Consider the following 72,089-nt stretch of genomic DNA (forward strand, 5'->3'; position numbering starts at 1 on the left):
CAATGTTTTTCTATTTTTTGTAGTAATTTCCAATTAATTTCGAGAAAATTTGATATCGCGTGATCTTGACAAGCTGTCTTGTGTGCATATTTACATCATTTTGAGCGCTTTTGTGGCCTCGTTTGTTGAGTTTTATGCCATTTGCCTTAGAGGGGTCGGGTTGCTGATTTTGTCGTAATTTGTATTTTTGGTAAAAACTGCTATTTATGGTATGTTTGAGCGTGTCAAAAGTCTTTAAATGTGATTGCTGATGATATTATAAGATTTATAGAATTTTTTGAGATTTTTTTGCATTATCCTGACAATTGTTTGGATTTTTGAATGATTTCTAGCATTTTTGTCTAATTTTTGAATTACTGTTTGCATATTCAAGCTTTGAAAAATAGAAAATAACAATTTGGGTTTGACAAGTGCCAACGGCTGATCACGAGATTTGGCGAATGTTCTTTGACGGTCGTGCAAACTTGGCAGTCAAATTCTAAGCTTCGGACGAAAAATCGACTTCAACGGATTGGATCTTTGAGAATCCCCTCTTACACATATTAAGGTTTAAAAAGTCAAAAAAAGAGAAAAAATTCTCCTCCCCATCCCATCTTAGGTGTGCATATGATATTCTCGCACCCCACACTATCTGCTCTCTCTCACTTTCTCTCTCTCACACATGCCTTAGGCCTCAAATTTTTAAGGAAAAGTCAATCTCTCTACTCTCTCCCCCCCCCCCCCGCTTGTGGTCTTCAAAGGCCGAAAATAGCTTCGTTACCTCTCTCTCTCTTACAAGCGTCGAAGATAGTCTTCTTCTTCTCTCCTTCTTTCTCTCTCTCTCTTCATTTTTTACAACCCCATCTCATTGTCCTCTAGCGTCATACAAACGACCACCCACATGCTGTAGGACCCCTGAATCCTCTCTCTCTCTCTCTCTCTCTCTCTCTCTCTCTCGCTCTCTCTCTCTCTCTCTCTTTGCACGCAGTCGAGCACAATTCTCTCTTTCTCTCTCCCCTTTGCCACACTATCATTTCCCTCTCTTTCTACCCATTGTTGATGCCACACACACATACACTACTCATTCTCTCTCTAGTCTGTGGCGAACCAGACCCCACCCACCTGCGCATCGAGTGGCCACTGACCCATTCACGCCCTCTCCCACGTCAGCCCACTCTCTCTCTCTCTCTCTCTCTCTCTCTCTCTCTCTCTCTCTCTCTCTCTCTCTCTCTTGCTTGTTGCGTGTCAGGCCCGCCATCAAAACACACACACACACACACACACACACACACACACTCGTGTAAACTCTCTTGCCATCACTCGCCTGCGCACCAAGCCCCTCCATCGACGTCGCCATCTCTTTGTTGGTCTTGCTAGGCCTCCAAGTAAGGTTAGATTTGGTTTAATTTAACTTAGTTAATATGCAATTTTATTTTATTTTTTTTATTTAATAAAATTTCACCACTAGAAAAGGAACCAAAAAAAAATACAAAAACAAAAGAAAGAAGAGATAAAATTTTATAAAATATATATAAAATAAAAAGTAAATTTCTAAAAAACAATAAATTAAAAAACCATTTCAAGAACGAGAGAAAAATTCTTTAAAAAAAGACAATCCTCTCTCCCAAAAAAGACAATCACACAAAAAATTTAAAAAAATCAATCATTAAAAAAAAAACCTTCTAAAAACACAAAAAAGTCAAAAGTCCATCAAAATAAAACAAAAGGAATTTTCAAATTCAAAAAAATAGAAAGGTCATAAAAAAATAAAAATATTATACAAAAATTCATAAAAACCTTTTTTAAGAATCCATAAATTACAAAATTCACAAAGAAGTTTCCAAAAAACAAAAAATCCTAGAAATGTTTTTTTCTAAAAAATACATAAAATTTAAAAAAATTCACAAAAAATAGTAAAAATAAAAGGAGAGGTGTCCAAAAAGAAAAATAAAAAAAATGAGAGCATAAAAGCCAAAAACATCATAAAAAATTCACACCACAAGCAAAAAAAGACAAGACGAGTAGAAGAAGTCAAACAGAAAGAAAACATGAGAAACCGAGATGAAGCAGCATGAGCACAACCAAAAAAACCCAAGAAAGCAAGTAAAAAGCTAAGAAGCGAGCAGTTGCAAAATTACAATAACCCTAAACAAGTAAAAACAAAACTGCAAAAAATTGAGAAATTAAATTTATGTCGAAAGTTAACCGGCAAGGATATGTTTAAACAAAAACTCAATTTGAAACTGACTTTTAAGTCGAATTTGGCCATTAGGGCATTGTTCACGCACCAAAATTGCGAATAGGGATTGAGATTAAAAGACTTTGCTAAAAATTGGCAAAGCTTTGAGTTTTTAGTCTTACCAAATTTTAGAATTCTACAAACGAGAGCATGGAGAGTCCTGCAAAACACTAAAAAAAACATACTGTAACCATTAAACTCACAAATCTCCATACCTGGCGAGTCCACAAGCACGTAATCGACTTTATACGTGAACATAGAGAAATAGTGACTGAGGGACAGTAGAAGAGTGCGTGCAGGTGCACTTCCTAGAGCCGAGTGCATATCTGGCACATCAAGAGAGAAGAGAGGAGATAAGAGAAGAAAGACACAAACACTGGGTGTAATCTCCCCCCGTACAAGAGTGACCATTTCCCTCTTACACGTATTTACTTTATAGATTTCTTGAATGGTCAAAGTGAGTACAAACGGGATGGCCGGTCATAAATGACCAAAGCTCATAAGGAGCACTTGATTAATCAAATATACATAAATTGTAATATCCTTTTGCATAATCCATTAGATGCTAACTCTTTTTGCACCTGTCAGCTGCAATAAATATACAATTATCAATTACCATTACATACCTCTCCGTTGGAAAGCAACCGTCCTTAGTTGCAAATATAAGAATCTACAAACTATACTTGTCAAAAATAGTGATTAGAAATCTATGTAAAAAATAGCACATAGTAAAAGAAAAAATTAATGAAACTAAACAACATTGGTTATGACTTCCGTCATCCACATAGTACCTATTCTAGTGTCCCATACCACTAGAATATGTAGTATACGTTATACCCTGATGAATCAGGATATCATTGGTCACACTCATCATCCAATAAGTGAATTCTCATCAATGTCGATGTCAATTCCATAAATATTGTCGCGATAGGCAAATGTCATATATAAAGTCCAAATCCCACATAAATCCAAGTCCAAATACCCATTTCAAATCCAAATCCAAATATCTTTCATTCTGTGTACCCGAGTAACAAAAGCATGCTAGGGATAATGGTGGCCAACTACACTGCAGCATGATTTTGTGATCGATGTTGCCTAAAGAGGCAAATCTACACCAATAAGACGTGGTGTCCAAATCGGCGAATGTGCACTAATGCTGCCTAAATCAGTAAATCTACATTTGGTCATGTTTAAAAATCATTGTTGTACTACCTTAATAGGAGAATCTAAATGCACAACCGGTGCTGCCTAAATCCGCGAATCTACACCAATATGAGCATTTGCACACGGTCGAACACTATGAAAATCTCTAAGTGTTTACCACGCTGTTTTACCACGTTTTGTACAGAGAAGGTCCAAACTCATCTGGAGAAGGAAGAGAGAGGAGGGCGAGGGGGGGGAGGGTTTTTCTATTTAAAATATTACTACGAGCTTTTCCGCATTTATTACCTCAACTTTTACCTGTCATATTACCGCATTTATTTTCAACAAAAAAATTTAGCGCCTAAACTTTCAAATTATGGCTTAAACATCCCCCCCATCACCCCCCGCCCCCCACCCCCTCTTCAAATTTTGGTGTTTCCCTCCTCTCAATGAAACTTATAAAATATTGTATGAAATTTTCAAATTAAAAAGGAAAAGAGAGAGAGAGAGAGGGGCGCGGGGTGGGGAGAGGTGATAATAAGATTACAGCTAAAATAATCAATGTCACTTGATTAACATAATTGAACATGTTCACAAAATTAGAGAGAGAAAGAGAGGGAAGAGATAGATGAATGGATTACACGACCAAAAAACTTCACAACTACAAAAGGTTTATGAATTATCTTCCAAAAGATCCCTACATGAGGCATCATCCAATTCTAAGCCCATGGCTCCTAAATCAATAAAGAGAGAAATGAAATTTTCGTTTGTGAATGCGTTGGCTTCATGGTATTTGAATTCGTCATCCTCCATCTCATCATCTTCATCATCATGACGATCACATTCGCCAAGACTTTTCGCCGCCGGACTTGATTCATTGACCTCCCTCTTCTCTGTCTCCACCTCATTCAAAGTCAGAGGTGGAAGAGGGTCGAAGATGGTCTCCACGTCATTAGTGGAAGAAATGGTTCTCCCCCGAAGTGTTACGGGAATTACAAACCAAAATTTGGTTGGTGGATTGCTGGGATATAGATTGCCTATAAAAGAGAAGCTTAAAGTGAGTAACATTGGTATAACTAATGCTACAAACAAATAAGAATAAAAAAGACATATGCCACTCACCTGCTCACAATTGCACGGTAAAACTAAATTGTCATACCTCCTTGTGTGATGCACATTAGATTCCACCATGTAGAGGCCATTCTCATGTCGTTTGCAAACATTTGCAAACCACTTGCACTCAAAGATAAAGGTATGAAAAGTTCTAAAATTAACCTTTAGTATACTTTCAATAGTTCCGCAGTACCTGAATTCATCGTCTGTGTCAAAGTTGCCCATGATGGCACAATCCATGGTGGTTCTACGCTCATCAATGTGAAGCATACAAAAGTGAGGACCCTTTGACCACATAGAGTTAAGGAAAGGCAGCTACAAAATAGAAAATTATCTTTTATTAAATACAAATTAAAGATAACTCACAAAAAAATTTACAATATGGTTTAGGTATATGAGTACTCTACCTTTGGTACGCAACCTCGTGCATACTCCCATTCTTTGTTGTTGAGGTCTTCTCTATGAACTTTTGCTTTGGTCATTCTCTCACGAATCCACTCCGCACTAATTCTCCCTTTTATGACCTCAGGTATCTTGTTGGTGTGCGAATAGAAGCAATGGTACCCTTGACTTTGATTAATTCTTCTTTGGCTAGCATCCATGGTGCTTTAGGAAGCACAATCTTTCCATTGGGGGCATGGCATGGAGTAGCAGAGGCGAGGAGACGTTTCAAAAGCCTCAAATCCTCCCTCCAACCAAAGAGTCCTTCTTGCCAATAATGTGGTCCCATAGTGTTTGGGCTACATTCTTGAATATGTGCATGGGATCCAAGAGGTGTTGTATTTTTAAGTCCTTCCAATATGGAATACCTTGACATACCTTTTGGTGGAGGACACAGAGTCAGATTGTTGTTGTGGTGCTCTTCCAAAATGGTTGTCCAATCTTCCATCGTGAGCTTCAGAGGGGTCTTCCCATTTTTTGGAGCCTTGTGCTGGCTATGCCCTTGGGGTAAGAAACGATGGTTGTTTGGATAGATTATCTTGCACAAGGCATCGAGCCTCTCTGTCACCAACGATGGCCCGCAAGTAGGACATGCATTGTGCCTCGATGTGGACAACCCTGCATACATATCATATCATTAGGGAGAGGAGTGAACTAAAGGGAGAGAGAGAGGAAAAGAGGGTTACCAGAAATCTTGTCAAGCCCAGGATAGTCGTGCATAGTTCACATAAGGATTCCCCTCACAATGGCTTCTCTCCCCCCCTTTGCAAGTGAGCCATTGACAATAGGAATGCCTCTCCATAACTCCTCCAACTCCTCGATGAGGAGATCGAGGTAGACGTCAATATTTGACATTTTGTACTTCCCTGGCACAAGCAAAGAAAGAAGTATATTGCCCTTCTTGGTTGTCTCCCAAGTTGAAATATTGTAGTTGATGATCACCACAAGCCAAGTGCTCCATGAAATAGACTTAGTGCTGAAGGGGCTGACACCATCACTTGCTAATCCAAGCCTCAAGTGTCAAGGCTCCAACCCAAACTCTGGCCATTGAGTTTCGATGTGCCTCCATGCAAGTGAATCGGGTGGGACATGCATCATTCCATCATTTGATCGGTGGTTAGCGTGCCATGCGAGAAGCTCTACGGTAGATCTACTTTTAAACATGTGTTGAATGCGAGAAAATAATGGAAAATGCCTTAATACCTTGCAAAGTAGGTGCACCCCGCTCACTCTGGTCTTGTATCGTGCCTCCCCGCACATGGGACATGAGGTAGCATGTGCGTGCTCATTGCGGTATAGCATACAATCGTTGACACACGCATGGATACGCTCATACTCCATTCCAAGTGCAGTGACAACGGATATAGCTCATCGACGATTTGGAAGCATGTGGTGATCTTTTGGCAACATTTTGTCCATCAAACTACAACAAATCCCGTATCAGTATTATTGCTAGGAGACGACAAGGAATAGGGAGTGAAGAGTATAAAAAAAGCCATATTTCATGCTTACCCAAGGAGTGCATCAACACTTGCGTTGCTCCAACCAAATTTCGCTTGTAAGTTGAGGACTTTCAACGATGCCTGAAGCACCAAGTACTGTGCACCAATGTAAAGAGGTGTTCCGACACTTGACATCAATCTATCCTCCGTTTCTGCTGCCCATTGAGTGCACGGATGACAATCCTCCTTGCACATGTCGCACTCATGAGCTAGTAACTCATCACACATGTCGAACATTTTCTCATCCTCTGCCTCAAAGTGCAACAGAGATGCCATAGGAGCTGTGAAAGTAGAGCCAAAGGGAGGATCACCATGCGGTGCACCCAGATCATCCAGTAGCTCTTGCCTCTATCGTTCAGCCTTGCATGCCAGTACACCACCACCAAACATAGACCAATGCGGCATCTCCTCAAGCGATGAGTGAGTGACGCTCTCATCTCTTCGAGCGCTTTTTTGAGGATGCCAAAGCCCTTTGTTCTCCACGTTCTCCAATACAATGTGTCTCAAGCGAGGGATTGTCCTTTTGCACTTCGCACAAGGACAAGGAAGTTTATCTTTGAGCCATCGATCACGCTCAGCGCCACCAGGGAGCCACGATCATCCAAGTCCATGTCCTACACACACCATAAATTTTCTATTTAGTCATGTGTCTTAAGAAATAATTAATTAATTAGAGGAAGTTCTAAATTCTAATTAAAACAATACATGGAGTTAAATTCAAAGAGAATAAACAACAATGAGTGCTAAAATTATTTTTGAATAAAGGTGGACTTAGAATATGCAATTAATAAACATCTAAAATTACTACAAAATAAAATACTCATACAAAATTAAAAATCTTTAGAAAAAAAACTCAAAAGGCTTAGAAAGGAAATAATTGGTATCTAAGGGTAGAGGAGGTGGTCTGTATCCCCCTCCCCCCTCCCCTCTCTCCCTACTCCGCAATCCTCCCTCTCTCCCTCCTCCATCTCAGGCACAACAACAACACATACATACACGCACAAACACATACACACACACAAACACACACACACACACACACACACACACACTTACGTTTGGGCTAGAAGGAGATCGTCGAAGGAGATTTTTTGCGCTTGTCATTGGAAGCTCAACCTAACCGTAAACCACGCTACAAACAAAGGTATTCACAAAACATTGTCCCCCCCCCTCCTCTTTCCCTATTGTTTTCTACTACACAAATACAAGCATAGTCACACACACACACACACACACATACATGTATAAACTCTAAAAATTTATGAGAAAGTTAGAGATATCATGGCATACCTCGTTCATTTGAGAAATGGTTGCATTGTTGAAATGTATCTTTGTGCGTGGTAGGAAATATATGCTTGTTTAGAAATGTTAGATTTATTAAGGTATTTTCAGGTTAGATTTGTTATATTTGAAAGAGGGAAATAGAGAGAGAGAGAGACATATATATATATATATATATATAGAGAGAGAGAGAGAGAGACAGAGGGAAAGAGAAAGAGAAATAGAGATAGGGACAGAGAGAGAGATAGAGATAGAGGGAGAGCTAGAGAGAAAGAGAGAGAAGGATAGAGAGAGAGATAGTTCTATTATCATCCTCGGAGGTCAAATATGACCGATGGGACCAAATGAACATGTCACGTGGTGTGAGAGGTCATAAGTGACTCTCGATGCTCAAAAATGCCTGAAATGAGCGTCGCAATAGAGAGTCCACATCATGGTTGGGCGATGAAGGTATGTAGGGAGAGATCATGACTGAATATATGGGGAAAAGAGGACCTAATGTGGTCAAAAGTTGAGCACTCAAGTAGTGTGTGGTACTCACTCTCTCGCACTTGACGAGGGCATAGGGTGCAAAGTCGATGAGACTCCTCTCCAGTGTCCCAACGTCCTATCTCGTAGCGTAGAGAATGGGAGCTAAGTCAAATGGAGGCAATGGTGTGGATTGCACTCAATGGGATAGGCTCAAGGATGTAGGGATGGATTTGGTTACCGCGTTCGGAGAAGAAGAGAGATTTGTAGTTTGGGGCAATGTGTGTGGTGTAATGGCTGAAGCGAGAACCTTCGGATTTCTCCCAAACCGTGATACATTTGCGTTGTAAGAAGGCCTCATTAACTTGGGATTCGATCGACACATCCTTGACCAAGTGACATGCATCCCATCTTCCAAACCATTTCTTGATGTCAAGCATCCATCCCAAACTTAGTGTTTTTCTCTTGCATGTCTTTTGGACCTTTTGACTTTCTTCATATGCGATTCTAGGAAGGTGATACAAAGGGCAACATTGTGTCTTAAGCATGTACTCCACAACCCTTTGCATGCCCAAGACCTCAACTGGAAGCAATCCAGACTCAAGAAGTAAGAGCGTGTAGGGTGTTTGAATCTTGACATTGAGAAAGTTGGTGAGAAAATGCTTTTGGACATTCTCAAACTCTTTCCAAGTAGACTTCCTGATGCTACTACCCCACACCTCCACTCCATAAAGAAACAGCGGTGTCACCAATGTGTCAAAGAGGTACTTTTTGAGAGCCCAACACTTGATCTCTCCAGCATTGCACATGTTTTCAAATGCATAATAAGCCCTCTTTCTGGCTTTCAAGCTACGAATTGTGCAATTATCCTTCCATCTATGATTCGATGGAACCTCAAGGCTAAGGTACTTGAAGCTATCTACCACTTCAAGTTGCTCATTGTTGTATACAATGCATGGCTTTTCATCATTGAGGGTCTTTACAAGCATAACCTTGGTTTTGGATCCGTTCACAATCAGCCTGCTATGTAGAGAAAAGCGTTCCAAGACACTCATAAGCTTTTGTGCATCTTCTAAGGTATGTGCCAAGAGCACTACGTCATCGGCATAAAGCGAAAGCATGATCACTGCATTTCTAATCTTAACTTCTTCTATGCCTTCTTGTTGCATAAAATCAAGCACCATGCATTCCAATTCTCAATGTGTAGCCCAAAGAGGGTTGGGGAAAGTGCGCATCCTTGTTTGACACCAATGGTGCTTGCAAAAAATTCTGAAATTCCATCTCCCATATGTAGTCGACATATCACTTTTTGGTAGATGCGAAAGAATGCATGCATAAATTCTCTCGGCATTTGAAGGCTTTGCATACGTCTCCAAAGATTTCCTCGCGGTACCATATCAAAAGCTTTCTTGAAATCCACAAAGCGACAATACAACTTTTTTCCTTTCAATTGAGATGCTTCCATAAGAACTCGAAGAGTGACAAGATAATCAATAGTGCTATGATGCTTTCGGAAACCTGCTTGGCCTAGTGCACGTTTACCGTTCGTTTCAGCCCATTCACTTATCTTCATCTCCATGATACATCCAAATAACTTTGCCATCAAAGAACCAACCATTATAGTACGATAGTTGTTCACATTGTTTACATCTCCTCCTTTGTGCAAAGGTTTGATCCAATTTTCACTCCAATCGTGAGGCATGCAATGTTGAAGTGCAAGGTTAAACATATCGCATATCCAATATCATGTTTTCTTGCTTTTCCATTTAATCATTTCAGCCTTGACACCTTGAAGGTCCCCTGCCTTGCGGGTAGAAAGTTTCTCAAGTGCGCAACATACATCTTCTATGGTAAAGAAGGGAGGCATAAATGGAAGGGAGCTACAACACTCCATCATATCAACATTGGGTTGCTCATAGAGGTTCTTACAATGCGTATACATATCCTCGAGAGTCAAGTCACCAAAGCTCTCAACACGCTTGCCTTTTAGATTTTGCCAAAACTTGCCACATGCATATGCTTTCTCTTGCGCTAAAAGAAGTTGTTTTTTGACCTCCCACCTTCTCCTCTTTTTTTGAACAAGTGCTTTGTATGTGTGTGAACATTCCAAGTAACCTACTTGTCTTTGCTTTCACCCAACCTTAGCAAGTGTTTTCGGGCTTGACTACATTCCATGTCGAACCATTTCTTCTTGGTGCTACCCTTCTTACACCTTTTGCAAGACATGTGTTTCACCAAAAAGCATTCCTTCGCACAAGAGCAAATTCATTCTTTGAAAACTTTCCACTCGCTTTCTAATACTGGGCTCTCTTGATGCTTTGGCATGCTTAACATTTGGTCCACCATACCAGCATAGAGAGAGAGAGGGAAAATAGAGAGAGATAGAGATAGAGGGAAAGAGAGAGAGAGAGAGAGAGAGAGAGAGAGAGAGAGAGCTAGAAAGGAAAGAGAGATAAAGAGGAAGAGAGAGAGATATAGATAGAGAAACAAAGAGGAAAAATAGGGAGAGATAGAGAGATAGGGATGGAGATAAAGAGGGATAGATAGAGAGGAAAAGAGATAGAGAAATAGATTGTGTGTGTGTGTGTGTGTGTGAGTGAGAGAGAGAGAGAGATAGAGATAGGTAGAGGGAGAGAGAGAGAGAGAGAGAGAGAGAGAGAAAGAGATAAAGATAGAGAAAGAGAGAGGGAAAATAGAGAAAGATAGATATAGAGGGAGAGAGAGATAGAGAGAGAGATATAGATGGAAAGAGAGAGAGAGAGAGAGATGGATGTTGAAGCTATATAGAGAGCCCACACTTATGCTATATATGGCTAGGAGTCCCCACTATATATGTGTACTCAATGTGTGCTCTATACACACTTTGGGGCTTGTAGATTTGGAGTCGTCTTGCTCTTTCTCCTACTCTTATCTTCTCTCGTCTCGGTCTCACTCCCTCGTCAACATGGTATTAGAGCTTTGGAACTATGAAGATAAGTAAATTTATTTATTGGATGCTCTTAGTTGCTTATGTTTAATGATTGAGAAGTGTTTTCTCGAGGATTTTTTTTTGTTTTTAACCATGGTTTCTTCTACGACTTGTTTTTCAAGATGGAAACGAGGTAAACAATTTGTTGCACTTGAAAAGAATTTCAAGCATGTAGATCCCAGATCATGACCTGATGAAGGGAGCCTAAGTGGGCTATTAACTTTCGTTGTCATGGGTGAGAGCAGGCTACAGAAGAGAGAGAGAGAGAGAGAGAGAGAGAGAGAGAGAGAGAGAGGATTAGTAGCCTGCATGAAAATAATTTAGATGGTAAAAACTATAGCGAACCGTTCGCTTGCACACGCTATATGAAGGCACATAATCCCAAGGCTAGAAGCAACTACACGGACTGTCATAGCTGATGAGAAGAAAGTGTTCCCTCTCTTCTATCTCCCATGCTCGCAAGGCAGCTTTTGCACTGTGGACCCATCTTTGGTACCGTTGACCAGCTTTGCCTCTCAAGTTCCCAGCTTTGGCGGTGCTTCAACACTGGCCGGCTATGCACACGCGAATATATTTAGCGCAATATAAAGCTAAAGGGAGCACAATTATAATTGCGGTTTGTTGTATGGCTATGCTATGTATAGAGTTTTGCGCACCTGCAACTCTACCGGCGTGGCTTCGACTTGCGTCTATGGTGGCCTTCTGGTTCACAAACCATTGCTCATCTCTTTTCACGTGTTGGGTCTCCTCCTAACTTTTTGCTCTGCTCATTGGTAGCCGGAAATACACTCCAAAAATCAATCATAGGCCTCTCCAAGTCCTCATGGCCACTAATCATGATCTTTTAATCAGTGAGACAACAAACTCAAGGGACCGACCTCTTGCGTCTACTACTTTGGCACCTAAAATATTCTAATCTCTTGTATGTCTTGTACCAAGCTAGTATGAAGCATAACCCATGGAGCATGGTGGCGCACAGGTTATCTATAAAGAAACTTGAAGCATAGTAGTAGTCGCCTGAGCTGTATTTGTTTCTCTGTTATTTGATCATAATCAAGTGTTTTTTTATTCAGTTGAAAATTTTCACAACCTTTGAGCAATAGGTTGGACGTGTGAGGTATGACCTTAGTTCATCACTAAGGATTGATCTGCAGCCACCTCGCCATATTTAGATTAAAGGACAAGGTTCACCAAGATCTGCAATGACATGTCAAGCTCCATGATATCATGGGTAAACTTACATGATCCGTCTTCATCCATGTTTCAAGGTAATATTATGTGTTATGTCTTTATTTTCTCCATCCTGCATGGCTTTGGTTCTTGACGCATGCTGTTGCAATTTGTCATAAATACTTCACATAATTTTATGATCACCTTAATATGGGATCGTATACTAATGCATGTGATGGTTTTCATATGAATCATCGATGTAGAGATGACAAGATTTACCATGCCATTATCTACTGACTAACCATTGTCTGGAGGTTTTGTAAATTTTGCACAAAACTAGCATCTTTGATGCCATGGCACATAAAGCCATGATGATGATTACTATTTTACATTTTTTATTTAATTTGAAGAAAAACTTCTCTAATGCCATGGTACGTAAAGCCATGATGATTCACTTTAAAAATCTCCAAGTGTTTATCACGCTATTTTACCGTGTTTTGTAGAGAGAAGGTGAAAATTCAAGTAGAGAAAGAAGAGAGAGGAGGGCGGGGGGGATTTTTTGTGTTTAAAATATTTCCATGACAGTTTTCGCTATTATTATTGCGTGTATTACGGCTATTATTACCATGTATATTATTGCTTTTATTTTTGACAACAAAATTTAGCGCCTAAACTTTCAAATTCTGGCCTAAAATAAACCCCCCCCCCCCCCCCCCCCTTCCCCCCTTCAAATTTTGGTGTTTCCCTCCTCTCAATAAAAATTCAAGAATATTGTATAAAATTTTCAAATTTAAAAAAGAAGAGAAAGACAGAGAGAGAGAGAGAGAGAGAGAGAGAGAGAGAGAGAGAGAGAGAGAGAGAAAGAGGGGAGGGGGAGATAATAAGATTACACTTGGTTACAACTAAAATAATCACTGTCAATTGATTAACATAATTGAGCATATTCCCATATCTAGAGAGAGGAAGAGGGGGAAGAGAAAGAGATGAATGGATTACACGACCAAAAAACTTCATAGCTGCAAAATGTTTATGAATCATCTTTCAAAAGATCTCTATATGAAGCATCATCCAATTCTAAGCCCATGGCTCCTAAATCAATAAAGAGAGAAACGGAATTGATATCGTTTGTGGATGCATTGCCTTCGTCATCTTCGAGATCGCCATCCTCCATCTCATCATCTTCATCATCATGACAATCATCCTCTCTAAGACTTGTTGCCACCGGACTTGATTCATCGACCTCCCTCTCCTTTGTTTCCAACTCATTTAAAGTCAGAGGTGGAAGAGGGTCGAAGATAGTCTCCACTTCATTAGTGGAAGAAATGGTTCTCCTTTGAGGTGTTACGGGAATTACGAACCAAAGTTTTGGTTGGTGGATTGTTGGGATATAGATGACCTTTAAAATAGACGCTCAAAGTGAGTAACATTGGTATAACTAATGCTACAAGCAAATAATAATAAAAACGGTACATGTCACTCATCTGCTCACAATTGCGCGTTAAAACTAAATTGTCATACCTCCCTGTGTGACGCACACTAGAATCCACCATGTAGAGGCCATTCTCATGTCGTTTAGACACATTTGCAAACCACTTGCACTCGAAGATGAAGGTATGAAAGGTTCTAAAATTAACATTTAGTATCCTTTCAATAGTTCCGCAGTACCTGGCTTCATCACCGTCTGTGTCAAAGTTGCCCATAATGGCACAATCCATGTTGGTTCTATGCTCGTCAATGTGGTGCGTACAAAAGTGACGACCCTTTGACCACATAGAGTTAAAGGAAAGGCACTACAAAATAGAAAAATATCTTAGCTTATCAAATACATATTAAAGATAATTTCAAGAAAAAAACTTACAATACGGTTTAGGTACATGAGTACTCTACCTTTGGTACGCAGCCTCGTGCATACTCCCATTCTTTACCCTATCCTCTTATCCAAAAGCGTCATAAATTTTGGCTTCCTCTAACTAATCCTCACCTCTTTAAAATTTTGGTTCTAGGCAATCTTTCTATCTTCACTCTTGAGCACAAAATTACAAACCTCTCCTCACATAATCTCTCTAGTTACCCCCTCTCTTCCTCCGAATATAAACTCCTAGGTCTTGGGCTCAATTATATCCTTCCTTCTCCTCCACCCCCTTCGAAGCCCTTACTTAAAGCCTACTCTAATTTACAAAGAAACCTCTATCTTAGAATGTTTTTCAAAAGCTCCTCCCCTCCCTCTACCCTTTCTCTATCTATTCCTAGTCCCGCTTGGAATCCACCTTTGCCTTCCTCCACCCTAAACTTTGCCTTTAAACATGTGTTAACCCTCCTCAATTCTCTTCTCTCGTTTATTCCTCCTTTCCGTACCAAACCCTTTTTCATTGAAGCCCTATCTTCCTTAAAAAATTACCAAAACATTGTTATCAGACCCGCGTATAAAAACCTTGGACCCGTTGTCCTCTCCAAAATTTGGTATGAAAAAGAAGCCCTTCGTCCCCTCATGGACCCCTCTACCTACTCCAAGGTTTCTTCCCCTCCCCTAGATTTTGTTTCCTCCCCCGCAGTCAAATTCTGGGCTTCGGATGGAAAATCGGCTTCAATGGATTGGATCTGTGAGAATCCCCTCTTACATCTATTAAGGTTGAAAAAGTCAAAAAAAATGCTCCTCCCCATCCCATGTTAGGTGCACATAAGATATTCTCTCTCACTCCACCTCTTAGGACATAGGTCCTATGGGAAAGGCCACCGGCACCGTCGGACAGTCTATACGCTAGGGGGAGGCTATAAGATAGCACGGTTGGGTGGAGACTAGCATACGCATTACCTGCGCCTTTTCACTAGTATTCGAGCTATTCTTGAAGAAGGGAAAAAGCGGGTTGCATGTGCATGCGACGTGGTCCTTCTCTCCCACGTTCCGCAGACAGCGACGTCCCTATTGTGCAGCAAAAAGAAGACAGATACATTTTTTCTACGTGCAACGTGCGTAGACAGATAACCACCATCCCACCCACGCTCTATGTGTAGAGAATTTTAAGACAATTTTTTGGTATCGTTCGGATGATTTTTGTAAATTTTTGGCAATGGTTTTCTATTTTTCGTAGTAATTTCTAATTAATTTCGTAAAAATTTGATATCGTGTGATCTTGACAAGCTCTTTTGTATGCATATTTACAACATCGTTTTGAGTGCTTTTGTTCCCTCATTTATTGAATTTTATACGATTTGCCATTTCAAGGATCGGGTTGTTGATTTTAGGTGCGCATAAAAAATGCTCCTCCCCATCCCATCTTAGGTGCACATAAGATATTCTGTCTCACTCCACCTTTAAGGACATGGGTCCTATGGGCAAGGCCACCTGCACGGTCGGACTCTGTGTACGCTAGGGGAAGGCTATAAGATAGCACGGATGGGTGAAGACTAGACTAGACTACTCTGTGTACGCTAGGGGAAGGCTATAACATAGCACGGATGGGTGAAGACTAGACTAGTCAAAAGTCAAAAAAAGAAAAAAAAAAGCTCCACCCCATCCCATCTTGGGTGCCCATAAGATACTCTCTCTCACTCCACCTGTAAGGACATGGGTCCTTTGGGCAAGGCCACCGGCACGGCCGGACAGTGTGTACGCTAGGGGGAGGCTACAAGATAGCACGGTTGGGAGGAGACTAGCATGCGCATTACCAGTGCCCTTTCACTGGTATCCAAGCTTTTTTTGGAGAAGGGAAAAAGCGGGTTGCATGTGCAAGCGACGCGGTCTTTCTCTCACACGTTCCGCAGATAGCGATGTCCCTGTTGTGTAGCAAAAAGAGGACAGGTACGTTTTGTGCGTGCTACGTGTGTAGACAAATAACGATCGTGCCACCCACGCCCTATGTGTAGAGAATTTTAAGACAATTTTTTGGTATCGTTTGGATGATTTTTGTAATTTTTTGACAATGTTTTTCTATTTTTTGTAGTAATTTCTAATTAATTCCGTAAAAATTTGATATCATGCAATCTTGACAAGTTGTTTTGTATGCATATTTACAACATCATTTTGAGCGCTTTTGTGCCCTCATTTATTGAGTTTTATACGATTTTCCATTTCAGGGATCGGGTTGTTGATTTTCGATGCGCATAAAAAATGCTCCTTCCCATCCCATCTTAGGTGCGCATAAGATATTGTCTCTCACTCCACGTGTAAGACATGGGTCCTATGGGCAAGGCCACCGACACGGCCGGACAGTGTGTACTCTAGGGGGAGGCTATAAGATAGCACAGTTGACTGAAGACTAGATTACTCATTACCACTCCCCTTTCACTAGTATCTGAGCTATTTTTGGAGAAGGGAAAAAGCGGGTTGCATGTGCATGCGACGTGCTTCCTCTCTCCCACGTTCCGCAAACAGCGAGGTCCGAGTTGTGCAACAAAAAGAAGACAAGTACGTGTCTTTACGCACAATGCTCATAGACAGACAGTGACCGCCCCACAACGCCCTATGTGTGGAGAATTTTAAGACAATTTTTTGGTATTTTGTGGATAATTTTTGTATTTTTTTGGGAATGTTTTTCTATTTTTTTAATTAATCCCGTAAAAAATTGATATTGTGCGATCTTGACAAGCTGCTTTGTATGCATATTTACAACATCATTTTGAGCGCTTTTGTGTCCTCATTTGTTGAGTTTTATACGGTTTTCTATTTCAAGGATCGGGTTGTTGATTTTGTCGTAATTGGTATTTTTTGAAAAAAATGCTATTTATGATATATTTGAGCGTGTCAAAAGTGTTTAACTGTGATTGCTCATGATTTGATAAGATCTATAGAATTTATTTTTACATTTATTTGGATTGTTCTGACAATTGTTTGGGTTTTCGAATGATTTTTAGCATTTATGGCTAATTTTTGTGTTAATGTTTGCATTTTCGAGCTTTGAAAAATAGAAATAAAAATTTGGGTTTGACAAGCACCAATGGTTGATCACGAGATTTGGTGAATGTTCTTTAACAGTCGTGCAAACTTGTCGGTCAAATTCTGGGCTTCGGATGGAAAATTGGCTTCATTGGATTAGATCTTTGAGAATCCCCTCTTACACCTATTAAGGTTTAAAAAGTCAAAAAAAGAAATAAAAAAATTGCTCCTCCTTATCCCATCTTAGGTGCGCCTAAGATATTCTCTCTCACTCCACCTGTAAGGACATGGGTCCTATGGGCAAGGCCACCGATACAGCCGGACAGTGTGTACGCTAGGGGGAGGCTATAAGATAGCACGGTTCGGTGGAGACGAGCACACGCATTACCACCGCCCTTTCATTGGGATCTAAGCTATTTTTGGAGAAGGGAAAAAGCGGGTAGCATGAACATGTGACACGCTGCTTCTCTCCCACGTTCCGCAGACAACAACGTCACCGTTGTGCAACAAAAAGAAGACAAATACGTTTTCCTGCGTGCAACGTGTGTGGTCAGACAGCGATTGCCCCACCCACGCCCTATGGTGGAGAATTTTGAGACAATTTTGGTATTTTTCAAATGATTTTTGTAATTGTTTAGCAATTTTTTTCTATTTTTTGTAGTAATTTTCAATTAATTTTGTAAAAATTTGATATTGTGGGATCTTGACAAGCTATTTTGTATGCATATTTACAACATCATTTTAAGCACTTTTGTGCCCTCATTTGTTAAGTTTTATACGATTTGCCATTTCAGAGATCGGGTTGTTGATTTTATCGTAATTAGTATTTTTGAAGAAAAATGCTATTTATGGTATGTTTAAGCATGTCAAAAGTGTTTAAATGTGATTGCTCATGATTTGATAAGATCTATAGAATTTTTTTGACATTTGTTTAGATTGTTCTGACAATTGTTTGGATTTTTGAATGATTTTTTAGCACTTATGGCTAATTTTTGAGTTAATGTTTGCCTTTGACCTTTGAAAAATAGAAAAACAAATGGGTTCGACAAGCACCAATGGTTGATCACAAGATTTGGCGAATGTTCTTTAACGGTCGTGCAAACTTGGCGGTCATATTCTGGGCTTTAGACAAAAAATCAGCTTCATTGGATTGGATCTGTGAGAATCTCCTCTTACACCCATTAAGGTTTAAAAAGTCAAAAATAATTTTAAAAAAATGCTCCTCCCCATCCCATCTTAGGTGCACATAAGATATTCTCTCTCACTCCACCTGTAAGGACATGGGTCCTATGGGCAAGGCCACCGACACGGCCGAACAGTGTGCACGCTAGGGGAAGGCTATAAGATAGCACGGTTGGATAAAGACTAGCTTACTCATTACCACTCCCCTTTCACTGGTATCTGAGCTATTTTTGGAGGAGGGAAAAAGCGGGTTGCATGTGCATGTGATGCACTTCTTGTCTCCCACGTTTTGCAGACATCGAGGTCCCCGCTGTGCAGCAAAATGAAGACAGGTACGTTTTTCTGCGCGCAATGCGCATAGCCACACATCAACCGCCCCACAACGCCTTATGTATGGAGAATTGTAACATAATTTTTGGGTATTTTTTGGATAATTTTTATACTTTTTTGGGAATGTTTTTCTATTTTTTGTAATAATTTTTCAATTAATTCCGTAAAAATTTTATATCGTGCGATCTTGACAAGCTGTTTTGTATGCATATTTATAACATCATTTTGAGCGCTTTTGTGTCCTCACTTCTTGAGTTTTATACGATTTGCCATTTCAGGGATCGGGTTGTTGTTTTTGTCGTAATTGGCATTTTTTCAAAAAAATGCTATTTATGTCATGTTTGAGCGTGTCAAAAGTGTTTAAATGTGATTGCTCATGATTTGATAAGATCTATAGAATTTTTTGACATTTGTTTGGATTGTTCAGACAATTGTTCGGGTTTTCGAATGATTTTTAGCATTTATGGCTAATTTTTGAGATAATGGTTGAATTTTTTAGCTTTGAAAAATAGACAATAAAAATTTGGGTTCGACAAGCACCAATGGTTGATCATGAGTTTGGCGAATGTTCTTTAACAGGCGTGCAAACTTGGCGGTCAAATTACGGGCTTCGGAAGGAAAATCGGCTTCATTGGATTGGATCTGTGAGAATCCCCTCTTACACCTATTAGGTTTAAAAAAGTCAAAAAAAGAAAAAAAAATGTTGCGCATAAGATATTCTCTCTCACTCCACCTATAAGGACATGGGTCCTATGGGCAAGGCCACCGGCACGGCCGGACAGTGTGTACGCTGGGGAGAGGCTATAAGATAGCACGGTTGGGTGGACACTAGCACACGCACTACCACCGCCCTTTCACTAGGATCCGAGCTATTTTTGGAGAAGGAAAAAAGCGGGTTGCATGTGCATGCGACGCGTTGCTTATCTCGCACGTTCTGCAGACAGCGACGCTCCCGCTGTGCAGCAAAAAAAGACAGGTACGTTTTCCTGCGAGCAAGTCGCGTAGACAAACAGGCATCGTCCCACACGGGCCCTATGTGCGTAGAATTTTCATATAATTTTTTTTTATTTTTCGGATGTTTTTTGTTAAATTTTTTGGCAATGTTTTTCTATTTTTTGTAGTAATTTTCAATTAACTTCAAAAAAATTTGATATCGTGCGATCTTGACAAGCTATTTTGTGTGCATATTTACAACATCATTTTGAGCGCTTTTGTGCCCTCATTTGTTGAGTTTTATACGATTTGGCCATTTCAAGGATCGGGTTGTTGATTTTTTTGTAATTGGCATTTTTTATAGAACATGCTATTTATGGTCTGTTTGAGCATGTTAAAAGTGTTTAAATATGATTTCTCATTATTTGATAAGATTTATAGCATTTTTTGACATTTGTTTGGATTGTTCTGGTAATTGTTTGGGTTTTCGAATGGATTTGAGCATTTATGGCTAATTTTGGAGTTAATGTTTGCATTTTTTTAGCTTTGAAAATTAGAAAATAAAAATATGGGTTCGACAAGCACCAACGGTTGATCACGAGATTTGGCGAATATTCTTTAACGATCGTGCAAACTTGGCGGTCAAATTCTGGGCTTCGGACGAAAAATCAGCTTCAATGGATTGGATCTGTGAGAATCCCCTCTTACATCTATTAAGGTTGAAAAAGTCAAAAAAATTGCTCCTCCCCATCCCATGTTAGGTGCACTTAAGATATTCTCTCTCACTCCACCTCCATAAGACATGGGTCCTATGGGCAAGGCCACCGGCACCGTCGGACAGCGTGTACGCTAGGGAGAGGCTATAAGATAGCACGGTTGGGTGGAGACTAGCACACGCATTACCTGCACCCTTTCACTAGTATTCGAGCTATTCTTCGGTGGAGACGAGCACACGCATTACCACCGCCCTTCCACTGGGATCCGAGCTATTTTTGGAGAAGGGAAAAAGTGGGTAGCATGTACATGCGACGCACTGCTTCTCTCCCACGTTCCGGACTGCTTCTCTCCCACGTTCCGGAGACAACGACGTCACCGTTGTGTAGCAAAAAGAAGACAGGTACGATTTCCTACGAGCAACGCGTGTAGTGAGACAGCGATTGCCACACCCACGCCCTATACGTGAAGAATTTTAAGACAATTTTTTGGTTATTTTTGGATGATTTTTGTAATTGTTTAGCAATGTTTTTTTATTTTTTGTAGTAATTTTCAATTAATTCTGTAAAAAATTGATATCGTGGGATCTTTACAAGCTGTTTTGTATGCATATTTACAACATCATTTTGAGCACTTTTGTGCCCTCATTTGTTAAGTTTTATACGATTTGCCATTTCAGGGATCGAGTTGTTGATTTTGTCGTAATTAGTATTTTTGAAAAAAAATGCTATTTATGGTATGTTTGAGCATGTCAAAAGTGTTTAAATGTGATTGCTTATGATTTGATAAGATCTATAGAATTTTTCGACATTTGTTTGGATTGTTCTCGGAATTGTTTGGATTTTCAAATGATTTTTAGAATTTATGGCTAATTGTTTAGTTAATGTTTGCATTTTCGAGCTTTGAAAAATAGAAAATAAAAATTTGGGCTCGCCAAGCACCAATGCTTGATCACAAGATTTGGCGAATGTTCTTTAACGGTCGTGCAAACTTGTCGTTCAAATTATGGGCTTCGGATGGAAAATCGGCTTCATTGGATTGGATTTGTGAGAATCCCCTCTTACACCTATTAAGGTTTAAAAGTCAAAAAAAGAAAAAAAATGCTCCTCCCCATCCCATCTTAGATGCGTATAAGATAATATCTCTCACTCCACCTGTAAGGACATGGGTCCGAACAGTGTGTACGCTAAGGGGAAATATAAGATAGCACGGTTGGGTGGACACTACCACACGCATTTCCACCGCCCTTTTACTGGTAACCGAGCTTTTTTTGGAGAAGGAAAAAAGCAGGTTGCATGTGCATGCGATGCACTGCTTCTCTCCCACGTTTCCCAGACAGCAACGTCCCCGTTGTGTAGCAAAAGAAGACATGTACGTTTTCTTGCGCGCAACGTGCGTAGACAGACATCCACCGTCCCACACGCATCCTATGTGAATAGAATTTTAAGACAATTTTTTGGTATTTTTCGAATGATTTTTGTAATTTTTTGGCAATGTTTTTCTATTTTTTGTAGTAATTTCCAATTAATTTTGTAAAAATTTGATATCGTGCAATCTTGACAAGCTATTTTGTATGCATATTTACAACATCATTTTGAGCGCTTTTGTACCCTCATTTGTTGAGTTTTATACGATTTGCCAGTTCAAGGATTGGATTGTTGATTTTGTCGTAATTGGCCTTTTTGGTTTTAAAAATGCTATTTATGGTATGTTTGAGCATGTCAAAAGTGTTTAAATGTGAAATCTCATGATTTCATAAGATTTATAGAATTTTTGACATTTGTTTGGATTGTTTTAGTAATTGTTTGGGTTTTCGAATGATTTTTAGTATTTATGGCTAATTTTTGAGTTAATGTTTACATTTTCGAGCTTTGAAACATAAAAAATAAAAATTTGGGTTCGACAAGCACCAACGGTTGATCACGAGATTTGGCGAATGTTCTTTAACGGTCGTGCAAACTTGGCGGTCAAATTCTGGGCTTCATACGGAAAATCGGCTTCGTACGATTGGATCTATGAGAATCCCATCTTACACCTATTAAGGTTTAAAAAGTTTTAAAAAATGCTCCTCCCCATCCCATGTTAGGTGCACATAAGATATTCTCTTTCACTCCACCTCTAAGCACATGGGTCCTATGGCCAAGGCCACCGACACGACCGTACAGTGTGTACGCTAGGGGGAGGCTATAAGATAGCACGGTTGGGTGGAGACTAGCACACACATTACCATCATCCTTTCAATGGTATCCGAGTTGTTTTCCGAGAAGGGAAAGAGCGGGTTGCATGCACATATGACGCCTTGCTTTTCTCCCACGTTCCGCAGACAGCGACGTCCCTGCTGTGCAGCAAAAAGAAGACAGGTAGGTTTTCTTGCGCACAACGTTTGTAGACAAACAACGACCGTCCCACCCATGCCCTATGTGTGGAGAATTTTAAGACAATTTTTTGCTATCGTTAAGATGATTTTTGTAATTTTTTGGCAATGTTTTTCTATTTTTGTAGTAATTTCCAATTAATTCTGTAAAAATTTGATATTGTGTGATCTTGACAAGCGGTTTTGTGTCCTCATTTGTTGAGTTTTATACGATTTTGAGCGGTTTTGTGTCCTCATTTGTTGAGTTTTATACGATTTGTTAGTTTGGGCATCGGGTTGTTGATTTTGTCGTAATTTGCATTTTTTGTTTTAAAAAACGATTTATGGTATGTTTGAGCATGTCAAAAGTGTTTAAATGTGAAATCTCATGATTTGATAAGATTTATAGAATTTTTTAACAATTGTTTGGATTGTTTGGGTTTTCGAATGATTTTTAGCATTTATGGCTAGTTTTTGAGTTAATGTTTGCATTTTCCAGCTTTGAAAAATAGAAAATAAAAATTTGGGTTTTTCCAGCACCAAAGGTTGATCACGAGATTTGGCAAATGTTCTTTAATGGTCGTGCAAACTTGGCGATCAAATTACGGGCTTCGGACTGAAAATCGGCTTCAATGGATTGTATCTATGAGAATCCCCTCATACACCTATTAAGGTTTAAAAAGTCAAAAAAAATGCTCCTCCCCATCCCATGTTAAGTGCACATAAGATATTCTCTCACTCCACCTCTAAGGACATGGGTCCTATGGGCAAGGCCACCGGCACAGCCGGACAGTGTGTACGATAGGAGGAGGCTATAAGATAGCACGGTTGGGTGAAGACGAGCACACGCATTACCACCGCCCTTTCACTAGTATCCAAGCTATTTTTGGAGAAGGGGAAAAGCAGGTAGCATGTACATGCGACACGCTGCTTCTCTTTCACGTTCCGAAGATAGCGACGTCCCCGCTCTGCAGCAAAAAGAAGACAGGTACGTTTTCTTACGTGCAACGCGTGTAGACAGACAGCGACCGCCCCACCTGCACCCTATGTGTGGAGAATTTTAAGACAATTTTTTAGTATTTTTTCGGATGAGTTTTGTAATTGTTTGGTAATGTTTTTCTATTTTTTGTAGTAAGTTTCAATTAATTATGTAAAAGTTTGATATCGTGGGATCTTGATAAGCTGTTTTGTAGCATATTTACAACATCATTTTGAGCCCTTTTGTGTACTCATTTGTTGAGTTTTATACGATTTTCCAATTCAAGGATCAAGGTGTTGATTTTGTCGTAATTAGCATTTTTGGAAAAAAAAATGCTATTTATGATATGTTTGAGCGTGTCAAAAGTGTTTAAATGTGAAATCTCATGATTTGATAAGATTTATAGAATTTCTTGACATTTATTTGGATTGTTTTGCTAGTTATTTGGGTTTTCAAATATTTTTAGCATTTATGGCTAATTTTTGAGTTAATGTTTACATTTTCAAGCTTTGAAAAATAGAAAATAAAAATTTGGGCTCGACAAGCACCAACGGTTGATCACAAGATTTGGCAAATGTTCTTTAATGGTCGTGCAAACTTGGCGGTCAAATTCTGGGCTTCGAACGGAAAATCGGATTCGATGGATTGGATCTTTAAGAATCCCCTCATACACCTATTAAGGTTTAAAAAGTTAAAAAAATGCTCCTCCCTATCCCATGCTAGGTGCACATAAGATATTCTCTCTCACTCCACCTCTAAGGACATGGGTCCTCTGGGCAAGGCCACCGGGACGGCCGGACAGTGTGTACGCTAGGGGGAAGCTATAAGACAGCACAGTTGGGTGGAGACGAGCACACGCATTTCCACCGCCCTTTCACTGGTATCCGAGCTATATTTTGAGAAGGGAAAAAGCGGGTAGCATGTACATGCGACACGCTGCTACTCTCCCACGTTCCGCAGATAGCGACGTCCCCGCTGTGCAGCAAAAAGAAGACAGGTACGCTCTCCTGTGTGCAACGCGTGTAGACAGACAACAACCGCCCCACTTGCACTCTACGTGTGGAGAATTTTAAGAAAAATTTTTGCTATTTTTCGGATGATTTTTGAAATTGTTTGAGAATGTTTTTCTTTTTTTTTTAGTAATTTTTATTAAATTCTGTAAAAATTTGATATCGTGCGATCTTGACAAGATGTTTTGTATGCATATTTACAACAACATTTTGAGCGCTTTTGTGTCCTCATTTGTTGAGTTTTATACAATTTGCCATTTCAACAATCTATTTGTTGATTTTGTCGTAATTTGCATTTTTTGTAAAAAATGCTATTTGTGGTGTGTTTGAGCATGTCAAAAGTGTTTAAATGTGATTTCTCATGATTTGATAAGATCTATAGAATTTTTTGACATTTGTTTGGATTGTTATGACAATTGTTTGGGTTTTCGAATGATTTTTAGGATTTATGGCTAATGTTTGAGTTAATTTTTGCATTTTTAAGCTTTGAGAAATAGAAAATAAAAATTTGGGTTCGAGAAGCACCAACGGTTTATCAGAGATTTGGCAAATGTTCTTTAACGGTCGTGCAAACTTGGCAGTCAAATTTTGGGCTTCGGACGGAAAATCAACTTCAATGGATTGGATCTGTGAGAATCCCCTCTTACACCTATTAAGGTTTCAAAAGTCAAAAAAAGAAAAAAATGCTCCTTCCCAACCCATCTTAGGTGCGCATAAGATATTCTCACTCTACCTGTAAGGACATGGGTCCTATGGGCAAGGCCACCGGCACGGCCAGACAGTGTGTACGCTAGGGGGAGGCTATAAGATAGCACGGTTGGGTGGCCACTAGCACACTATTACCACCGCCCTTTCACTGGTATCCGAGGTATTTCTAGAGAAGGGAAAAAGCGGGTTGCATGTGCATGCGACGCACTGCTTCTCTCCCACGTTCTGCACACACTGGCGTCCCCGCTCTGTAGCAAAAAGAAGACAGGTACATTTTCCTCCGCGTAGACAACTTCTATTTTTTGTAGTAATTTCTAATTAAGTCCTTAAAAATTTGATATCGTGCGATCTTGAGAAGCTGTTTTGTATGCATATTTTCAACATCATTTTGAGCTCGTTTGTTGAGTTTTATACGATTTGCCAGTTCAGGGATGAGGTTGTTGATTTTGTCGTGATAGGCATTTTTAGTTTAAAAAATTGCTATTTATGGTATGTTTGAGCATGTCAAAAGTGTTTAAATAGGAAATCTCATGATTTGATAAGATTTATAGAATTTTTTGACATTTGTGTGGATTGTTCTGGTAATTGTTTGGGTTTTTGAATGATTTTTAGCATTTATGGATAATTTTTGAGTTAATGTTTTCATTTTCGAGCTTCGAAATAAAGAAAATAAAAATTTGGGTGCGACAAGCACCAACGGTTCATCACGAGATTTGGCGAATATTCTTTAATGGTTGTGCAAACTTGGCGGTCAAATTCTGGGCTTCGAACAGAAAATCGGCTTCAATGGATTTGATCTGAGAGAATCTCCTATTCCACCTATTAAGGTTTAAAAAGTAAAAACAAATGCTTCTCCCCATCCCATGTTAGGTGCACATAAGATATTCTCTCACTCCACCTCTAAGGACATGGGTCCTATGGGCAAGGCCACCGACACTGCCGGACAGTGTGTACGATAGGGGGAGGCTATAAGATAGCACGGTTGGGTGGAAACTACCACACGCATTACCACCGCCCTTTCACTGGTATCCAAGCTATTTTTTGAGAAGGAACAAAGCGGGTTGCATGTGCATGGGATACGCTGTTTCTCTCCCATGTTTCGCACACAGCGATGTCCCCGCTCTGCAGCAAAAAGAAGACAGGTACGTTTTCCTGCACGCAACGTTCGTGGACAGACAACGACCCTCCCATCCATGCCCTATGTGTGGAGAATTTTATGACAATTTTTTGGTATTGTTCAGCTGATTTTTGTAATTTTTTTGCAATGTTTTTCTATTTTCTGTAGTAATTTTCAAATAATTTTGTAAAAATTTGATATCATGCGATCTTGACAAGTTGTTTTGTATGTATATTTACAACATCATTTTGAGCGCTTTTGTGTCCTCATTTGTTGAGTTTTATACGATTTGCCAGTTCAGGGATCGGGTTGTTGATTTTGTCATAATTGGCATTTTCGATTTAAAAAAATACTATTTATGGTATGTTTGAGCATGTCAAAAGTGTTAAATAGGAAATCTCACGATTTGATAAGATTTATATAATTTTTTGTCATTTGTTTGGATTGTTCTGGTAAGTGTTTGGGTTTTCGAATGATTTTTAGCATTTATGGATAATTTTTGAGTTAATGTTTGCATTTTCGAGCTTTGAAATAAAGAAAATAAAAATTTGGGTTCGACAAGCACCAACGGTTCATCACGAGATTTGGCGAATGTTCTTTAACGGTTGTGCAAACTTAGCGGCCAAGTTATGGGCTTCGAACAGAAAATCGGCTTCAATGGATTGGATCTTTGAGAATCCCCTCTTACACCTATTACGGTTTAAAAAGTCAAAAAAAATGCTCCTCCCCATCCCATGCTAGGTGCACATAAGATATTCTCTCTCACTCCACCTCTAAGGACATGGGTCCTATGGGCAAGGCCACCGGCACGGCCGGATAGTGTGTACGCTAGGGAGAGGCTATAAGATCGCACGCCTGGGTGGGACTAGCACACAAATTACCACTGCCGATATGCGAGCTATTTATTGAGAAAGGAAAAAGCGGGTTGCATGTGCATGCGACGCGCTGCTTCTCTCCCACGTTCCGCAAACAGCGACGTCCCCGCTATGTAGCAAAAAGAAGACAGGTACATTTTCCTGCGTGCAACATTCGTAGACAGGCAATGACCCTCCCATCCACGCCCTATGTGGAGAATTTTATGACAATTTTTTGGTATTCTTCGAATGATTTTTGTAATTTTTTTACAATGTTTTTCTATTATTTGTAGTAATTTTCAATTAATTTCGCTAAAATTTGATATTGTGCGATCTTGGCAAACTGTTTTGTATGCATATTTACAACATCATTTTGAGCACTTTTGTGCCCTCATTTGTTGAGTTTTATACGATTTGCCTGTTCAGGGATCGGGTTGTTGATTTTGTTGTAATTGGCATTTTTGGTAAAAAATATGCTATTTATGTTATGTTTGAGCATGTCAAAAGTGTTTAAATGTGAAATCTCATAATTGGATAAGATGTATAGAATTTTTTGACATTTGTTTGGATTGTACTGGTAATTGTTTGGGTTTTTGAAAGATTTTTAGCATTTATGGCTAATTTTTGAGTTAATGTTTGCATTTTCGAGCTTTGAAAAATAGAAAACAGAAATTTGGGTTTGACAAGCACCAACGGTTGATCACAAGATTTGGCGAATGTTCTTTAACGGTCGTGCAAACTTGACAGTCAAATTCTGGGCTTCGGATGGAAAATCGGCTTCAATGGATTTGATATGTAAGAATCTCCTCTTACACCTATTAAGGCTTAAAAAATTTTTAAAAATGCTCCTCCCCATCCTATGTTAGGTGCACATAAGATATTCTCTCTCACTCCACCTCTAAGGACATGGGTCCTATGGGCAAGGTCACCGGCACAGCCAGACAGTGTGTACGCTAAGGGGAGGCTATAAGATAGCACGGTTGGGTGGAGACTAGCACATGCATTACCACCGTCCTTTCACTGGTATCCGAGCTATATTTGGAGAAGGGAAAAAGCGGGTAGCATGTACATGCGACACGCTGCTTCTCTCCAAGGTTCCGTAGACATCAACATCCTCGTTGTGTAGCAAAAAGAAGACATGTACGTTTTCCTGCGCGCAATGCGTGTAGACGAATAGCAACCGCCCTACGTGTGGAGAAGTTTAAGACAATTTTTTGGTATTTTTCGGATGATTTTTGTAATTGTTTGGTAATGTTTTTCTACTTTTTGTAGTAATTTTCAATTAATCCGTAAAAATTTGATCTCGTGCAATATTGACCAGATGTTTTGTATGCATATTTACAACAACATTTTGAGCGCTTTGGTGCCCTCATTTGTTGAGTTTTATACGAGTTGCCATTTCAGCGATCTGTTTGTTGATTTTGTCGTAATTTGTATTTTTGGTAAAAAATGCTATTTATGGTATGTTTGAGCGTGTCAAAAGTGTTTAAATGTGATTTCTCATTATTTGATAAGATTTATAGAATTTTTTGACATTTGTTTGGATTGTTATGACAATTGTTTGGGTTTTCGAATGATTTTTAGGATTTATGGCTAATTTTTGAGTTAATTTTTTGCATTTTTAAGCTTTGAGAAATAGAAAATAAAAATTTGGGTTCGAGAAGCACCAATGGTTGATCAGAGATTTGGCGAATGTTCTTTAACGGTCGTACAAACTTGGCAGTCAAATTCTGGGCTTCAGACGGAAAATCGGCTTCAATGGATTGGATCTGTGAGAATCCCCTCTTACACCTATTAAGGTTTCAAAATTCAAAAAAAGAAAAAAATGCTTCTCCCCATCCCATCTTAGGTGCGCATAAGATATTCTCTCTCACTCCACCTGTAAGGATATGGGTCCTATGGGCAAGGCCGTCGGTACGTCCAGACCGTGTGTACGCTAGGGGGAGGCTATAAGATAGCACATTTGGGTGGCCACTAAGCACACGTATTACCACCGCCCTTTCACTGGTATCTGAGGTATTTCTGGAGAAGGGAAAAAGCGGGTTGCATGTGCATGTGAGGCACTGCTTCTCTCCCATGTTCCACATACTTGTGTTGAAAGGAAAACTAGAAGGAAAGGAAAAGCTTCAAACTGCAAGGAAGTAGTTTCACCCTTCCTTTTCACTTCTTGGAGCCCTTCCTTTTCACTTCTTGGAGGAAAGAAAGTTTCCCTCCAAAAATGTTTTTTTCTCGAGGAGGTAGCTTCAAAGTGAACAAAAGCCTTCACAAAAATGACGAGTTTTTGTGAAGAATCAACAAAGGTGTTCTTAAGATACGAACGATACATGAAACGCTCCAATTTCCGCAAGGCGAGGAACACATGCGACGTAAATCGCAGAGCATACAAAACACAGACTTCAATTTCACAAGGTACAAGTTGACATTTTTTCTCTCTCTTTGCATCAGTGTGTGGTTACCATGGCCAGTGAGGATATCCCACCTACACACCCGTTTGATTTTGAACACGTAACGGCATGATACTCATATTGGAGGCCAACATGTAATGTGCTAAGTAATCCCTTGAACAAGGATCTGCTATGAAGAGATGTTAAGATGCTGTGAATTGTCCACTACATGCATTGTCATGTAGGCGTGGGTGTGTAGATTTCTTGTACCCACAAATATAAGCATTGACCAATAAAGACGAGATTATAACTGTGGTTCTGATCTCCATGCACCTCTAGATTGAGGTGTGCGGGGATCGGACATGACTAGAGAATGTGAGGTAGTTTACAATGTGAACAAAGAGGGAGAGAGATAAAAGACGGAGGATGCCAATAGAAGATTAAATTTATGTCCAGGTTATAAGGGTTTTACATTCATTATGAGTAGTGACGAGGATGTGGGGCTGTCCAACTAAAATACCTATCTATCAACAAGGATCTTATGTCCTTGTAATCAATGCAAGCATATTGTACGACGGACAAAACGTGTTTCTTTGCAACACGTTCGCAAATTTGGCGAGTTTGAGTCATCTATTTAAAAGATGTTGTTGCCAATTATAACACGGTGGACTCTGACGTTGGCCAACAGGCAGCAATCTTGCAACCCAATAGACGTATTCGCAAGCGTTTTGGTCAAGCAGCATACGTGAGGCCACAAGATGTAGCCTCTGACATCTCAGAGGATGATCATGCAGACCACATTCCCAACGAGACAATATTTGAACCCGAGATCAATGAAATAATCGAGACGATCATGGATTCAGAAAGGCTTATCTATGATGATATGAAAAGTGAAGCTGATACGCCATTGTATGATGGAGCACGTGTGTTTAGATTGAAGGCGCTCCTAGTTCTTCTCAATATGCGGGCAAAGTTTGAATGGAGTGACACTAGCATCACAGCACTTTTCAGGTGATCTATTACAATGTGTTTACTTCAATTAAAAACTCTAGATGTATAATAATATGATAGATTACTCACACAAGTGTACCACATTTTTTTTGCTCTGTAGATTGCTCAAAGAGCACATACTGCCAGCTAATAATGTGATGCCAAGTTCCAGAGAGGAAGTAAGAAAGATCTTGCAAAGCTTGGGGATGGATTACAATTCAATTCACGCTTGTCCTAACGACTACATTCTTTTTACAAGAGAATACATAGACATGGAGAAGTGTCCGAAATGTGATTCCGAGAGATATCGAGTAGATCTCCACGGACAAAAATTCCACAAAAGTTTTTGTGACATTTTTCACTGCTTCCTCGTATCAATGTAAGTCCATGGCCACCCTAGCATCATGGCATGAGGAGAACAGATCTTCGGATGGTGTACTATGGATTCGTGTAGATTGCGCAACCTGAAAATATATAGACGCTACATGGCCGGATTTTTCCAGTAAGCTCGAAGTTTGCGCATTGGTCTGGCTATGGATGGCATAAATCCATTTGGTCATATATCAACATCTTACAGTGTATGGACCGTTGTTATCGTCAACTACACCATTCCCCCGTGGTTGACTACAAAGAAGGGACACCTGTTTCTAAGCTTGATTGTGTCGGGGCGGTATAAAGTGAAGAATATGGATGTATATCTTTGTCCACTATTGGAAGAGCTACAACAATTGTGGATTGGCATAGAAGTGGTGGATATGAGCCGACACACAGGTCGACGGAATTCTTTGATCAGAGGTATTCCAATGTGGACCATGCATGACTATCCTCGACTAACAAAATGCTCAGTTCATTTACACTCAAACTCAAATACTATAAATCTTGGTTTTTCTCAAGCTTATCTATTGTCATGTGTAGACATACAGGACTTCAAACAAGCGGATACAGAGCATCTGTCACACGTGGACCTAGACTTATTAATGCACATCGGGCGCCCTCACTGAAGAAGCAAATCTACGAAGGTCATCGAGCTATCCTTCAGAGAATCATGAGTTACGCGATGGTTTTTTAGGAAGAGAATCACCAAGGATGTCTGCACAAGCATGGTTAGAGCAAAAGGACATGTGTGATGATGATGGTTTGTCCCCAGGAATGAAGAGACTCTCTCTATGATACGAGTTCTACTCCTTCAAAGTCTCCCTCTGTTTTGGAGCATTCAACATGCTCTAAAGCTTCGGTGTTGACGAGACGATCTTCACACTTGTCTAGGCACCGACTCTCTAGTGATGGTGGTGGCAGTTGCTGTGGGGATGCCCCCACTAATGCCTCGACACTACCTCGTGTTCGACGAGGCTCCTAACCTTCCCCTTCTTTGCCCGCCTCCACACCAACCACGACATCGCCATCTACGCCAAGTTTTGCGTGGCTATCAGCTGTTCTTGGCTACACACCACTAGCTACTCATCGGGGAGTCACCCCAATCGACACTCCTCGCTTCGGAGACCATACTCTAGTAGAGAAACCTGACGTTTGTACCCCCATTGAGATGTCGCTAAAGCCCCCTTCCGAGACACCCAGGTTCACGTGTCACAGGCAAAAGGGCTTGCCGTACTTGGTCGACATCAATGACGGCATCATCTTGGATGACAAAGGTAAGAAGGTGATCTAACACGTGTGCAGTATTTGCTCTTAGGTGTTTTGACACTACATGCTAAACACCTAGACTTAAATGCCAAATGAATTAAATGACATAGTCATCAGCATGCTACATGACGAGTTTCCCGTGTCAAGTCGAGATGAGCGCTTCAATGAAGACCTGATGAAGGTTTGAATGCACAAATACTGCAAGCACAAACGTTCTGAAGTACAAAAATCAATAAAGCATGGGTGGAGCAAACCAAATTGGTTGGCCAAAGAAGATTGGGAGAATGCAAAGCGAGCAACGTGCAAGAATCCTGACAAGTGGAAGCAGCAAAAGGAGGCAGCCAAAGCACGAGTAGAGGCAAGGAGTTCGCACCACTTGGGAAGCGGCGGGTGGGCATCATTTGAGGCCGATTTTGTAAGTGTTTTTTCATTGCTCTTTAGGTTTGGTAGTTACATATATTTGTACTTCTAATTTCTAACATAATTATGTTTTAAACAGTGGTCGATGACAGGACGTGACTCCACACCGTATGAACGTGAATATGCAAGCAGAAAGGGCTTAAACGTCCTGATGGACATTGTGAGTTCTCACGGAGATATGGTTAGTATTTCACTTAACTCTTTTACATTTGTTGTATTTTAATGATAAGCTATGAAAATAGATTGTTTTGTAGTTATATGTTTATACTTACACAAAGTCTTATTGTTTTTTTCTACACAATCTGATAGATACGCCGTTTAGACACGATGAGAGGTCTGATTAGACGACGTCAGTCTAACCGCTGGGGAATTCACTATTTCTAATGGGAGGATGTCACCTGCGTGCATCAAAATTTAAAAAACCACCCTATGTACGATATCTTACTTGTTAACCTACCCCCCTACATACGAACAAAATACGGACGTTCTCACAATGAGCCATCCCCCTTCATAGGGATTTTGTATAAAATGTAATGACCCAATATTTTATGTATACTGGTAGCATAACAATTTTAAAAACACATGCTTTTGCAAAAATATATGTTGAACTGCAAATGAACAGAAGTGTATATTGTAATGTGTTTTCATTTGCAATAGATGTTAAGAGAACAAACCATGAAAAGCAACAAATATAATGAATACTAAATTAAAATAAACCAATCGTTTCAATGTAATTTGTCAAAAAACAAATAGCATTTGCCTTGTAAACTAATACAAATCTCAATCTCAAAACATATGATACTAGCCACCTATTTAGTAGACTTCCCACATGGGATTTAAGGCACACATATGAATCGGATTGTTCTCTAAATAACAAATAATGCATACTCTTAAACAACCATGAAAAACTTCACTCATCAAATCAAAACACATTACAAAACAACCCATTAAATGATTAATATTTTTAAACAAAAACAATTATATGTGATACGAATGCACGTCTATGCTTAAGCAAAATGCAACTTTTAAAAAAGCACCATCTGTATCTAATTTTGAATTTGTACATAAAATATAAATCTTAAAAAATTCGCCAAAGTCTCCTTTGTACGGAGACCTCTTTCTCAAAAAAAATCAATAACTCTTTTATTGGGCTCCCACATGGAATTTTCATCACATAATTTCTTTTTCCAAAAAAACTGTCCACCTCATCTTGGGCTCCCACTAGGGATTTAAGGATTATATTACACGTTAAAATCAAACACATTTTCAATAGATTCAAAATAATCTAACTTAAAAGTGATAGTATGACTCATAGACCCAAGGTATGCTAGACGTATCTTGGCAAGAAACTATAGCTCAAGATAACACACCCGGACAAGCCATATGACCATGTGGAAAATTGAGACTATAAAATTTGTAACTACATGTAAAAGAAACTAACAATCTTAAAATCTTTGACGCTTTTTATCGTAAAGAGAGGCACAACTACACATTTGGTAAGAATGGATAGCTCAAGAGACTCAGTCAAGCCATATGGATAGCTAGAAGAACTGAAGGTAAAAATCGATAGCTCAAGATGACACACCCTGTCAAGCCATATGACCATGTGACATATTGAAACTATATTTATAATTATATACAAAATAAATACATTGTGTATGTGTGCCACATAGACCAAAGGTATGCTAGATGTGTCTATATTTGTAATTATATACAAAATCAAAACATTGTGTATGTGTGACACATAGACCCAAGATATATTACACGTGTCTTGGCAAGAAACTATAGCTCAAGATAACACACCCAGTCAAGCCATATGACCATGTGAGAAATTGAGACTATAGAATTTGTATCTACATGTAAGAGAAACTAATGATCTTAAAATCTTTAACGCTATGATGTTACACATCCAGTTTGAGATTAAGTACATTCTTTATTGAGTTAATACAACACTACCACCCAAAATTGTTAGTATCACTAACTTGCAAACTCTAGGCTAGATTTCGAGCTTGCCTTGAAAAAATTTGACAAAATGTGACAAGATTTAGTGTAACTACCGATAAATGCTTCAAACTATGATCTAAAAGCGGATTTAGTGCATCGGACAGGCAACAAGAGGCTCAGGGAGTCAACAACGTTGGCGGCTACAGTGGAAGAAGTTGGGACTCGAACGCCAGCTCCAGCAGGTCGAGACATCAAGACTAAGCGTCACTGATCAACAGGTCAAGACTCGGATGCCATAGCTAAAGCCTAAGGGTATTGAGCAGGCGAAAATAAATCAAGACTAAAGTGAATTGAGAACTCACCCTGCGTTTAGCAATCGCTTCACTTGCAAGGTGCTGGCCTCCCACAGTGAGCGTTAGCACAAAAGCCTCCTCGCATCATCATCATCCTCCTTGCGGAAGAAGTCTGAAAAGAGGAAGTCTAAAAAACCGTCGTTCCAGGTATACAAGACACCATCAACCAGTTTGGTAGGATTAATGACACAATGCTGAAGACATTGCCACTACAAAATCTTGCATCATAGTATATAGACAAACATCTCAAGCATAGAAAGAGTATATAGTTTATAGAACAACATTAATTGAAGAAAGAGTTTGTGGCAAAGCCTTGCTAACTTGAAACAAATTTGGAATCCAGCAGTGGCTGGAAGTGGTGAGCGTAGACCTAAAGCCAATGTCTACCAAGTGAGGGGGGATACTAGGAAGTTAGAGAAGTTAGAACAGCAGTGGTGAAAATTTCACTTAAAGAAATCTGACAACCTTCACTGAGGACATATCTGAACATTGTTTTCAAACCTTCACTGGAGATAGATCTGAACATTGTTTTCAAACAAGACGATTACACAAGCTAGCTACATTGTCAAATATAAACAAAACTGACAACAAAATCATTATACCAGACATAAATGGAACTGTAACATCGGAGAAATGGCAAAGAAGGCATGATGAAACAACATTTCACAAAATAAAATAGAATAAAGAACGATAGAATGAGATCTTAAAGGCACTCACCTTGAAGGCAGTCGCAGTGTTCAGCCTCTTTGCGGACAACGTCAAGGACAGAATCAATGGGCTCCGCGCCTTCGGTGTAGTGACCCTTGGCCCAGTTGTTGCCAGTTCTGGTTTAGGGCCAGAAATTTTGCTTCTTTACTCTGACAAGACAATAGCTATAACAATCATTATGTAAATAGAATTAAGACAAACATGGTGAAAAGACTTAGCTGCAGTCTAAAAGCTCCGTCAGCCAGCCATTACCTTTCTTGCTACTACCATGCCAACATGCTCCTGATCAGTTTCTGAATGTATGCTCTGTTTAAAATGTTGCTTGAGCCTAGTTAACTCGTCCAGCCTTCAAAACACACACAATGCTCATACAAGTTTCTAGTAGAAAGTTCTATTAGAAAGGAGGTCAAATGCTTGTTACCTTCCGTGCAAATGTGGCAAAATCCAAAAGTGATGTGGATGGTATCAAGCAATGTGTTAGGTGTCAGAAGAGCGCTCCCCAATTCATTGAGGGAAAATTCAACCTTAATGTTCAGCACTGATCGAAAGACCTGCAGTATCAATATTAAGTCAAAGTATGTTAGCATTTTACCATGTAACAGTGTTCCAGTCTCTGGGACTTAGCTTCAAGCCTCCCTTGCAAACACAGCGCAAGAGAGCACAAAAAGTGTGTGTGTGTGTGTGTGTGTGCACGCTTGAAGTGTGTGTGCCTGAAGCGATAGAGAGAGAGAGAGAGAGAGAGAGAGAGAGAGAGAGGGATTTATTCAAACTGCTTGTTCTTTAGGGTTGAGTACGTCGTCCTCAATGCCTCTCCCGTTCATGCTCTCTCTCTCTCTCTCTCTCTCTCTCTCTCTCTTTCAAAAAATTCTCCTTCAAGTTGTACAAAAGTGAAAACTAACAAAGATAATTTGACAAACAATTGGATTGCAAATCAAAAAGCAGCAACCTTATTTGTTGATTCGATCTGTGATGCAATCTTTTCAAGTTGGCCTTTGACACTCATGTCAATAAGGCGAGATCCATCCTCACCAAACCTGACAATAAACCCAGCAATTATGGATGGGTCTATGATGTTTTTGAGCTTGACATTCTTGGATCCTGACATACTCTGCACCTTCTTGCCAATGAGAGAGAGTTGGGACTTGTCCATCTCGATAGCAGATGTAACTAGAGCGACTTCCGTATCTGTGAGCTTGTTGTAGATGACCTCAAACTCTTTGAGGAGGTCTTTGAGACTGAGGGTGCGCTTCTTGGTGACGAGCAGATAAAGGAGATTCGTAGTGGACGCCGTCAAGTTCACCTCCTTGCTAAGGGTCTTTACGACAGCCTTCTTATCATCATCCTTGACAACAGGACTAGTAAAGAACTTCCAGAATTGCTCATCCTTTGCAAATGGGCCAACCTTTTCAAGGTCTGCAAAGATGGAGTCAAGATTTTCATCGCTTTCCCCAACTTCAGCAAGGGTGCTCGCATAACAGTGTTGCAGACTTAGCCATGGCCACAACGCAAGCACGGCTTGCTCCCTTGCCATCGCCCACAACGCCCGCTTGCTCCAGCACCTTGGCCCTCAGACCTACATTGCTGCCAAAAAGCAGAGTGCCCCTCATGCACACAAGCAGATGAGACAAAGCAGGGGGCTTTCTAGACGCGCCTCTCACGCAGGGCGCAAGCTGCCCATTCACATTCATTGCCGAAACCCATTGCTGCAGCGCCTCCATTGATTTTCCTTCTGCAAGCTCTTCCTGCTTAGTAGAGCGTGGGCATCGACGGCAATGATCCTCTCTCTCTCTCTCTCTCTCTCTCTCTCTCTCTCTCTCTCTCTCTCTCTCTCTCTCTCTCTCTCTCTCTCTCTCTTTTTGAGGTATAAAGAGCTCCCAAATTCTTCAAAGATGCTTTACATGTTGAGTTCCATGAAAACATCCATGTCCTGCTGTTGTAAACAGAGAAGAAGTATGCACTCAAAATCTAGCTTTGCATAAATCATAACATACACGGAGTTCTTACAGCCTCACTCAAAATGACATCGGCATGCTGCCACCAAAATAGAAAATCTCCAATTCAGCAGAAAGCCTCCGCAATCTCCATTCTGATACGAAAGAACAAAGAAGGAAAAAGGCTCCTGTACTCTCTATGTAGACCTATCCGTAAGACTTCTGGAAGCGAGCACGTGCACCTCCAAAATTCTTGGGCTCACAACGGCGAGGATCAGCAACAAGTAAAGTTCTGTCATACATGACAAGGATATCATGGATCTCCTTCTTCGACTGCTCATCCACAAACTTTTGATAGAAGGCAACCATAGCTTTGGCTATGGCTTGGTAGATAGCATAGATCTGTGAGGTATGCCCTCCTCCACGCACCCTAATTCGCATATCCACACTTGCAAAACGGTTGCGGCCTAGCACTAACACAGGCTCAAACACCTTATAGTGCAAAATCTCAGGATGGACAAGTTCGATGGGACATCCATTGATTTTGATCAGGCCTCTTCCTCACTTGCAATGACAAACGGCTACTGCTGTCTTTTCCCTCCCAAAACATTGCACAGACTCCATGGCTGCCATCGCTGAGGACCAAACGCGCAGGCTTGCCGACCGCGAGAAACCTTGCTGATGTAAAAAGAGTCTCTCTCTCTCTCTCTCTCTCTCTCTCTCACACACACACACACACACACACTCTGTGACTAGTGCTTACGTTGAAGAAGTCGATGATGGATGCGAGCTCTCACATGCTGTGCAGGAGCCAACAGTCCTTCTGGCCAGGGGAAGGGGGGGAATGGAGGGGGTGTGTTTCACAGAAGGGGCAGCAGGAGCCAATCGAGAGGGTGTACGGGCTATGCAAGCCCTTGGGGGTCTACGCGAACTCTGTCTGGCTTGTTGATGTTGCGATCGGCCGCTTGCAGAGGATGGCAAGTCCGTCATCATGACCATACGCAGAGAAGAAAGACGAGAAGACGACAACCTGAAAAAGAGAAAAATATTGTGAAACCCCAAAAAATAAACCTAATTTTTTAAAATTTCCCCAAGGAAAATTCAAGGAAATAAATTTTGTATGTATGGAAAAATGATTTTTCCCGAACACTGGCAGAGCTGGAGACTAGAGTCCAAGTATCTCTCTCTCTCTCTCTCTCTCTCTCTCTCTCACACACACACACACACATTAAACTCAGCACTCAACCCATTGAAGGTGGTTCTGCAGCATGTGGGCACTATGATTGTATAGTTTCGCTCAGACCACATTGGCCGAATGAACTTGCAAAGGCCACATGGCCAATAGGCGGCACCTCCCTCTCTCTCTCTCTCTCTCTCTCTCTCTCTCTCTCTCTCTCTCTTCCTTTTGATTGACAATTAAGATCCGGTTTTGAGTGCTTAGCATGCAAAAAAGGGAAAATATTATGTCTAAAAATGATGAATCAATTCATCTCGAGAACCTACTTAACAGTCAAATTCTAGTATTAATAGACAATCAAGTCTTCTTATGAAAAGCTAGAAACTTTTTTGTATGTCAAGACATTTAATTGCAAGACCATGGGTATTTTGGGAATTTTGGAAAAATTGAAGGGCATTTTGGGAATTTGTGACAAAATATTGGGGATGTTTTGGGAATTTTTGAAATGAGGTGATTTGGGGCCATACGTGTGCAGACAGTTGCGCATGCAGCCCACCAAGATTCAAGCCCATCGAGAGAGAGAGAGAGAGAGAGAGAGAGAGAGAGAGAGAGAGAAACCCTCTTACCCGTCTGGAGTCTCTGGACAGCGGACGATCCCTATGCTGCCAGTCACTATGGGAGAATTCTGCTATTACCGCACAACATTACCGCATAAGAGGAGAGAGAGAGGTTCAAGAAAGAGAGAGATTGTATGTTGCAGCCCCGCCTGCGCGTTTTTCGATTTTTTCGCTAGTATTACCGCACGTATTACCACACAGATAGCCGCGCAGATTACTGCAATAAAAAAAGAATCCACGTGGCCGGCCGCCCCCATTCCTCTCCCACTTTTCCCTTTTTATATATCCTATACTATTTTGTTACTTTTCATAAATTGGTACCCCCTTTTTGCATGGAGTGTAAGAAATCCCATTCTCATTGGGATTTTTAGTACCTCTCTTCTCTTTGCTTGCCTCATCTATTGGTATGATTCTCCTACTCTACTCATTTGTACTACATGAGATTCTATATCAAAAAATATTTTGTTTCCACCTCAAAATCTTGTGTCAACTATGCATTCATATGGAAATGACAAGCGAACGATGATCAAAATTGTATTGTCTTGCGTTCATAAACAAATAGCCCTTTTGTACAACATAAGTAGAGAAAGAAAACAAAATCCAAAAGATATTTATTAATTTTCATCCTCCAAGAGATCTCTACAAGTGCTTACATCCATGTCCAACCCCATGGTAGCTAAATCAACAAATAAATCTATTGATTCATCCTCTACAGCCTCTCCTATTGAATCATCATCATCATCCTCTCCATCCTCGTCCTCCTCCTCACTATGGTTGGTTATTGGGAATGGTTGGTTCTCCTCGACCTCAACTGCATCATCGTCATTGGCTTCTTCTTGAGATGGTATGGTGGGATCTGCCAAAGTCTCTATGTTCGTATCTGCAAAGATAGATCTGCTCTGTGGTGTGACTGGAATAACATACCAAAGTCGTCTTCGATACATACAAGGCACATAAAACAGCTGTAGGTCACAGAGCAAACAACAACATGAATGTAGTTTTATATGTATCATATAATGTTTTAGTGAGTTGCACATGGACTTTACCTGCTCACAACTACTTGGTTGCACCAAGTTGTCGGTCTTCCCGCGATGAAATTGCCCAGAGTCTACCATATAGAGCCCATTCTCATGTCTCTTAACCTCACCTGCAAACCATCGGCAGTCAAAGAGATATTTGTGAAATGTTCTGAAATCCACTTTGATTATCCTCTCTATTGTTCCACATTCCCTCACCTCTTGTGTTGTCGTGTCAAAGTTGCCCATAACTCCACTATCGTGAGTGGTTCGACGCTCATCTATCTTGCGGGTTCGAAAATGACGTCCTTCGGACCACATAGAGTTGAATGTGAAGGCCTGCAAAAACCAATCAGGATAGATGAGAGAGAGAGAGAGAGAGAGAGAGATGACACACATACACACACACACACCCACACACACACACACTCGCACACACACACTAAACACATTGAGTATATTACCCTTGGTAGACATCCTCGCACGTACTCCCATTCTTTAGGGCTTATTTGTTCTCCTTGTGCCTTGGCCTTGGTCATGGCATTGTGTATCCACCCAACTGGAATTAGATCAGGGTATTTGGCAAGCTCTTTAGGAAAGGGAGGTGCTCGCCTACCGCCATGCAATCTCTTCCATGCTTCCCTCTCCCTTTCTCTCATTGTACGCACCTCCACATACATATCCACCCATTTGCCCATGATGGGAGCATTGAGTAGACAATGGTTGTTGACTATGGCTTGGAATTCCCTATCCAAAATCAAGAGAGAACCTTTCCCACTTGGAATGTTTGCGTGTTTTTTTGGATCCTCTTCCTCCGTCTTTAAACGAGGCAATGATGGGTCTATTGTGAAAAGATATTGAGAGACATACACAAAAGCCTCTTGTACAATCCAACCCTCTGCCATGCTTGCCTGAACACATGAAACCATTAGTGATTAAAGTAACCAATAAAAAGCGTTGTGAATACAATCCAATCCTAATAAGTTTTAAGGCTTAAGATTGATGAATACCTCTGGTTGTGATCGTAGCCTTACAAAGTCTTTCAAGGTCTTTAGGAACCTCTCAAGAAATAACATCCACCTGGAGTGAACCACACCACAAATGGCTATCTCCTCAACAAGATGGAGCAATAGGTGAACTTGGCTAACAAGGATAGAACGTGGAAATGCATCCTCAATAGCACAAGTTGCTTCAATCACTAGAAGTCGAGCTGTTGGAATGGCTGAAACTTCGATTTCTTTGGAACTCACAAACCTGTAACCAAAAAACCCTTCATAATCTTCATAGTAAAGTTTAGGAGGGAGGATCAAATGTGCTATACCTGACAACTTCTCCCACCTTGAATATTGCAGCCTTTACCTTCGTGTCCGCAAATCCACTAATGCTAATTGGAAGCACAAACTATTTCACAAACAAAAAGACTTATTAGTATCCAGAACCCTAAACCACATACACACACATATACATACACATACACACACACACATTACCTGCAGAATCTTGTGTCAATCATGGGATTTAAGCCCATACAGTTGTGAGGATCCTCCTTTCTTAGTTTTAGTGAAGGAACCCTTGAGCGAACGCATATAACATGTTGGAGTACGGATGGATGCAATGACTTGTTTCATCCGCTCTTGATCCACCCTTGATAGAATCCAAGGTGCCTTTGGAAGAAACATCTTCCCCCGAGGCCCCATGCGAGGTGTGGCCGAAGGAGGAAGCCTCCTTATGACCCTCATGTCCTCTCTAGCCCCCAATGAATCTTTCTTGCCTACTATGTGATCCCATATAGCTTGCCCAACATTTTTGAACACATGCATTGGATCCAATAGGTGTTGGATTTTCAATGAAGCCCAATAGGGTAGTGATAAGAAAATAGAGTACCTAGACATACCCCTAGGTGGATCATTGGGAGGAGGCAATGTGTTGTGATGCTCGTTCCAATGTCTTGCCCAATCGGCCATGGTCCAATGGAGTGGCTCCATCCCATTGCATGGTGGAGCATAAGATCGATGTGTGGGCGGCAAGAAGCGATGGTTATTGGGGTAGATCACCTTACCAAGTAGAGCGGGTCTCTCTGTCACGAGTGACGGTCCACAAGTTGGGCATGCACTATGTCCAAATGTCGATAGTCCTACAAAAACAAAAGACATAACCGCATATAAGTGACCAATGCAAAGACATTAAAGAGTGTCACAAAGTATAAGCTTACCAGAAATCTCTCCAAGCTCGGGGTAATCATGAATGGTCCACATGAGAATGCACTTGATCATTGTGCGCCGATCACGAAGTGGTCTTGATACATCAAAAACATCTATGTCGTTCCATAGCTCTTGAAGCTCTTCAATCAAAGGTGCTAAATATACATCCATGTTCTTCACCTTGTGTTTTCCTGGGACTAGAAGAGAGATCAAAATGTTCCCCTTCTTGGTTGACTCCCATGGTGGAATGTTGTAGTTCACAACAACCACTGGACAAGTACTCCATGAGGTACCCCATATGTGGTGGATGTAGGATGTGCATGCGCTCGTGTGGACCCACCCACATCGGACGGCGGGGTGTGATCCCCCTCCCATGACTGCTTCCTGGCGCAATTGCTCTTCCGTCCTCCTCCCGCATCCGCCCCCGATCACACTCCAATGGGGAGCGACATCAATGGATGCCAAAACCCTCGGATCGCTAGTTTCCATTCGAGCGCGTTTTCTCGGATCGTCCCATAGTTCATAATCATCCACATGAGCCAAGCATATACGCCGAAGCCGTGCAATCACACGCTTACATCGTGTACATGGACATGGTAGTCGCTCGCTCAACCATCGAGTTCGTTCCGCGCCAACCGGCGAACCCACGTCATCCCAATCGACCTGCACACACGACCACACACTAAATAAGAAAAAATAAAATAAGGAAAAGAAGAATCAAGAATGTTGGTACTGACATGACTGAAACTCATTAAGGATTAAGGATAGAGGGGAATGTAAGGTAAATAGGTGGGTACAAGAGGTCATCTAGTCGGCGTAACCTTAATGGCTCATCACAACTTTTCGCGGTAATATTCGCGATAATACGCGCGGAAAAAGACGCGGTAATACACGTGGTAAAATTTACAGCAAAGTTTTTTATATAAAGGGGGCACCTATGTGCCCCCCGCCAAATTGAATGCCAAAAATTCAAAAGAGAGCTCCTTCTCTGCGCGGGCCTGTTTCCCTCTCCATCTCCAAGCTCTCTCTCCTTCTCCCTCTCCATCTCCAAGCTCTATTACTCTCTTCATCTCCATCCCCACCATATCCAAGCGATCGAGGTCACGACTGTAAGTGCTCGAACTCTCTCTCTTTCTTCTCGTTCTTCTACACACACACACACACACACACACACACACACACAAACACATACACACACACACACATGCACACACACACATGCACACACATGTACACACACGCACACACACAATCACACACTAATGCAAGCATTAGTGTGTGCATGCATTGTACACACACTAATGCTTGCATTAGTGTGTGATTGTGCACAAATTAGTGTGTTTTCACACACTATTTTGTGCACAATCACACACTAATGTCCGCATTAGTACGTGCATGCGTTACAAGCACACACTAATGCTTGCATTAGTGTGTGCTTGTGCACGCATTAGTGTGTTTACACACTAATGCATGCACAAGCACACCCTAATGTGAGCATTAGTGTGTGCATGCATTATACACACACAGTAATGCTTGCATTAGTGTGTGATTGTGCACAAATTAATGTGTTTTCACACACTATTTTGTGCACAATCACACACTAATGCAAGCATTAGTGTGTGCATGCATTATACACACACTAATTCCCGCATTAGTGCATGCATGTGTTACAAGCACACACTAATGCTTGCATTAGTGTGTGCATGCATTATACACACACAATGCTTGCATTAGTGTGTGATTGTGCACAAATTAATGTGTTTTCACACACTATTTTGTGCAAAATCACACACTAATGCACGCATTAGTGTGTGCATGCGTTACAAGCACACACTAATACTTGCATTAGTGTGTGCATGCATTATACACACACTAATGTCCGCATTAGTGCGTGCATGCGTTACAAACACACACTAATGCTTGCATTAGTGTGTGCTTGTGCATGCATTAGTGTGTTTTACACACTAATGCATGCACAAGCACAAAACACACTAATGCATGCACAAGCACACCCTAATGTGAGCATTAGTGTGTGCATGCATTATACACACACTAATGCTTGCATTAGTGTGTGATTGTGCACAAATTAATGTGTTTTCACACACTATTTTGTGCATAATCACACACTAATGCCCGCATTAGTGTGTGCATGCGTTACAAGCACACACTAATGCTTGCATTAGTGTGTGCATGCATTACTGTATTTCCACACACTAATTTGTGCCCAAGCACACACTAATGCAAGCGTTAGTGTTTGCATACCTCTCTAACACACACTAATGCTTGCATTAGTGTGTGCTTGTGCACAAATTAGTGTGTCTGCACACTAATGCACGCACAAGCAAACACTATTGTGAGCATTGGTGTGTGAAAAAATTGAACACACTAATGCAAGCATTAGTGTGTGCTTGTGCACTAATTAGTGTGTGAAAACACACTAATGCATGCACACACACACACACTAATGTGAGCAATAGTGTGTGCATGCACTACAAGCACATACTAATGCTTGCATTAGTGTGTGTGTGTGCATACATTGGTGTGTTTTTGTCATAAAATCTAATATCTAACCAACCCAAATGATTTTCTCATATTAAATTGATCACTTAATGTGGGAGAATAAACGGGAACAAGTGTTAAGATATAGATATGTGCTTATAGATCTATCTCAACACGGGGCCAATGGTAAAGGGGCCCAAAAGGGAGATGGTCTATCAAAGAGCAAGGCAAAACAATGGAGCATAAGACCTTAGGGTTAGCTTCATTGAATACCTCCAATAAATGTGTGTAAAAGTCCTTTGACCTTAGGTAATCTAGGGTTGAGCTTGAGGTGGGAACCCGGCCCAAGCTCGAGGTGCTTGTCCTGCTTGAGGTGCTTGTCGTGCTTGAGGTGTTTGTCATGCTTGAGGTGCTTGATTAAGATGCTTGAGGTGCTTGACTGGCTCCATGCTTGAAGTGCTTGACTTGCTGCATGATTAAGGTACTTGAGGTGCCTTGAGAAGCTTGCCTGAGATGCTTGTGGGAACACCCCCTAGTTCAGGTGCTTTGTCATGCTTGGTGAGTAAGGTGATTGATCACCTAAAGTCAAAAGCATTCCTACAAGAGGGGGGGCGAGCCCTTTTCCTAGGAGCTAGAGAGAGAACACCCACTCACACACACAAGGGAAGCCCCAACTTGAAGAGGCAGCAAGGACACATGTCAGGCCCCTACCCATGTTACCTTCATGTGTTGCTTGAAGCCTATTGGCTAAGCTTCAAAGGGGTCCAATGATAAATTACATGAATTATCTAATTGTTTTAGCATTTATCTAGCTCTCTCTCTCAAAAAGGAAAGGGGGACACTTGTCTCAAGGCTACCCCTACTGCTTGTAATGCCTCCTGCTCATGATTGGCTAGGCCTGGGAGGGTCCAATGAGCTTCAAGCATGAGCTACAAGGGGGGGTCGACCCAAGCTAGCTAGGGGCTTGCTTGAGGGGTATACTCACCCACACACACTCACAATCACTCTCATTGTGTGCTATGCAAAGTGCAAGAGCTCCCTCTCCAAGCAAGTAGAGGTTGAGAGCCTACACCAACACTCTTGGCTATGGAGTGCAAATCCAACCAAGAGCCATGCTTCAATGCTTGAGCTTGTCATCTTCTTCTTCTTTATTACTATGCTATTATGTATGCTAGCAACAAGAGTATGATAAGTGAGGAACTAGTTCTTTCTCCTATGAAATGTTTCTTCTTCCTCTTCCCTACCCTCATTCCCTGCTAGCTCTCTCCACCTTCGAAGGTGTTTGAGGTCTTGGGACTGAGGCTTGGGACAATTAAAGCTTTCTTCAAGTTCATGTTATGCTATGATTGTGATGCATGAAGCTTTCCATCTTCATTGCATCACCTAGGTCACAAGGAACACAAAGAATGTATTGTAACAAGTCTCTCTTAATGGGAGAAATCATAATACAAATGCCTATTGGAGGGGGGACCGGCTCCACATAAATCCGGTCCTCAACTGTTGTCATGTTCTCTAAATTCTCTCTCTTGCAAAAGTATTGTTCATGCCAAGTTAACTAATTGCTATGATTATGTTGCTATCTTCAATTATGTCTACCCGCTATGCTCACAAAGTTATTTCTCGAAAGTATTCTCATTAATTTCCGCTATTCTCAAGTTGAATAGGCTAATTCCATTACATTGGTATCAGAGCACTTGGTTTCTCTTTTCTTGCTTAAGAAGAGAGGTCCTTAAGTAGCCTATAAATGGTTGATGTTGTTAATTATAATAGGGTTAGTGGAACTGGGATCTAATATCGGTTTTGTTAAGCCCACTATGTGGGGGATGATGCACACCTCAGGAGCTTTGGACTTAATAATGGAGTCTTTGTAGACTTGCCTATGGCTTTACCATTATTGAGCCATAAGAAGTCCGAAAGGAGCTAGCCCTTGGCAACTCTGCTATGTTAGACCTACTCCTCTACTCTCTATAATTAACCACTTTGAGGCATGGGTGTAGATACTTAAGAGCCAATTTTCAAAGGCTAAGAGGAGTGGCAACTAAGGTTTTGAATTGCCAAAGCATACACTAAGTACATACATAAAATTTTGTTAACATGGTTGACAATAATCAAGAGAGTAGAATGAATATTGATAGCTTTGATTTTGCACATGAAGGTTCTAATGATGATGCTCCCATGTTTGTAAATTATCTTGTGACTAGGTTGCAACAAGCTATGGGCAACCCTACCTTGCAAGCCGAAGTTACTCAACAACTTCGTGCCTATGGAATTTCCCTTCCTCTCCAAGAGGAGAGAGAGCTTAGGAGGCCTCTTGAAGAGACCCCCAAAAGAAGACTCTCTCCCATTCGAAAGGAGGAATCCAAAGAGAAAGAAAGCAATGAAAGTCTAAGTTCTTCTGAAGATGTGGCTCCACAAAGAAGGCGGTCTAAACGATCGCCTACTCCTCCCAAGAGGAAAAGAGAAACCCATAGTCCTTCTCCTCATCACTCTGAAAGGCAAGAGAGGAAACAAAGGAAGAAAAGGGCTAGGATGAGGTCACCCTCTTCTCCTTCTTCTTCACCTTCCTCCTCTTCCGATGAAAGTTATGGCTATTCTCCTAGAGAATACAAGAGGGGAGGACATCGCAAATCATTTCCTGCATGGCAAAGGTCACAAAAGCTAAAGAAGTTCAAGGAGGGAGGAAAGAGTATCTCTTTTCTCACCTACGATGGCACCTTTGGTGCTACCGACAAAGTCTTGGCCTTCATCCAGCAATTTGACGCGGCCTTTGGGGACGAGGGCTTCACAGAGTCCTCCAAGCTACGTCATGTAGCTATGCACTTCCAAAAATCAGCTCGTCAATGGTGGGCTAGCCTTCGTGGCAATGGAGAAGCCCCAAAGACATGGAAAACTCTACGAGTTTCCATCATGAAGCAATTTCTACCAAGCGATACTAAAGATAAAGTTCTTACCGAATGACGCGGCTTGAAGCTTCTCTCTCATGAGTCTATCAACAAGTATGTAGACAAGTTTTGGGATTTACATCTCAAAGCTACTGTCTTTCAAAAGATAGACTTTGCCGAGCAAAGACAGCAATTCTGTGCGGGATTACCTGAAGAGATGGCCGAATACATCAACTCTCAACGGCCCGGTACTATTACCGAAGTAATCCACCACACCATGGTTGCTTCACGCATCAATTTCCATCAAGGGGCTAGACGTAATGTCAAGCCCATGGAAAACAAAGATAAAAATGATTCAAAGGGGAAATCCAATGCTCAAAATAATTCCCAAGGCACTTCCAACAACAACAACAACAACAACAATCGGTCCAAGGAGAAGGGAGTTTACAAAGGTAAAAACAAACTCTCTCCTGAAGAGCTTGAAGCTTTTCACAAGGACCATAAGTGTTTCAAGTGTGGAGAGCAAGGACATGGCTATCGTTCTTGCCCCAAGAAGAATACTCGCAATGAGACTCCTAGAGCTTCCACCATCGAAGCTCCAAAAGAGGATGCTCATTGCAAAGGATCATCACTCTCCTATGCTTGGGGAAAGGTAAGAGAGCATGATGCCTTCATCTTGTTTGACCCTGGCTCTACTCTTAACTTCATATCAATAGAGTTGGCCACCAAGTTGGGCATTCAAGCTTTTGAGATGGGAGATATAGTAGTCGCTGATGCAGCTTTCAAGGGACAACAAGCCTCCGTTACTCCCTTGATTGGGAAGTTGAGGCTTCATGTCCAAAGCTATGTCGACAAAGAAGATTTCTTCATCTCTCCTCTCCAACATCAGGATGTTATCCTAGGGGCACCATGGTTTGATCGCATGGCTGCCAACATGAAGTTTCCTGAAAGGAGAATTTACTTCACTTACAGGGGAAAGAACATGTATATAGATGCTAGTGAGCGTGGTCGCACTATTCCACTTGTAAATCCTCTTTCTTTTGATAAGTCAATGAAGAGCTCAGTTTCTGCGTACATGAGTTTTGTCAAAGAGTCTCCAAAAGATACTAATGTTTCATCAAATGTAAATGATAGGAATCAAGAAGAGTTAGACTTGTCTAATTTTCTAAAAGGATTCCAAGATGTGTTCATCGATGATATCCCTATGGACTTACCTTCAAAACGAGGGGATGATGACCATCGTATTGAGCTCCTTCCTGGAAGTTCACCACCTAACAAGCCTCTTTATCGAGTCTCACAAGGTCAACAAGAGGAGATCATGAGGCAAGTACAAGAGCTGGTAGACAAAGGGATGGTGAGGTCTAGTTCCTCTCCCTTTTGTTCTCCAGTCCTTTTAGTGCAAAAGAAAGATAGTACATACCGTATGTGTGTGGACTATCGAGCACTAAACCATATCACTATCAAAAATAGATTTCCCGTACCTCGGGTAGAAGATCTGTTTGATAAGCTACAAGGCTCTACCTACTTCAGTAGGATTGACCTTAAGAGTGGCTATCATCAAATAAGGATAGTGGATGAAGATATCTTAAAGACCACGTTTCGCACAACGTTTGGTCTTTATGAATATCTAGTCATGCCTTTTGGCTTGACTAATGCACCAGCTACGTTCAATCGTTTGATGGAGAAAATTTTTAGACCATATCGAAAATTCACTGGAGTGTTCTTTGATGATATCATCATCTACTCCAAGTCTTTGGAGGAACATAAGCAGCATCTCCAAGTGATTTTTCAAGCATTGAGGGAGAACAAGCTTTATCTCAACCAAAAGAAAAGCGAATTCTTCCTTCAAGAGATTCAATACTTAGGTCATATTATCTCTAAAGATGGTATCCAAATGGATCCATCAAAGTTAGAGGTAATAAAAGCATGGCCTAACCCAAGAAATCTACATGAGCTAAGAAGCTTTATTGGTATGTGTGCATACTATAGACGCTTCATAGCAAAATTCTCTCAAGTAGTAGGACCACTACACGACTTAACTAAGAAGAACGTTAAGTTTGTATGGACTACTAAGGAGCAAAATGCTTTTGAAAAACTCAAAGAGAAGCTTACTTCCCAACCAGTCCTCGTGCTTCCGGATCTCTCAAAGCCATTTGAGGTCCACTGTGATGCTTGTGGTGATTGCCTTGGAGCGGTTTTGCTTCAAGAAGGGCATGCCATAGCATATGAGAGCCGAAGGCTCAATGGTGATGAACGAGTCTTGGGCATTTATGAGAAAGAGCTTTTAGCTGTTCTACATGCCCTAGACACATGGAAGCACTACCTATTAGGGACTCCATTTATCCTACGAACCGACCACCAAAGTCTCAAGTATTTCATGACGCAAACCAAGCTTTCCGACAAACAAATGAGGTGGGAAAATTTTCTTTCGCAATTTAATTTCCATATTGCTCACATAGCTGGTAAGCACAATCAAGTTGCCGATGCACTTTCACGACGACCAAAAGTTAATGCGGTGTCTATAGCTACTCACAATGATCTATCCTCTATGATAGATGAGTATGCTACTGACCCTGACTTTAGAGACATAATGTCAGCCCTTGCTTTGGGGAAGAAAGAGGAACCATTCACCTTGCAGGATGGTTATCTTCTCCATGGCAATAGGCTATGTGTTACTCATTCCCTTCGTGAGAAGGTTATGTATGAATCCCATGCTCCTCCATATGCAGGGCATAGAGGTATTCAACCTACTCTCCGAGGAGTAGAGACGTATTTCTATTGGCCTACCATGAAAGTGGACATACAAGAGTATGTTTCAAAATGTGTAGTATGCCAAAAGACCAAGTATGATAGAGGGAAGCAACCTGGATTACTCCAGCCATTGCCTATTCCAAATTCACCATGGGAGAGTATATCCATGGATTTCATCTTTGGATTGCCCAAGTCTATCCATGGGAATACAGGAATATGGACAATAGTCGACAGGTTTAGCAAGCAAGCACATTTCATTCCTGTCAAAAAGACTATTAAGGCACACCAAATGGCAACCCTCTTCATATCTCAGATTTTCAAGCACCATGGATTACCCACATCCATCGTGTCAGATAGAGATCCTAGAATGACCAGTAATTTTTGGAAAGGTCTCTTTGAAAATCTAGGAACAAGATTGAATTTATCTTCGGCCTATCACCCACAAACGGATGGCCAAAGTGAGATAGCCAATCTTACGATACTCGATCTACTCAAAACTTATGTTACCGAAGTAGATCAACGCTCACAATGGGAAAAGTATTTACCGCTAGTAGAGTATGCCTACAATAATACTGTACATACTTCTACGGGGAAAGCACCTTTCGAGATCATAGAGGGAAGACCTAAAAGTCTCTTGCTACTGAAAGTACATGGGAAGATCTTCGCCGCCGATGAGTATAGCCGTGACCTACAAGAATCTTTTCAAAAGATTAGGGAGGCTATAGCCATCTCTCAACAAAGGCAAAAAGCTGCTGCTGATAAGCATAGAAGAGCCTTAATGTTCAAAGAAAATGATTGGGTCTTACTCAAGTTTCCTAAGGCTCGATTAAGGCAAACACGGGCAAAAATCCTACGGGCCATCAAAAGTACTATGCTAAACTAGCAAAAAGATACTATAGCCCTTTCCAAATCTTGAAGCCTATCAATGAGACGGCTTATCAACTCAAGTTTCCCAACCATTGGCTTATACACAATGCCTTTCATGTAAGCTTACTTAAGCCCTACAAAGGAGAGCCACCAATTGAACCAATTATTGAAGATCCTCCCGAAGTCGAAGACCAAGAAGAGGTGCTACAACCCGAAGCTGTCCTTCGGCATGAAGACAAGGTACTACGACATGGTAAGATAATATGACGGTATCTTATTAAGTTAAAAAATTATCCTTTTGAAGATGCTAAATGGATACAAGGAGTACAACTTAAGGATAGTATGAACCTTGTCAATGCTTACAATGCTACATTAGAGTAAGCAAATGTACAAATTTCTTTTAAATGGCTCATGTTTTTGTCTTATATGACTAGTCCTCTTTTTAATTGTGCACAAATTTAACTAGTATGCATGCTTAAAATCATGTTTGTGATGACGACGTCTCTCAAACACCAAGTAGAATTTTTCACTCTACTTTGGGAGAATGAAATGGACTAAAGAGCAGACATGCTTGCGGAAGCTATGTCTCCCAAGCAACAAATGGATTAGTCATCCATCTTGGAAAGATGTCGTAGGGTAAAAAGGGATCCTTTACCCGCTAAGTACGATTGACTAATGACTAAGACTTTATCTCTTCTACCTCATAGTCGAGAACGACTATGATTTCAAGAGAGAGGTAATGTCATAAAATCTATATATCTAACCAACCCAAATGATTTTCTCATATTAAATTGATCACTTAATGTGAGAGAATAAACGGGAACAAGTGTTAAGATATAGATATGTGCTTATAGATCTATCTCAACACGGGGCCAATGGTGAAGTGGCCCAAAAGGGAGATGGTCTATCAAAGAGCAAGGCTAACCAATGGACCATAAGACCTTAGGGTTAGCTTCATTGAAGACCTCCAATAAATGTGTGTAAAAGTCCTTTGACCTTAGGTAAGCTAGGGCTGAGCTTGAGGTGGGAACCCGGCCCAAGCTCGAGGTGCTTGTCCTGCTTGAGGTGATTGTCGTGCTTGAGGTGTTTTTCATGCTTGAGGTGCTTGATTAAGATGCTTGAGGTGCTTGACAGGCTCCATGCTTGAGGTGCTTGACTTGCTGCATGATTAAGGTACTTGAGGTGCCTTGAGAAGATTGCCTGAGATGCTTGTGGGAACACCCCCTAGTTCAAGTGCTTTGTCATGCTTGGTGAGTAAGGTGCTTGATCACCTAAAGTCAAAAGCATTCCTACAAGAGGGGGGGCGAGCCCTTTTCCTAGGGGCTAGAGAGAGAACACCCACTCACACACACAAGGGAAGCCCCAACTTGAAGAGGCAGCAAGGACACATGTCAGGCCCCTACCCATGTTACCTTCATGTGTTGCTTGAAGCCTATTGGCTAAGCTTCAAAGGGGTCCAATGATAAATTACATGAATTATCTAATTTTTTTAGCATTTATCTAGCCCTCTCTCTCAAAAAGGAAAGGGGGACACTTGTCTCAAGGCTACCCCTACTGCTTGTAATGCCTCCTGCTCATGATTGGCTAGGCCTGGGAGGGTCCAATGAGCTTCAAGCTAGCTAGGGGCTTGCTTGAGGGGTATACTCACCCACACACACTCACAATCACTCTCATTGTGTGCTATGAAAAGTGCAAGAGCTCCCTCTCCAAGCAAGTAGAGGTTGAGAGCCTACACCAACACTCTTGGCTATGGAGTGCAAATCCAACCAAGAGCCATGCTTCAATGCTTGAGCTTGTCATCTTCTTCTTCTTCATTACTATGCTATTATGTATGCTAGCAACAAGAGTATGATAAGTGAGGAACTAGTTATTTCTCCTATGAAATGTTTCTTCTTCCTCTTCCCTACCCTCATTCCCTGCTAGCTCTCTCCACCTTCGAAGGTGTTTGAGGTCTTGGGACTGAGGCTTGGGACAATTAAAGCTTTCTTCAAGTTCATGTTATGCTATGATTGTGATGCATGAAGCTTTCCATCTTCATTGCATCACCTAGGTCACAAGGAACACAAAGAATGTATTGTAACAAATCTCTCTTAATGGGAGAAATCATAATACAAATGCCTATCGGAGGGGGGACCGGCTCCACATAAATCCGGTCCTCAACTGTTGTCATGTTCTCTAAATTCTCTCTCTTGCAAAAGTATTGTTCATGCCAAGTTAACTAATTGCTATGATTATGTTGCTATCTTCAATTATGTCTACCCGCTATGCTCACAAAGTTATTTCTCGAAAGTATTCTCATTAATTTCCGCTATTCTCAAGTTGAATAGGCTAATTCCATTACAGTTTTCACACACTAATTTGTGCATAAGCACACACTAATGCAAGCATTAGTGTGTGCATGCGTTACAAGCACACACTAACGCTTGCATTAGTGTGTTCTTGGGCATGGATTAGTGTGTTTTCACACTAATGCTTGCGTTACAAGCATACCAAAGCATACCTCCATGTGGGTGTGCGATGATGTTGATTGAGATCCCAATGGTCATCGAGAAGCCCAACGATAGATTAAGGGCCAACACACACGCACTAGATTAATTTCTTTGCCACACACTAACGCACACACACAATAGATTAATTAGAAGCACACACACACACACACACACACACTCGAAATGGATGCAAGAAAAGTAAGCACACAAACCATTTCTTAAATAGGAGATAAAAAAAATCCTATGCAGGGAGGAATCCTATGCAATAAAGAATCTCACTTTGACTAGAATCCAATGTTAATTAGGGTCCCTTTTTTTGTGAAATTGTAGGATATGGCGTCCTCTTCCACGTCCGTCTATCGAACCATAGAGGACTTTCTTGCCGACGGCCTCTCTTACAAGGACGCTTGTTCCGCTTACTACTCGCAGTCTTCCTCCTACCAGCCACAATCGTCCTTTGGCTTTCGATGGTTCCAAGATGCAATACACAACCCCGACCTCGAGAGGGCATATCGCGCCCAGGCAGAGTGGCTATCCTCGCAGTAGAGTCTTCTAGGGCGGTACACACCCGCACAGTTGGCTGCCTATGGGCTCTCACCGCTTGCGACACCGGGCACCGGCACTCCCTACGTGCAGAGTGTGCCTCCCACAGCGCCTCCCTCCACCTTACCCTCGACTTTTCCGTCACCCGCATCTCCCTCCACCTTGCATTCGCAGCGATCCACGCCCGCACCGTCGAGTTATTCGTCGCCTACACCACCCAGCGATTCGGGCTCGGGCCAGCGCTTTTTCCGTAGTGGTGGCTCACGCTCTCATCGAGGTAGTGGCTCGTGCTTCTTTGGTGGTGGAGGGGACAATGCTACAGATTCACCTCCTCTTACACCCCGACCTCCTCGCTCACCCCTTGGAGCTCCACATAAGGATGAGGACCGCGATGCACTTGCCTCGGATGCTCGTAGCTACTATTATTAAATACATCGAGGGGGGGAGGTGGATCTAGGTTCCTCTTTGGGGAGGACATTTTGAGGGCACCTTAACCAACTGATCCACTCGACATACCAAGATTGCTTTAAATCTTTCAAAGATCAGGACCTAGCCGACTTGACGTACATTCACACGACATTGCTCATGTGGTTCCCTAATCCAAAAGTGGAAGAGTTCTCCAGGTAGTGGCTCGAGGAGTACGTCAAGAATTTCTTGAAAAAGAAGAAGTCCAGTGTGCGGAGGGCGGCAAAGTGAACATTTGAATCTGAGGGTCACAACTATCTCCTTGGAAATGTTCACGACGAGGAGTGGGAGAAAGCCCAGGGCGAGCTGGAGGACGAGAGAGCGGCAGGTGCTAGGGCGCACACTTGGCAGGTGGAGGCGAGGGCATAGCAAACGCCCACGCATTACGGCTCGGGCGGAAAAGCAGCATGGAAAGATAAATTTGTGAGTGCGCGTATTTTCATTTGAATTGATTTAATTTTTGGTAATAAGGTTAGGTTTGTGATATTTTTTAATTGATATATAGCAAAATATTACTATGACCCGCCCAAGCCGAGAGATCCAGAGATACAGAGAGAGCCACTCTGAATATCAGACATGGTATTGGCTGTATGAAAACAACAAAATCAGTCGCGACGAATTTGAAAATGCATGTTGTACACTACAGCCTGTAAGTGTGAACTTTTTTTAAAAATGAGTGCATTCAGAATTATGTATCCAATTGTATTAATTAAAGGTTTTGTTGTTTTTTTCTTTTCCAGAGTCAGGGAGTCCCTCGAGAGGCCCCAGGATCCGAGTAGCTCAATCCTCCGAGTGTTTTTGGGCCCGTCTTCTTTTGGCCACAGTTGTATAGCCCCCATGCATCGCCTATGGCAATTTTGTAATAGCCAATATAATTAAACACTTGATTTTGGCCCAAAGTCTTCTTTTGGCCACAGTTGTATAGCCGCCATGCATCGCCTATTTGGGCAATTTTGTAATGAACAGTTTCTCCAATATAATTAAACATTTGATTTTGGCCCAAAGTTTTTGTGCAATGAAATTGTTTTTTTTTAATTTATTAAATGTATAGGGAAAAAAAGGTAAATGACCATTTGGATGGGTCCTACCAAGGACCATCCAAATGGTCATCTGCTTTTTTTTTAATACTCGCATGTGCGGTAATGCTTGCGGTAATCTTTTTTGCGGTAATGCTCGCGGTAATGCTAGCGGTAACTCCGGCGGAAATAAGCGCGGAAATATAGCCGGGCCGATTACCGCGCGCATTGCTTAAGGACCATTACCGCGAGCATTGACTCTAGCATTACCGCCTCCGAGATTTTTTGACTTGAACTTTTCCTTTGTTTTTGTGCGTCTATCTAAGTGGTAATGTGCTCCAAATGTCATAGTGAGTGCTACAGATACCACCCTAGACTGAGCCGCCGAGGAAACCAGCACAGTCAAATAATCAAAGCAAAGGCCATCTCTCTCTCTCTCTCTCTCTCTCTCTCTCTCGCTCTCTCGCTCTCTCGCTCTGTGTGTGTATGTGTGTGTGTGTGTGTGTGATAAAATTTACTATATCATGTACAAACACTTGCTCGAGTTTGTCCTTGCTCGGAAAAAATCGCTTGATCCATGGTAACACTCGTACAGTACTAGTTTGAATATCAATAATGGTATCAATATCAAAATAGTACTAGTACCATTATATGTACAATACTGGTAGCAATATTAGTATACAACGTTACCGATACTAGCATTGTATTGTACTGACAGTACTAGTACTAGTATTGCTATACTGACTTGCTATAGTAAATACTTATTTAATATAATAGCATGAATATAATATAGAGGATATAGTATGAATATAATATATAGTATATAGTATACATATATGGTATTTAAGTATATAGTATATAGAACTATACTATTATAATATAGTACCAGTACTGTACTTAGTATTGGTACTGGATTGGTACTCAATATTTGTGTTGTACTTTGTATAGTTCTTAGTGCAGTTTGTTTAAAAGTAACATGTTCTTTAAAAGTGACTCTATTGTGGCAATTGAGAGAGATTTCTTTCTTTCCCCTATTCTTATCACAATGCCTATAGGGTATGCAACGACTTTTTAAAGCAAATAAGACCTTACTTGCTTCCGTGCAGCAACCCAATGCTCACGGGAAGAAGAAAATACAAACACAAAAAAATATGTGTTGGTATATCATTGTGCACACCAATACAAAGCTTGCCTAACTTTCGTTTAGCTTTGTATACATGAAACCATGATTACATTTCTAAACATGATCAACACCAAAAAGCATGATTTTCTCCCAAATAGCTTGCAAGTTGCTTTTGTCTTTTGTTTGAAATTTGAAATCCTACGTTGCATTAAAAAAAAAAATTCTAAGATAGATGATCACAAGTGGAATAAACTAAAATAAATGCAGAAAAACACTTTAGTATCATAGAGCAATTATCTAGTTTAGTGAAAGATGCATACCAAACCAACAGTAATTAAATGGGGTGAGAAATCCTCCTTGGTTGTCCAAGAATAAAGGAGATATCCACTGGTGAGAGAGTTGGCTGATGAATAATCATGTGCTCCTTAGGTTCAAGTCCGAGCACTTTTGTGTACACATAGTACATATGTTTGCATGCCAAAAAGGATTTGTTTGTCTTCTCTCGCTTTTGAAAATTCGGACACGTGCATGCTGGACTCCCTTTTATATGAATCTCATAAATGTTTTCAATGAGCTCTCAAAAAACTACATACTCTTGAGAATTTTTCAATTCATCCAAAAAAAAGATGTCATCTATTACATGCTTCCAATTTCTTCATGGCCTCTTTAGAAATTACATGCCTCCTCTTTTTCTTCCGTGAGTTGCCACCACCTTCTTGGCAATCTCCAATTGGAGGTTGAGCATTTACCATTGCATTATTTGTCCTAAATCCAGTTTGATGCAGTGTTGCAAGTTCCTGTGTGGACATATCTGTCCCTCTTGCTAATGGCCAAACATTCAAAGCAGGAGGTAAATCTTTGACTTGTTTTTTGATTGATTGAGTATGAAAAATATCATGATTACAAAACCATAACCATTGCTCAATTGTTTTACCCTTGAACATTCTTTCGGACTAGATACATGGAGCAACAAGACCAATAGAGCGACTATGCAAGAGATTGTCACAAGTGTTTCTCCCCACTATTCCAAAACACTTTCTTTGACTTTGGATGGGCATTCTCCCTAGGGCCTATTGTGTGGCATATCACTCTCTAACACATTGTTTCTTTGAGATGACAAAGGTGTGGTTGTTTCTTTTTGAGAGCCAATATCATCATCACTATCACTAATTTGCAGTGGAATGTTAAAAATGCATGATCCTTGGGTATCAAACCTGATTTTTTTTTGCATGGACTGAAGTGGTCTTTCGGTGGCCGGTTGGCCAAGCGGTTGTTAAGTGCTTGAAGCGCCTTTTGATATTAGATGCACCATTCTTTCTCAGGGAGTTGCAAAAATTGAATAGTAACTTTATTCTTTAGTTCTATAGTTAAATATTTGATGAACCTTGCACTCAAAATGTTGATCAATGGTCCGAGGATCTTTGTACGCCATGTGAAGAACCCGGTGTAAAAAGCTTCTTTGAATGCCAACATATTGCTCAATGGTAGGAACATGATGGACATAAAGCAACATAGATATTTACGTACTTGAAAATTGTTCCCGTTATCTCTTGCAATCTCAGTATATTCAAGAATCTCACCAATATACAATCAAAACACAATTGGATAAAGTCAAAATTCTTGCTTAACCTCAATACTAGTGCAAACAAACTCTTACCCTTGTGTGGAAGTACTCTCTCTAATATAATTATCTCATAGAATGCCAAGATATCCCATACAAGCTCTTATGGGACTCCCACATCATGTAGAGTGTGTATGAATCTGGCTTTGTGACTTTTGTGAAAGGTTTTGTGGAAGTCAACAAAGCTACAATAAATCTTCATCATTTGAGAGACATGGAGTAGTGGCAGTATTCGGGAAAAATGTGTCTTAGCTAGCAATCGTCCACTTTGAAGATAAAAAGTTCATGTTGAGAGGAAGATGAAAATGAAAAATCTCGCCTAGATTTTGAAGAAAATAGTGCTAAATTGGTTATATTTACCTTTAATTCTCAAAATTAACTCTTGAAAATTTGATAAAAAGAAATTGTCTATGGTTGCCAAAATTATTTTTTTGTGAACACTAATTAGAGATGGAGTTCCTCTTCAACAAGGTACAAGATCTGAGACTCTTCACAAGGAAAAGTGCTACTAGAGAGACCCCTATGCACATATTTTAAGGCCCTTGGTCTCCCCAAAAGTATTTACATAAAAACCAAGACATCCAAAAGCTAAAAGGCTAAAAATTGGCCCCCAAAATCACTGAACACACATCAAGGAGTTTCTTATAATAGTCAACAAAAATATGGGCATGCCCATGTAGTTCGCCACAATAGCATATATACACACATCCAGGTTTATTTTTATCTTTTGGGGTTTTAGCCCCCTCAGCTAGCTATGTAAGTTAGTTCAGGCTAGGATTTTAATAGTAATCCCCTTGACGAGCTCTTGTTATCTTTTTGGGGTTGACGCCCCCTCGGCTAGCTCAATAAGTTAGTTAGGGTTAGGATTTCAATACTAATCCTCTTTGTCTTCAGCTCCTAGCTATAATATGGTCAAGGTTAGGATATTATTCAAACCTATTTTCAGTGGTTTCCACATCAACAATTTTTGACATAACCCCCTCTTAAAAGAAGAGTAATTGCCACTTTTGGATTTGCAAAACACAATAAAGTTAGCTCAAAAATTTGAGAGCCACTTAGTATTCCCATTCCATATTGAAGCTCTTGACATTCCGATATAGCAAAGGTAGCCATCACACTTAGATTATGCTGACCTTTATAGGGGTGTCTCTATGCACTAAGATCACATACCCAAGTAATCTCACCCAAGTTGGAACATTTTTTTATTGACACATCACAATGCAGCACAAATGATTATAGATGTGATCGCAAGACATAAAATCCCCCATGAATACTCACACTTAATTGTTTTGTGAATCTTAGAGTATGATTGTTGGTTTAGCAAGTGCATATATGGTTGTGGTTGCTATATTCTCATTTCTATGCAATACGATGGCTAACAGTATGTTTTTTTGGAAGTTATTTTTAGTAGGTGCATGGTCTTGGTTGCTACGTTCTCATTTTTACCATGTATACTTTCATGTCTTCCATTCCACATGAACGAACCCCCTTTGTCTCTTCTTATGGACTTGATCAAGAAATGATCTAATATGCACCTCTTCCAAATTTGTACATTGTCTCTTGAACTAGTAGTTTCTTTTCGCCTTTATATTATAATGCATATATGTTTTGTGATTCTAACATCATTGATTGTGACACAACGGTCTTGTTTGTGCCATAGAAATATTTCTTTCATAGGCCTAGATAAAAGGTCTGTAACCAAAGGTTGTAGTAAGAGACCAACCTATTGGACTCCAATCACCATCAACACCACCTTGCGTTGGTGGGTTGGGTGGGCTAAGAACTTGGTCGACCTCGAGAAGCCTACCTAAGAAATGACCACCTCTAGGTCTATTGTGGTAGCTCACATCCAACCCTATGATGCTAAAGTGGAAATTTTTAAGATATATGAAATGGTGAGGTAACAAAAGTGACTGCATGGGATTCATAAAGAAACACAAAAATATTAGAGGCAGCTAGTAGTATGTTTTGAGGATTTTACATTAACCCAAAGGTTGCATGTCACAAGGTCATGAAAATTTTCTTTTAAGGTTGGCTCTTGTGCCAGTGGCTTCTATGATGTAATGTTTTTGGATAATGTATTGGTTGTTGGTAAATTTTCCTATACAATGGTATTATGCAGTATTTCCCACTACACACTTTATTTTCTTCACTTGTATGCCACCTACATGATTTATCATCCATTATTTTGTAAGTATTCATTGTTTTGATTCAAGACATATATCAATGTGCATCTTTGATGAAAACACAATAGTGGAAAAAAGATTAAAAAAATAGTTTCCATTGCAAAGGCACAAAAACTCCATACAAATGTGGTTGACTAAATGAGACTTCCACATGAGATTTCAAAGGACTCACTCTCATAGTTATTGTTTCTGAGACTGCAGGTCCATGCACACTAGGGGTGACATAGTACTGATGGAGTGGACCCCAAAGAGGGTTATGTCTTTGATCCAGACGGAGGCTTTGCTATGATGCAGGGGGTTGGGCAACCCACTTGAGGGTTTACGACAATAAGTAGGAATAAGACTATAGATATGGTTTTTTGTGTGTTCTCATAGTGTTTTTGAGTGTTTACAATTTGTAGATGAATAGAGACTTCTTTTGGTTGAAGATAAATATTCAATGAGGGTTTGGGAAATGATGGTGCATCCAAAGTGTGTCCACCCTAGCAGAGGGCGCAGGTAGTGATGTGTATGCTTACAGATGTAGACATGGGTGATAAAGCAAATACAAAGGCCCATTACAAGCAAGGATATCCAGGAAGTGTATGTTTTATGTGGTTATGAAGTCTTAAGCGTAGAGCTTTCATGCTTGAAGAAAATGTTTTTACATGTGAAAAGGCTCTTAGGACATGCAAAGCAACTTGGGTAGAGGAAGACATGTGGTCAGTGGTAAAAAGGAAAATGTGTGAGAGACTTCACACCTGTACATTAGGGCGGTCAAAAAGTCTTAATCTATAAATTTTCTGTAAAACTGGTTTTTTGTAAAAACAAGATTAGAGGTGCAAGGAAAAGGCCGTTTTGAGCATTTTTGCTTCTCACGGATAGAGGCTATTTCTGCACCGATTAGGAAATATTTAAGTTTTTGTAATCTGCTATATTAGGAAGGGTTACAAACAGAACACAGAAGGAGAGAGCTTTGGTTATTGTATGCTCCACCATAGCCCATCAATTGAAGAAGAAGAAAGCTCTGATTGTGTTGCTTTCGATGTCATTCCCCCTCCCCTTTCTTCTCGTATGCTCGGTTGTGTGGTGTTTTCAAGTGTGTGTAGGCAGGTGTTTCCCCTCGAGGGTGTGATGTGCAAAGAGAGAGAGAGAGAGAGAGAGAGAGAGAGAGAGAGAGAGAGAGAGAGAGAGAGAGAGAAGATTGTGTGCAAGGGAAACAAGAAATTGATATGTTTATGGATGTGAGGTAGATTGTGACATGCACGAGTGTGCGCGCATTGATTTGCGTGTAGTTTTGCGAGTTCATTTGAGAAAAGTGTGTGTGTGTGTGTGTGATTCTGTGTGGATAGGGGTGTAGTGGAATAACTAGGCTATAGATAAGCAAATATTGTGTGTGTTGGGTGTGTTCCCCCTTCCCCCTTTCCATCGTCCTTAGAGCTCTCAACATCCTACATATGAAATGGTGTTAATAGGATCATACTTGTCACTGTTGGAGACGTCACCACAAAGAGGAGCTTGATAGGGTATAGCATTTAAATCCTCATCTACAACTTCTACACCATGAACGTGGAGTAGATAAACATGATTATTTAGGGTTTGAGTCCTATAACTTTTCTCTATGCTATCGGTCAACATATCATCATCATCATCAGCTTTATCTTGGCTTTGTTAAAATTTTCTTTTAAAAAATATCTAATTAGTAAATTTTAACAAATACTTCATGCCAATTCAATCTAACTATCATTAAAAACTATTTTTGGATACGTGAATAACTCGGAATATCCAAAATTTTGGGAAAAAACGGGGGGCAGGAGCTCCCTGATCACCCACGTGCACGCGAATGATCGAGAAGCTCCTAGACATCTTTTACCCCCAAAGTTTTAGATTTATACCTTCTTCTCGTGTTTCAATGGAGCTTGTGCATTCTTTTAATTTTTTAAAATTGAGTCTCGATGGACCTTTTACACTAGGAAAAAGGGAGGGAACTAGATCCTTCCCATGGTCCACGTGTGCTTGGACGACTAGAAGGCTCTAGCTCGCCTCTCTTTTATTTTTATGCAAATCTGTAAATCCATGCCAACTATGAAGGATGCATTTTTTCTTTTTTGTATAACATATTTCCTCTATTTTATGAAAAAAGGGGAGGGTGAAGAGATCTCTCATCATCTACGTGCGCGCGGATGATGGGGGGGCTCTTGGCCCTCCCAGAGAGAGAGAGAGAGAGAGAGAGAGAGAGAGAGAGAGAGAGAGAGAGAGAGAGAGAGAGAGATTTTTGTGCATTGTTGTCTCTAGGGGCGATGATCTCTTCCATTGGCAGGCTATTATTATGGGGCGATGAGCGATAGCCCCTACTCGATTGCGTTCTTCTTTGTCGTTATTCCCTTCCCCCTGACTACCCCTTCAAGCCCCTCAATGTGTCTGGATATTTTGAGGCAATATTCGACAAAATTCATTTTTCCAAACATACAAATTTACTTTCCTTGAGTTTGCTAATAGAAAATTTTAGACAATTGGGGAAATTTTTAAAGATTTTACACTATTTTTCTCTATTTTGAGGCAGAATTTCTCCTTTTCCCCTTGCACTCAATCGAAATTTTTTAAATTGGAAACAACACGATATTAAGCAGAGACACATTTTTCCCAAACACTATTTTGAGGGAACAATTGCTGACAATCTCAAAAAAACTTTTTAAATGAAACAAGTGATAAGACCACCAGGCCTGCCAAACATAATAGAAATTTCTTTGACATGCAATTTTCCAAGCCCTCTTTCATATGCTTTGTGTAATGTGATCAACTTATATAATTTGCCATATATAACGTTAACTCAAGGGTATATACACAAAAAATGATAGACAATTTTGAGATTCTAGCAGTCAAATGACATGAGTTTTTTTTAAGCACTTGTTTTGATAGGCAAAATAATCATTGACAAAAAAAAAGGTGTCATCTTTAGGCCTTGATCTGAGTCTAGATCCCACTTTAAAAGCTCTACATCTCTAAGCTTTAAAAAAGAAAAGAAAAACATAAGCACAGAGAATTGAATTAAAATAGCACCCCTAAGTTCTACCTCCCTAAGCTTTAGAGCCCTAAGCTCTAGACCCCACTTTAAAAATTCTACGTCTTTAAGCTGCACAACCCTCTTTACAAATTTAAAACTCCATATACGTAAGTTGTAAATCCCACCATAGAAGCTCTAAAGTTCTAAGCCCTAGAACTCTAGCGCTTCGGGGTGACCCTTCTCTTACCTATGAATCTATGTAACCTTTTCAATTTCTTTAATTCAAAATTTTAATTTCTTAAAAAAATACTTTGGGTCCTCATTGGAGACCTTACTTTAAAAGTGTTGCATCCTTAAGTTCTAAACTTAAATTTAAAATCTCTAAAAGTAAAAATAAAACATCTTTCCTTAAAGTTTGAAAAACACAAATGACAACTTTAATGAATTACCTCAAGTTTAAAGAGGTGAAAAGGAAAATCTCTAAATATTAAAGCTCTAGAGGATAGATGTCTTCCTTAAAGTTTGAGGTAACAAAAATGATAACTTTAGTCTATCACATCATGTTTTACCTGGTGAAAGAACTTTTCAAAATGAAAAGGTAAGTCTTGGGATTTGTGGAGCCTATAAAGCTGTATCATTTAACCTCTAAGGCTGTCAACATTTCATGCTTTCAAGGGTAGCCCAAAATAGTTTCCTTGATAAATGAGCATTTATTTCATATTTCAAAATCCAACACATGTCTATCATTAGAACTAGTATGTGACCCGCGCATTGCTACGACCAAGAAAAGCATGCTTATTGGATCTCTCTCTCTCTCTTTCTCTCTCTCTCTCTCTCACACACACACACACACACGAAGTCATATATAGGTAAGTGTGTGTATGTGTATCTACGTGCCCATGTATGATGAAACTATAGTCCTTGGAATCACTCTAGGAAGATAGCAATGTCTCTCTCTCTCTCTCTCTCTCTCTCTCTCTCTCTCTCTCTCTTTCACACACACACACACACACACAAATTTTCCTTTTTGGATTGTTCCTATGTTGTTTAAGTTTATGTTCTCTCTCTCTGACACACGCATGTGTCCCACCATGGAATGGGCTCCTACATCTCTCTCTCTCTCTCTCACACACACACACACACACACACACAATGGAAGGGCTCCTTCATCTCTCTCTCTCTCTCTCTCTCTCTCTCTCTCTCTCTCTCTCGCTCTCTCTCAAACTCTATTATAAAGAGTATAGATAATAGACTATTGAATAATAGAAAAAATCTATTGTGTACCCCAGTGCTAAAAAAAAAAACCTAGGTTTAGTATAATTCCACCTACAATTTTTCTCAACTATATCTAATGCACCTTGGAGGCCCTTGCCATGTGACATAAGGAAAGCGCTTGGGAGGGGGGGCGGGGGGGGGGGAGACCAAGGCAAAGAAAGAAAGAGAGTGGATTGGGTGCCAAGAAAAGGGTCTCTCTCTCTCTCTCTCTCTCTCTCTCTCTCTCTCCCCATAGGAAGGGCCACACACTCGTAAGATTTAATTTGAATGTTAGGACACCCACCACGATTGGAGGAAAAAACTTAGATTTAGTATAATCCCATCTAAATTTTTTGAGATTTATCTCTAATTATGAATGGATTTTATCAAGCAGGAGGAAACGGTTTGCTTAGAGAAGAAGAAGATAGGTCATGGATAGAAATATAATGTACTTTAAAAAATGTTTGGGTATGTTTTGGGTCACAGTGTAAATACGTTGTATTGGTTGGAGACCCCTGTGCAAAAGATGTGCCAAGGTCTACATGTATTCTTTTTTAGTTAATTTAAATCAAGCTCTTAAGAGCATTAAAAAAAAAACTACAAAGGTTAGAAACATAAATTAATGTTTAGATAATCTATAAAGTGCACAGAAGTTTAGTGCAAAAACCTTCAAATCTAGTAAATTTGCCACTAAAATGTTTGAAAAAAATGTATTGTATAGTCAAATGCTTGAAAAATCCTCAATTTAGTGTAATCCCCCATCTGCACATTTTGAAAGAAAATCTCTAAATTATAGATTTGAAGGTGAGGAAACCTACAAAGTACAGAGAAATTGAGTGTAAAAGACTTCAAATATAATCAAGTTGTCTCTAAAATTTGTCATATGGAAGTTTTCTAAGCTTTTAAGAGAAAGCACTATGCCTCAACTTGATTTAATGTAATCCCACTAAGAAATTTTGAGATTCACCTTTGAATTCCAAGTCAACCCAAAGGCGAGAGCACTCTCAAAGCTCAAAGAAATCTAACCTTTTACCCGAGAATTGTCGCAGTTCTCTCTGCCATTTGTTGAGGTCTACTCCTACCTAGGTTTGCACTTCTTCTGCCTTGGATTTGTCTAATTGAACTTTCCAAATTGCTTCAACTCTCAATTTTGTAGATGTCAATGTGTGATTTTTTATTTTTGACTCTCGATTATGGATTTTGTCGATTGTGGCTTTGTCGATTGCTGATTGTAAAGCTAATGCTTATTCTCCCTCCCCTCTCTCTCTAGTGCCAGTGTGAGAGACCTCTCTCTCTCTCTCTCACACACACACACACAGAGGATGTAGTGAATGGTGCTCTCTCTCTCTCTCTCTCTCTCTCTCACACACACACACACACAATGAGTGCAAGACATCCATAGCAAATTGTTGGACTTCTATCGTTGAATTATCAAGCTCAATGTACTTCATTAATACAATGCAAATGTGAAAAGCCTTTGTGCAATGCACCAACATCTATGGGAATGGCACCTCGACTTTATCTCTTATACATATTGAGAGAATGGGTCTCTCTCTCTCTCTCTCTCTCTCTCTCACACACACACACACACACACACACACACACACACACACACACACACGAATACATGCATCTAATTTTTGAACTTCGAACATCAAAGTCAAAGATCATTTACGACATAAACGGTCCGTGTAAACCTCCGAAAGGAGGTTCATTGAGCAACACATGGAGAAAATTTGTTTATGGCCTTCAAAATGTAATGGAAAACCACTCTTCAATTGATTTTCAAAATTAAAAGTAATTAGTGGTCAGCCTTGAAATTGAAGGCTGAAGTGAAATGGCCTTCCAAAAACTATAAGCTTAAGTATTATAGATTTAGATAGAGTACTAAGGTCTTTTTGACTTTCCACTGCTGCTGTGCTGCCAGGACTCTCTCAAATCCTTTCATTTTCTACCATTCTAGTACTTACCCTTCACTTTTTGGCTTTCTAAAAGAAATCCTTAGTGTTGGGCTGGGTTAGAGGGGCTTCATAGTTTTCACTGCATGATAAAGACTTACCTTTCATTTCACATCCTTTCTTTACTTTTCTTTGCATTCCATTGTTTTAGAATACTAGGTAGCATTTACTTTCTCTGCATGCTTGAAAATGACTTTAGAGATCAAAACATTAAACAAAATATTCATAGGAGTTTGATCTTATGATGCAGGCTTCGAAAAAGTCCTTTTTGTTTAAATGGCAAGTTTTCTTCTTATAAAAATACAAAATAAAAATATTAGTAGAAAATTTTAAATTTGCAAAATATTCGAACTATTTTTTAGTATATTCTATTGGGGTCTTCTACTTTGTCTTCCTTTTGCAACTGGCTAATTTTGATTTTCAATCGGTTTAAGCCTAAGCTCAGATACATCTCTCTCAAACACTGAGAAATTGATAAACGATTCTCTCATTTGAGGATTTTAAAAAAAAACCATCACTAAATTGTTTAATTATTTTCTATGCTTATTAGAAAGCATTAACATATTCTTTTGTTTTGATTTTTAATGTGTCTTTTTATTTTACTTCCTTTTTGTTTCAAAATACTAATGTGCAATGTGTACCATTTACCTTATTATTGGGGCCATTTCAGAATATATAAGTCATTTGTTTTAGAAAGCCATCTTGTCCTTTCACTTGTTCATTTTCAATTAAATGTTTTTTAAAGGTCCTTTTTGAAATGAAGCAGAATGTGACACATGGAGGGTCTCTCCTTCCTTGAAAATTTTAAGCTGCTTCATATATAGTATAGATTACACACCCTTCATTTAAATGAGTGTCCACTATCTTATTTCGATCAATCATCTTATATTGATTATCAAAAAATGCTTGAAAATATAACTCAATCTTTTTTCTATTTTAATCAGCAAAAAGAGAATGCATCACTATAGCCTTGCCCTTTGGGCAAGCCAAAAAAGGGAAGGCCCTTCCATCATCCGCGCGCGTGCAGACAATGGGGAGCTCCCCATTTTTTGTGGAGAGACATCTGAATCGTCTCAGCTAATTTCATCTTCTTCGGCGCCCTTATCATGGACTGTAGCAGCAGACGTTACATCTGCATCATCGTCTCCAACTTCTGCCTCGTTTCCACTGGAGGAAGAGCAGAGCAGGCTTTTGCGCATGGAAAGTTTGAGCATTGCAGGAGCATCAAGTGTTTGCGAACCTGTGCAAAGATGATATTGATTTGCAACAATTGAAACCTCATGACTGCAGGAATGGTGGCATCTATAACTAGATTTCGGTAAAAGGGCTTGCAAGGCAGGCCAGGTTTAATAGGCTGCATTGAGGCCGTTGAGTTGTTGCAAGAGCTAGCATAGGTGAGGAGTAATGCTCATTGGCACTTTAAAGAAGGTCTCTAGAGAGACAGTGAAGCGGTGGCTAAGATCGAGGCCCTCGATGGGCACATGGACTCACCATAATTCCAGCCTCGTCTGGCTAGCCATAATATTTGTGCTGTTGCTGTTGCTGAAGTTCTTCAATTAGGTAGTGGATAGGGTCAATGTTGAAAAAAATGATGGTGACGCCCTCCTTGGCCAACATGTCATCTTTCATAAGCGCATCATGGGGTTGATGTGGCCATTTTAGAAGAGATGCAACTAAATTGGCTTATAGGAGTAAGCTATTGAGTTTGTCATGTGGAAGCATTAGTAGGTCTCCCCAATCTCAGAAAAAAAACAAGGTGAAGATTTCACGATGGCCTCAAGAAGGCATCATTTTTTCCTCTAATAAATGATTATTAGAACACATTTGACATGTTAATGGACCTTGTGTTCATGAAAAATGTGTCCCAGCTTAATATTCTGTCGTTTTCAATTTCAAAAATGTCAATTGAGAGTAAGGGGAAAAGGCGAAATTTTGCCCCAAAATAGAGAAAAATAATATAAAAACTCGAAAAATAAATCTAATTTTTTAAAAATTCCTCTTAATAAATTCAAGAAAAGGAGTTTTATATGTCTAAAAAAATGATATTTCTCGAACACTTTAATGGAGAGAGAGAGAGAGAGAGAGAGAGAGAGAGAGAGAGAGAGAGAGATGCACGTGTACACGCACACATGCTCATTTTCATAATAAAAATATTCAAATGAATATAATAAAGCATGAAATGACTTGAAATGTCACCTAGAAAAGTTAATGTGAGAGTGACCATTTGATGGTGAAAGAATTGTAAGGGGAAAATGAGATTTTTTGCCCCAAAATAGAGAAAAATAACAAAAAATAAATTTAATTTTTTTAAAAATTCTCTTAGTAAATTCAAAAAAAAAAGTTTTATATGTCTGAAAAAAATGATATTTCTCGAACACTTTAATGGATTACCTCATTGTTAAGGACCCAAAGAACTATAACAAATATGGGTACAATGTTGTAAAAGAGAAGATGGTTTTATAGCTTGCAAAGTACAATGCATGGTTTTAAGTGGTGGCATGCAGGTTTTTGGGGTCTCATGGATTCCATCTTCACAAATTGCTGGATCATTTGAAAAGACCTCTATGGCAAGAGGGATGTATTCAGGTTTGAGTTTATGCTACGTATGCATGAGCAGCTGGTAAAAAATGCTTTTAGGCCATATGTGTGTAAGCGACTGGTGATAAAGGATGGATACAATGGCCATTTTCCTGTTTGTTTGCATGATACAACAAGTAGGTATTGTGTGGTATGCTCAGAAAAATGGAAGAAGCTTTTGTCTGAGCACAAAGAAGTGCAGGGCTCGAAACCATCCCGCACTAGATTAGAGAGAGAGAGAGAGATGCACGCGTACACACACATGCTCATTTTCATAATGAAAATATTCAAATGAATATAGTAAAGCATGAAATGACTTGAAATGTCACCTAGAAAAGTTAATGTGAGGGTGACCATTTGATGGTGAAAGAATTGCACGTTTTGCTCTACCACTTCCCTATGGCCTTCTTGGCCAAACATTCGTTCAAAACATATCAAGTGCATAAGTTAAGGGTGAGTTTAGGAACTGAAAAGATATATGAAAGTGAAAAGTCAAGAGACATATAAAGGTGGAAAGTCAAAAGGCAAATGCAAATGGAAAGTCAAAAGATCGTTTATGTCCATATAAATAGGTGTTTCTCTATTCTTTCATTTTTCCTTTAACGTTTTCTTCTAGGGTTTTTTTAGCGTTTTCCTCTCTCTCTCTCTCTCTCTTTCTCACTCAAAATGTTGTATTCATCTTTCTTAGGTAATATTGTTGCAAGTCTATGTGCTTCGTCATTGCCTATCATTACGTGGTATAGATTAACGCATCGTTTTTTCTTGTTTTTTAGTGGAATCTTTGAATTAGGAGCACCTTTTAATTTTTTTTAAAGCCATTAGGAATACCTTTTAATTTTTAATTTTACTAGGTCCAGCTCCCAATTTTGGAAAAAAGGTAATGTTTTGCAATATCAATAGAGAAAATTAAATCGACACTGCTGTGTAGTTTGGAAGTTAGAAAATGGAGGTGTCGATGACTATTGTGTTTGCGATGGATCATATTAGGAAATTTCAGAGGTCATTTGGAGGGCCATATGAAGAGAGAGAAAAATAGAGCGCGTCCAATGAGCATGAAGGCTACGCTATGTAGGAAAGTATGTGGAAAGATTCAAAAAATAGGAAAATAGCATAAAACTTTCACGAAACTAGGATTGTAGCATAGTAATTTCCTTCCTTTTACCGAGCTTTTAGGTGCTTACATGTGGTCCCACTTCTGATATTCTCTTATGGTCATTAACGTACTGGAGGGTGACCATTAAGCCCGCACAAGATATTGGAATTCTAAAACACTTTCCCTCCATTAGAATGCTTTCAAAGTGAATCTCCCTCCACTAAAGCTTTTCTCTGAGAGTTATGGCGTCCACGTCTTCTCGCCCAAGAGCCTCCAGGTGTTTACTGTCTCTCACACCAATAACCAACAACTGCACTTTGCCTAGAAGGCCAAGTAGTAGCATATCCTCAATTACAATACCAGCTTCAATAAGTGCAGAGAACCAATGGGTTGGACAAAGGATAAACAAAGGTTCATGGGTCCTCATGCAACCAAGAAGACCCAAGAGGTCTAGTGGTATCAACGTTTACCGCTCAGCATGGAAGGCCAGGGTGTTGGATTTCAAAGTTGAAATCGGCAAAAGATCTGTAAAGGAAGTTCTTGTTCAGCATGTGTTTACCCATCCAGAGGTGATAGCAAACGATGGAAATGTATCAGATATACATCAACCACGTTGCAATTGTAAGTACTCTTGACATGTGAACTTACTGATACTCTCATTATAACTTTTCTTATATATTTTGCAATGTTTCTCCCGCTTGTTATGAGTAATGTCTCCATTCTTCTGTTGAAGATGATGAAACAGGAAACAGAAGGAAGACAGCAACTCAGAGTAGGAAGAAGATGGAGAAGGAGAAGACACAGAGCTTGTGTACGAGATCTCTGTAGTCTCTCTCTCTGTATTGGAATAATTGTATATTCAATTTGTTGAAGATGATGAAACAGGAAACAGAAGGAAGACAGCAACTCAGAGTAGGAAGAAGATGGAGAAGGAGAAGACACAGAGCTTGTGTACGAGATCTCTGTAGTCTCTCTCTCTGTATTGGAATAATTGTATATTCAAACTCAGAGCTACAAAGCTTATATGAAACCCTAAGAGATAA

The 72,089-nt window shown here is 40.2% G+C and overlaps 1 protein-coding gene and 1 pseudogene across 2 annotated transcripts; both read right to left on the bottom strand.

Moving 5' to 3' along the window:
• Positions 1-4,021: 4,021 nt before the first annotated feature.
• LOC147439064 (ATP synthase subunit delta, chloroplastic-like) lies at positions 4,022-37,515 on the bottom strand (annotated as a pseudogene). The gene is made up of 9 exons (XR_015184546.1): positions 36,744-37,515; positions 36,219-36,348; positions 36,050-36,143; positions 35,807-35,946; positions 6,428-7,031; positions 5,602-6,338; positions 4,882-5,533; positions 4,484-4,789; positions 4,022-4,398 (listed from the first exon to the last, which is right to left on the bottom strand). The product of XR_015184546.1 is annotated as an ATP synthase subunit delta, chloroplastic-like (transcript).
• Positions 37,516-37,575: 60 nt separating this feature from the next.
• On the bottom strand, positions 37,576-38,310 carry LOC147439065 (small ribosomal subunit protein uS9-like). The gene has a single exon (XM_086485001.1). It carries the CDS (start codon positions 38,167-38,169, stop codon positions 37,936-37,938), a length of 234 nt encoding a protein of 77 aa, XP_086341127.1. The 5' UTR covers positions 38,170-38,310; the 3' UTR covers positions 37,576-37,935.
• Between the last annotated feature and the right edge of the window lie 33,779 nt (positions 38,311-72,089).

Source organism: Adiantum capillus-veneris, chromosome 16 (genome assembly GCF_014529385.1).
Source record: "Adiantum capillus-veneris isolate H3 chromosome 16, ASM1452938v2, whole genome shotgun sequence".
Classification (NCBI taxonomy): Eukaryota; Viridiplantae; Streptophyta; class Polypodiopsida; order Polypodiales; family Pteridaceae; genus Adiantum; species Adiantum capillus-veneris.

Coding starts and splice junctions, on each gene's coding strand:
- LOC147439065 (XM_086485001.1), bottom strand. CDS start 38,169: ATGCGAATTAGGGTGCGTGGAGGAGGGCATACCTCACAGATCTATGCT.